This window comes from Panthera pardus, unplaced genomic scaffold (genome assembly GCF_024362965.1).
Source record: "Panthera pardus isolate Hobbes unplaced genomic scaffold, ASM2436296v1 HiC_scaffold_18, whole genome shotgun sequence".
Lineage (NCBI taxonomy): Eukaryota > Metazoa > Chordata > Mammalia > Carnivora > Felidae > Panthera > Panthera pardus.
In genome coordinates this window covers 24247957-24320045 of record NW_026526743.1, presented here as the reverse complement: position 1 = coordinate 24320045, position 72089 = coordinate 24247957, and the positions used below count along the sequence as shown (strand labels likewise).

The window sequence follows — 72089 nt, the reverse complement described above, 5'->3', positions numbered from 1 at the left end:
CTTAAATTCTATGTATGAGTGAAATAATATGGCATTTGTGATCCTATTTTTCCCTTGACCTCCCCTAATAGTGGGGCTTGGAGGCATGATGACTCTCTATGCCCTGCTTCATTCCCTAGGTTCTTTCTTCAAGAAATCTGCCTGAGAAGGAGAGCAGCCTGGCCAGGTGAGTCCTGAGTGCTCAGAAACACTGCACTAGTAGGGGCTTATGTTACAGGAAGGGGATGGCATCAGTCAGCCTCCCACACAGAAGGACAGAGCACAAATGTTTATTTCCAGAGGCAGTACTCTTAGGAGGAGGCTCCAGAGCTGAGCTGTGAATGAAGCACAAATCTCTAGAAAAGGCCTTGGATGCTTTACTGTCTAAAAATTGGGAAAAGACCTCAGAGAGCTCCTGAACCAGGAGGATCTCACTAATAAGTAGGTGTTGGACCCTTTCTCTGTGTCTTGGACTGTGTGCACACTGAGTGGGATACAGACTAGGAGAAGACTCCTTCCCCTCACTTCCAAAGTATTTGCAGTCAGCCAAGAAACATTCTGGAGACATAGGAGGTTCTGTATAAATATGACTGAGGGGAGGGATAGACATGCACAGGAGGACCACATATGGGGCTGGACAAAGAAGTCAAGCACAAAAAGTTTAGGTGACAAAATTTAATTGAGAGAGTGTGAGAGCAAGAAAATGAGAGAGAAAATCATTTTGAATAGTACTGACAATTGTGCCTATACCTCCAGTGAGCATTTGTCCAGGTGAGGAAAGAACAAGAGCCATAAACCTACTATTTCCCAGCTCAGGTTGGTCTCATGTGCCTCTAGATATGAGTATTTCACATCACTGATTGGGACTCCAGTAGTTAACAACACGAATTTTCCATAAAACGTTTCCTAAAACATAAGCCAACTGAGGAAGCAGATCTGTCCCAGTGGTGGGGGGGGGGGGAATGTTGGCTGGATGGGCTCACTGTAAGAGTACCTTGGTCTCCTGAATAGCATCTTTCTAAAGGAGTTTCAATAATAATCTTGAAAATCCTTGTTTTTTTTTTTTTCTTTTCATGTTAACTTTAGAAACTGACCATATGGAGAAGCCAAAAGAGGGATCTCCATTCAGTGTCACATACTCTGGAAGGTGAACCCTTTGTGAAGTCCATCCCACCTCTGAGGATATTATCAACACTTACAGCTGTCAGATGCATTTGTCTTTGTGTCCTTCAATCCCCCTCCCAATCTGGAATGAACTACTCTGAAGACAAATACCGCATCATTAGTGCTCGTAAAATAATAAATGATTGCTGGATTTAATTTAATTTAGTGTCAAACTCTAAATGCATAGAGATTCCAAAAAGAGACCATCCAGTGGACTAGTTACAGAAACCTTCCTGGAAGGAGGGGCATTAGCTGAACCTTGAAGAGTGGGTAGAACTGAGGTTGGTGAGGAACATCAGGGAGAATATTGGGCTCCTGCCCTTGCCTACTTTCTCTATTCCATGACTTGAGACTCAACAAGTCTCAGATGGCTGCCCTTTGGCTCTCCCCACACATTGCTGGGGCTTCCTTAGCCTCTCTCCTGACTCTCAGATGTTTTAGCAGTGCTTACCACAATGATGGAATTAACCAGTTTGGGTAACTTACCTGGAGCAGTGCCTGGAGCCTGCTTACCTTCAGGCACTTACCTCCAGGCACAGGTAAAGAAATATGTAGGTTTCTCCCATACCCACCTACCTGACACAGCAGATGGAAGTGGGAGGGTTGGTGGGTAGGAGGTAAGCACTATGGTGTATGCCCTTTTGTGTGTGTGTGTGATGAATTACATCTCACAGTTGTCATAATGAAGAAAAGTGCCAGGATTGGATGAGGTTTTAACCAAGTGATGAAAAACATACTTGAATACTTGGATAAGTTGGACATTTGCATATTAAGTCAGCTTTCTGTACATAGTTGTTCATATGACACTTGTTTATAGATATATTTAAGCCCAACTTTGGGAGGTGATTAATAATAGCCTGACCTGCAACTGTGGTGGAGGCACCTCATGAACCACAGGCTCAGACCATCTTCCTACCCACACTTGCCAGCCAGTTACTATTTCTTGGCATCCCATCCTAATCAGACTTCTTGCACTTACCCTTTACTCTATGTTTCCTTCTCATCTGTCCTTCTGAATCAAGGAACCATTCAGACACAGAGGGTCAAATTTCATATGCTCTGGCTTAGCAGCCAGAGTGGCACAGTGAGACAAAACACATCTGGCACAGAGTACCTACTGCATATGAGTGCACAATTATTTCTGGTTGTCACAATTTACTCATTCTGCCAAAGTTCATTATGACTTCATAACCCTGGGTTCAACTGGGAAATCTTTGTTGGCAATTAAAGGCAGTGCAATGCAAGGGAAAGAGAGTGGAATGAGAATTAGGAGACCAGCAGTCTAGCCTGGTAACACCTACTGACTGTGTGACCTCAAGCAAGTTGTCAAATCTCTTGTGATGAAAATAAGGGAAATACAGATGCTAAACTAGTTGTCTTCAAGGTATCCCCCAGGGATAATATTTACATTCTCTATGATGGCAAGGATAAAAATCAGACTGTGTCTTTACACGTGAAGAAGTGTGGCCCCTCATGGTATTTCTGCATGCATGCAAAGGGCCAGTTTTTGGCTAGGTTACCCCTTCAACCATCTGGCCCATTACATAACCATTTGTCACTCTGGAGCGTTGTCGCAGTCTCACTGTGTAATTGAATCAAGGCATCATTCTTTAAAACAGATTAGAAATCGTTGCCTGGGAATTTAGTCAAAGGAGAAAATTGTATTGGTTCAATGAGATGTGATTCAAGAGCATATGACTGGTGACACTTTTAGCTTGACTCACATATGGCTTTACAAGCTCAGCTGGTTAGAAAAAGATCAAGTAAAATGTAGGCTTATTGGTTTAACCAACTGCAATAAGCTAAAGCAGACTTTCTTAAAAAAAAAAAAAGTTAAGAATGTTGCCCTTGCCTAGCTCCTAAATCCAGAGGCACAGAAGGGAAATGGTGGCTGTGCATTGCCCAGTAGGCTGGGTATGTATATCCTCTTTACTAGCTCCTAGCTGCCATACTTGATTTTTTAGGAATGGCAGTATTTTGTGATCTGGTGAAAGTTAATTGAAAAGGAGGGGCTAAGACGTGGAGATGCCCTGCTGTCTGGAATGTAGCACATCATAGTGGACCTAAGAGCTTCAATGACCTTTGTGTTAAGGGTGTGCCTGGGAAGAGAAACTGATGACATTAATTTTTTTTTAATTTTTAATGTTTATTCTTGAGAGGTAGAGACACAGCATGAGCAGGGGAGGTGCAGAGAGGGAAATACAGAATCTGAAGCAGGCTCCAGGCTCTGAGCTGTCAGCACAGAGCCCAACGTGGGGCTGGAACACATGAACCACGAGATCATGACCTGAGCTGAAGTCAGAGGCTTAATGACTGAGCCACCGAGGTGCCCCAAGACCATTAAATTTTGTAACAGGCTCTGCATAACACTGCCTAACTCTCCCACCCTTCCTGTGGTAAGTCTCCTGTGATCCTCCAAGTGTGAAAGACCAATGTTGGTGGGCAGCTTCCAACCAGTTTAGCTTAAGCAGGTGGTTAGGATAGTACAGCCATCATCCTTCATGTCTCTCTCTCACCCACAACATTCAATCCATCAGCCAGTGCCATGGGCTTAATTCATATTCTGATTGTCTTCACTTCCCTTTCTGTTTTGAAAAACAGCTTTACTGAGATATCATTCACATACCACACAATTCACTCATTTAGATTACATAATTCAATGGTTTTTGATATTATTAATTTTTTAAAATTGTAGTAAAATACATACAGCAAAAAGTTTTAACCATTTTTAAGTGTATAATTCAGTAAAATTAATTGCATTTACAATGTTTTACCACCATTACCACGATCTTTTTTCAAAACTTTTTCATCACCCCAAACAGAAAGTCTGTACTCATTAAGAAATAGCTCTATATTCCCCTTTTCCCCAGGCTCTGGTATCATCTAATCTACTTTCCGTCTCTTTGAATTTGCCTATTCTAAGTACTTCATTTAAGTGGAATCATACTATATTTGCTCTCCTACATCTAACTTAATTCACTTAGCATAATGCTTTCAAGGTTCATCCATGTTGTAGTATGTGTCAGAACTTCATTCCTTTCTTTTGTTTTAATCACTACTTCTACCATTTAGTTCCAAGCCATCTTGATCTCTCCTGCGGATTGGAGAAATATCCTCTGTGGCAGATTTGGGCAGTGCCCCACCCATACACTCTGACTTCTTTTTGCAGAGCCCACTCTACTTTCATACACATCAGGCCAGAAGTGCTAGGGAATTAACTCTGGTACAATAATGCTCCAGTTCCCTCAAATTTTGGGTGGCATAATCTGAACTGCATGTTCTACACACCCTCCCCATATTCCTAATGAGATTAATTTCCAGTTGCCCACAGTGGTGGCCTGCTTGAGAATGGTTGCTTCCCATTCTTTATCTCACTTCCTTTTCTCCTACCAGTTTTAGGGTATCACATCCCTTACACTAGCTTAGAGCCTAAATCTGGGGAATCCTAACGAAGATAGATAGCTTCCTATCCAATTCTCTGCTTTCCCTCTCATCTTCCTAAAATCCACAATGTACAAAGCAGCTGAAGTACTATTTTAAAATACAATTCAGAGCACATCTGGGTCTTGTTTAAAATTGTTCCAAGTACTGAGAACAAAATCCAAATGCCTTACCAAGGTGGACTAGACATACATGCTGGCCCTCCATACTTGTCACATTCCTGTGACATCAGCTCACCTTCTGTTCCATGAGTGCAAGTTCCCTCTCACCTCAGGGTCTTTGTAACTCATGCTCTAGCCCTTTATTTTATCTTGGCTGGGGCCAGAAGAAATAGATATTAAAAATACTTAACAACCAGTACAGCACGGGTACTGACCAGTGAAGGAGAACAGTAGTTGTGGACAACATGAATATCTATGCTGCAAATGAGCCTGAGTGGAAAGTTATTTTATTCAGGCCTCAGACTAAATGTCCCCTCATAAGAGAGTCCTTCCTTGACCATCCAATCTAAATTGTCTTCTCCCTCATAAACCTCTCCTTATCATATCATCCTGATTTTATATCTCCATAGCACTTGTTGCTATCTGCAGTTACATTGATTTTAAAAATTTATTTTTTTTCATATTTGATGTCTGCCCAACTAGAATGTCCATGAGGACGAAGGCCTTGCTGTTTTGTTCCCTTCCTGCTCCACAGTGCCAGACCCATGCTTGTCCCACAGTAGATGTTCAGTAAGTATTTACCTAGTGAGTAACTGAATGAATGGCTGTCATGGTCCCTGAAATCAAGACTCTCATGGCCTCAATAAGTGGTAGGCCCCTTATAGGATCTAGATCCCCTTACAGAGTGATGTAGAACATACTGTGACTACTTGAAGAAGACCCAGTGACCTGCAAGCTTCCCAGAGATTGTGGTGAGGGTAAGTGTATTGGCCATGGTGTAGGTGGTGCTTAGACGTAGATGAGCATTAGAATTTGTGTGACCAGGATCCTGGGGATCTCTGAAAGTAGTGCCAGATGCTACAGGGAGAGAAGCCACATTGCAAAGGAATAGGGAGGAAAGAGTATGAAGGGAACAACCATGACCTAGAGAGGAAGGCATGATGTAGTGCAGGAGTGGTAGAGGTGTCTGAGGGAGGAGGCTTATTTGTGTGCTGTGGAAAAGGATAATGAAGGAGGAACAGAGACTGAAGGTGCAAGAGAGTGAAGACGGGGGTGAGTGAGGCTGGTGCGTCAAAGGATGGGACCAGGGCCTTGGGGTGAGTTTGCCCTGGGCCAGAAAAAGGGACACTTTTTCCTAAGAGGAGGAAAGAAAGGAAAATTTGTGTAGAGAAAGAGGAAACTCATGTGGGAGAGAGAGGAGAGAAAGTGATCTCAGGGTCCTTGGAGTTAAACTGGACAGAGATGAGGGTTCCTGGGGTCCTTTAGAAAGAGGCTATTTATTAGTAAGTCCACTAGGAGAGCTGGGAGTTCATGAGATTTTCAGCTCTCCCCTGGGAGTGGGGAGGCTGGGCCTTTCTCCTCTTTCAACTGGAACACCAATTTCAGTTATTATCACTACTGGAAATTAAAGTGCTCAGCGGGGCCTCTTTGTAGAGTGTCTACAAGGGAGCAGAGGCAGGCAGAGTTGCATTTCAAACAGTCTGCAAGCAAGGCTGACACAGCCCCTCTGTTGCCTGATAGAGTGGGGGTAGAGAGCAGCTGCACTTTCTCCAGTACCTCAGAAAGGCCTGCTGGGCCCAGATATCAAGATTCCACTTGCAATGTGAATATCATGCACAAAGTGTTTTGGGTAGAATCTTGGTGGGCAATTGGACACACAGGCTGCCTGCCACAGAGTCTCATGGATCCCTGCCTCTTATCACCAGAGTGACTGGAAGATAGCCACTGACCTTCCTTTTCCCCAGCCTCTAGGATCGTGAATCTCTGTTGACCATCCTGTGGGTTTTTGGTCAATGCCATTGTTCAGAGACAACTTCTACAGCTTTTTTTCCAACCTGAGCAAGTTGCAGTGGCCAACTTGGGCCCTCTGGGCTATTTTCTCTCCAGCCTGGAGAGGACTCAGTACAGCTGCTGGACAGATGAGGGTGGTTCAAGGTGCTGGTCTTCAGACCTTAAGAAACAGGTAGGATTCTCCTTCACATAAGGGTGAGGGGCAGGTTCCAGGCTCACAGAGCCCAAGGTGCAAGTTACCTCAGGGGATCAGTGGTTTGTTTGGTACCCTGAGATAAGCTGCACCATTAGCTACATGTGGCTACTGAGCACTTGAAATATGGTTAGTCTGATTGAGATGTACTATAAACCTAAAACACACACCTGATTTCAAATACTTAGTACCAAAAAAATGCCCAATATATCATCAATACTTTTTTCTATTGATTATATGTTGAAATTATGATATTTTGGATGATTTGAGTTAAAATATACTATTACAATTAATTTCATCTATTTCTTTTTATTGTTTTAATTTAGCTACTAGAAGATTAAAAATTACATATGTGGCTCACATTGTATTTCTATCAGATAGTGCTGTTTTAGGGAGAATGACATCCATGAAACCATTGGTTGGACTGCTTGGATGCAGTTGAAAAAGCAAGACCTGCTCTCAGCCTGTTGTTGCCTGCAAATTCTGAGTTCTGTGTTTGGTAACAAATAGATTGGGGTGGGTTGTGATTGCTAATACCTCTGTGGGGGTTGGGAGGGTGATGGAGACCTGGGAAGAGGTCCTGAAGGTGCTAGAGACAAATAACTGCCTGGTCCCTAGGGTTTTCCCAGCAGACAGTGTTTCTGTATGCCCCCTTTCAACACCAGGAAGCCGGAGGCTTGGAGCCGTACTTGGTATTCTGCACGGATGCTGTGACTGACACAGCAATTATTGGTTTTTGTATTGTTTATGCTTCTCCAAAATCATAGCTGAGTGCTTTGAACCAGCGGCTGGAAGGCACTCTGCTTGGTTTCATTACAATGTATAATTGTATTTACCCTTTCAGGCCTCCTGGACGATTGGTGCCTTTGCATCTTTAACACTATTCACTTTTCTCATAATTAAATCACTGATTGAATGGAAAAAAAAGAAAGAAAGAAAAACCAAATCATTTTTCTAAACAGTGATCCAACATGGCTTGGGTTCATTAACATAAAAGCACCTAACTTTCTGTCTCTACATTTTTTCTGCTCTGATCTAGGGTTTTGCAGCTGCCTTGGTGCCTAATTGGAATCCACCATCCCTGGCTGGCCTGGCCTCCCACTCAGGGATAGGGCCTTTTGCCCTACCCCTACCCATCTTTCTTCAGACTCCAGGAGTGGCAAACTTTTTAGTGCCCTGAGTGGAAACACTTTCTGCTGCACTCTGGAATGTTGGATGAATAAGAGGTTGTTTTTGTCTATTCACATGTTCACAGCCCACAAATATTCCTCCTCCTCTGAGTGCCTTTGCTCAGGGCCAAGTTTGTGCATGTGTGTGTGTGTGTGTGTGTCCCCAGATGGCACAAATATACATGCATGCTGAAATTAAACAGCTCCCTCCTGGATCTTCTGACCGCAAAAATCAATGGGAATGGAGCATTTCTCTCACCCTTTCTGCCACAGAGCCCCTGCTTTGCTGGTGCCTCAGTACAGTTGGCTCATCAGGTGACCCCATTACAGGCTGGCTCCTCTGAAACCAGACTTGCTCTGTGCTGAGGGCCCAGGCAGGCATAGTTCACTTAGGAAGCTTCCCTCAGAGATAAAAACTCCTGTGGGGCCTTGACCCCTCCCTTCAGCCTGAAATTTCTTTTTGTTTTACTGTTATTAAGACTAGCACTTTATTGCAAATTCCTCTGAGAGAATGAACCAATGTCTTAAATGTATACCATGGTGCAAAGGACCAATAAAAACCTCCCCTGAGAAGGTCTTGGACAGTAGCAGAAGTTTAGTAATAATAATATTAATGATAATAATAATAGCAAACACTTCTAGAGTTCTATGTTCCAAATGCTAAGTGTGTGAATATTTTAATGCATATGAAATTATTTAATTACCAACTCTGAGGTAATTAAAGCCTGGACAGATAAGTAACAAAGCCAAGATTCTAATTTGCATGTTCCCTAACCTCTACATTGTGCAGGACATAAAAGCATGAGATAGCTAGTACTGGAGCTTGGTGCTGGTGTCAGTGCTGTGGACTTTCAAAACAAACTCTGCAAACCCCTCAGTATTGACGGAGGGAAGAATGGGGTGGATAGGGCATAAGAAGGGATGATGTGGCTCTTATTTTCTGGCAGCATTTAGGCCAGAAGTAATGGTCATAGTTTTTCCTTTCAATTAGCAAATGTTGGGCACTTAGGAAACTGTCCTAGAAAACCATGTGTTAAAATCAAACATTTTAATCCAGCTCTTTTAGCAGATTACATGGTTGTGATAATTAGACTGCTGGGAGCAGAAGTACAGTATTTAATTAATGTGATTTTTTTGAAAGAGAAATTCACTTGTTAAGAAAAATACAATAGGGAATTGAAACTTGAAATTAACATAAATTAGCATTGCTCCCCTCCTGTAATATCTTGCCCTGCTTGATCTTTTTCTTGGTGTTTCCTGGGGGAGTTTAAATACTGTCAGCCTAGGTAGGAAAGTGGAGTCATGTGTGGCTTGCTAGGTGGTGGAATTCTGTAGTCTGTAGGTTGTGGGGGTGGGGGTGGAGACACTGCAAGGACATACCTCCACCCTTAGTCCCCAAATGGAAACCATATGAACCATAGAGCAGGTTCTCAGGTGCTAAATATACTTCATATGTTCTACTGTCAGAAGAGGAGAAAACAAGAACACACACACTGAATTCCAAAGGGCACCACTGCCCCTGCCTGCATTAGCACATCAACACCCTTTGCCCCAGTTTTCCTCTTCTCACCATTCCTGCCCCTTTCTAGTAAGATCTCCAGAACACTATGTCTAAAACAACCACAATAAGAACAATGAAAAAGTCTTTTCAAACTGTTCAAGTGATGAGGGAGCTTGAGGCAGGCTGAGGGCAAAATACAAGCTAGCACACTCCCCGCCCCTAGGTGGGATATGTGTGATATTCCTCAGGCACTCTTGACTGCCCAAGGACAAAGGAGAAGAAAGAAAACAAATGGCTAACTGATAGAGATCACAGTCATACAGGACATGGGTCTCCATCAGTTTACTAATATATTATACATTACAAGAAAAAGGCAATTTTATCAATAGCCTAATCTCCAGAAACCTGTAGACCCAGTTTCCTGGAGCCCCACATCACCCCTCAATAGTGATATGGGGAACAAAGGCGAGAAAGAAATGGCAGATAAAAATAAATTTCCTCATAATCTGCAGCCCTTTGACAAATACTTGAAGCAAATATAGAGTATAACATTTCTCCAGGAACCCCCTACTGTCCTAATGTTAATGCCTTACTAGAGGGAAAACAACCTTAGCTTGAAAATAGCAAGGCCTCAGGTATCTTAGGAGTCAGTCCTCTTTAGCATATCAAAGTCCCTCTGGAGGCCTCCCTTTTGACTACTTCCCCAACTCCATAGTGTAAAACCAGCCTTTCTTCACAACCTCAGTGCAGCTCTTTCTGCCTGGGTTCTGTCCTGGTGCTTTAATAAAATCACCTTTTTCGCACCAAAAACATCTTTAAGAATTTTTTCTTGGCCATTGACTCTGGACCACCCACCATCACCCCAAAACCTCATGACTATGAGGATTCCCCATTGCCCTCATGAGCATGCAATTCTTTAATAGAAATTCTAATTCTATGATTTGGCTTTTGCACGCCTCTCCTGCCTCGTCCCTCAACACCATTCATGCCATATCTAAAACCAGCAAAGGATTTTTTTGTTTAATTTTTCCATTTCTCTCACCAAATTGTGCTGGTGTTACTGGTTCTACCTATGTAATATATTTCAAATCCCTCCATTTCTTTTTCTCCCACCAATCATGTTCACAGCACTGCCATTTCTCACCTGGGCCACTAAGATGACATCCTAATGGATCTTTCTACAATTCTTTCTCCATTAAGAAGGTACAGCAATCTGTCTAAAGGCTAAAGTGGGTCATGTAACTCCTCAAAGCATTCCAGTGGCTCCTCAGGCACTTGGACTGAAACCCCTACCTTGGCCCGCCTGGGCCGCATTAGATCAGCCTATGCATCTCACCTCAAGCCACTCTCCTCTCTGCCCCCTGCATTCTACATACAATGGCCTTCTTTCTAGTCTTCAACTTGGTCTATTCTCTGTTCTTCACATAGACATAGACCAAGCCCTCTTGGCATGCCCTGCTGCTTCCTCTTTCCAGCATGCTCTTCCCCTAGCTCTGAAAGGACTGTTGGTTTTCATCCTTTCAGGCTTTACCTCAAATGTTCCCTGATCACTATCTTAATATGTAGTCCCACACCCTCCTCTCCATATTCTCTCTCTCTAATCTTGTAGGATTCACTACAATCTGTAATTGAACTTTTTATTTTTGAATTCCTTATTATTTTCCATGAACTCTCTCTGAAGATATCTGGTCTGTTCACTACTGCACTCTTGATGTGGCCCTCAGTCAACATTTGTTGAATAAATGAAGAAATGCTGGGATATTAATTTTCCCTATGTTCCCTGATCTTTCTTCCTAACAGAACTCGGTGCCTGCTGCTGAATCCTTCCTCCCCCTTTAGGTGTTGGTCTAAGCATCATTTCCTTTGAGAAGCCTTCACTGATTCCTCCAGCTTAAGTTAGATGCCCCTGTTTTGTGTTCTCATACCACCTGTGTGTCCCCTATCATTTTGCTTATCCCACTTTATGCCTGCTTAATTTTCTGCCTATAAACTCAGCAAATGCAGGGATCCTGGCTGGCTTCCACTGCATTGTACCCTGGAAGCTGCACAATGGCTGGCCAGCATCATGATCCCATGAATCTTGGTCACATGGTCCCTGGACGGTAATTTTGTTTTTGGTGATCATTAAAGTTTTATTCCCTATGTCCTTTGATTTTTGTAATTGAGACTATAAACTTAACTCTTGTCTTTTAAAGAGATTCTTTTCCTCCAAAGGCTTATTGCAGTAAATGTTTCTTTTTCCACCATTCTTGCTTCCCAAGCCTTCCTCCCAGGAAGTATGGTGGAGACCAGGATGAGCTATATTAGTTAGTCCTATTGGTCCTATAGACCAATTATATTAACTGGCCTGAAAGGGTACCATACTGATGTGGATAGGCAGAATCCATCTGTGTATTCAAATTTACCCAGTGTCTTGCTGTGTGATGTGAGGAATGTAATTCTCTTGGTTTCTCTGTGCTTGCCTGAAGGATGGTTCTTTGGTGGTGTTCTTTTTTTTGTGCAGGACAAAGGGGTAGCTCTTGCCTAAGAGAAAAGTGTGAGGATGATGAGACTTTCTATGCAGTTTTTGTATACACTATTTCTGAGGAGTTTTGGGGTCATTTGGTGAAGTCAGAGTTATCAAGAGTTTATAGCTTTATGGTTATATGCATTTATTTTTGCAGACTAGCATATATTTAGAATGCCACCTCTTCTCCTTTACTCTCAGTCTTTGTGGTTCAGAAGATGCTTTCTATATCTCTTGCCACTTGACTCACACCTGGCCAATCAGAGTACCATCACTGGTCATGTTGATATGCCCCGATTCGAGAGACCCCCCAAAAACAAACCACCAGAGTCCAGAGTCAAAGCCAAGCAGGAAGGGTCGTTTATTGCAGGTTCGAACCTGGTCCTCCGCCCACTCGTTGCCAGTGACACTAAGAGGCCCCGAGCAAGGATCTTACAGCTTCTTTTATAGACAGGCACAAACAAGTTAGGGATTTTTTTGCGGTTACAGAGCTATTATTGGTTGACATTTAAATTTGAACACTCAGCAAACTTGATTGTTTCCCGCCTTTAAGTCAGACCACAACTGGGCACGCCCTGGCTGGTTACCGGAACGGCGGGGGGGTGGGGGGTGGGGGGGGAAGGTCTTTTCTTTGCAGTTGTGAGTACACCTGGTAATTTTTCTCTTAGTGTCTCATTCCCCCCTTTCTTTGGTGCCTTAAGAGCCAATCTTGGATCTTATGTGTCTGACTCAAATGTTTCGGTAATGACGGGTTGATATTGGGTCCTAAGGACCATCAGTTGGATCGTGTTAACTCTGTCTTTGATAAAGGCAACTAGTTTATTAATAATATAAGGCCCGAAGGTGAGGAGAAGGAGGAGTATAAGGGGCCCAGCTAGAGCAGAAAGCAGGGTGGCTAGCCATGGGGACTGATTGAACCAAGACTCAAACCAGCCTTGTTGTTGTTCTCGTTCACGCTTCCGTTTGGCCAGGCCTTCTCTAACTTTAGCCATGGACTCTCGGACTACTCCGGTGTGGTCAGCATAAAAACAACATTCTTCTCTTAAGGCTGCACATAAACCTCCTTGTTGGAGGAAGACTAGATCTAGCCCCCTTCGGTTCTGTAGGACCACTTCAGAAAGGGAGGTCAGAGATTTTTTGAGGTGCGAGATTGAGTCCTCAAGTCTGGCTATATCCTCATCAATGGCTGCCCTTAGGCTATTGAACCCCCGGTGCTGGATGGCTAGTGATGAGATCCCTGTTCCTGCCCCTATGGTACCGAGGCCAAATAAGGTGGCCAAGGTTATGGCCGTAAAGGGTTCCCGTTTTGTTCTTATTGACTCTCTTGCTTCCGTCCCTTCTGTCCACAGATCATATACAACATTTTCTCGGTGGTAAATAACCCTTGGAAATATTAATACCATGATACAATATTCAGGTGACAAATTAAAAACATCTCTGCTAACACATGGGGTGAGCCCTGTCTTAGAACAAATCCACCAACTGTCAGGAGCTGGAATTATCCATTTAGATTCATCTATAGAGTAATTAGTCAGGGCACAGAGCTGGATATGGCTAGAGGGGACCTTTCTTACACAAGTCCCACTGCCAGTGACCGCTTGCAGTGTGAGGCCGGGGCCCTTTCGATTCCACTTGCAAGCTGCTGACGACTCTTCTCCTGACTGTGAAAAAGGGGCAGCTAGACCTATGGCTTCGTAGAAGGGGGGGTTTATATCATAACATAGCCAGCAGGCCCTTGTTGCCTCAGGGTCCTATCGGTTTAAGGCCTCATACGCTGCTGTTAGCAATTTCCATAGGGAGTCTATACCTTCTGGGTTCTGATTTTTTTTTGGACAGCTTGTGCTTTTACTCCTGGGTTAAGGACGGGGGTCCTGCTGGAGGGAGTAGTGGGGATCTGCCTGGAGATAGGCTCTTCTCTTTTTTTTTCTTTTTCTTTTTTTTTTTTTTTTCCCTAATACCTGATTTGGCCCCACCGGTTGTACAAGAGGGGAGACTTTTAATTTTATTTGAATGGCAGTCCCAAAGAGGGGATATTGATATAAGTAGAGTCCCCAAGTGAGTCCTGAGACCCACCGCCTGTCCTTTTTCCCCTCCTCTGTAAATCTTACATGAATAAGGTTACAGTTTTCATCATACCTGGTGCGGGTACATGGTCGGACATAGGACATTTCAATAAATTGGGGTTTTACTTCCCACTTTCATTCCCCATCAATGGAGGTGACACAACTCCAGGCTGCACAATAGAGGGTTTCAAACCCTCCACATGTGCACCTCATCGCCCCTGTCATAAATCCCGGACATGCATAAAATCCATTTCTACTTATTGATACCCTCCTTTGCAGTTGCCTCCATTTACCTCCTTCCATTTTTTCTAATGGACTAATTTTTTTTAATTAAAATACAAATCTGGCCACCAGGTATTTAATGGGGCAGTTCCTAGGGTTTTGTTGTAGACTTCATGAGTCCCTAAATTAGTAATTTCACATGTCAAATTATAGGGGTTGTGGGGGTTTGGATTTACAGACAGAATTTGCAGAACAGTCAAGAGGAGGGCAAGTACCATAGTTACGGCTCAGTCCGTTGGCGGCGTAGGGTCAATTTTAAAGGATTGTCCTTAGTCCGATCAACAGTCCAGGTTGTCTTTGAAGGTCCGATGAGGTCTGAGAACGGGTCCACTGGTTTGGCGTGGGCGAAATGGATCCAGGTGGCGATTCCGTCTACTTTGATGGCAGTAGGCGTTGTCAGGATGACCTGGAAGGGTCCTTTCCACCTGGGCTCCAGAGTTCCCTGCCGATGACGTTTGACGAGGGCCCAATCCCCTGGCCGGAATTGATGAGGAATAGGCGGGGGTCCAGTCTCATAGAGTTCCTTTAATTTGGGCCATACATCTTTATGGACCCTCTGCAAGGCTTGTAGGGAGAACAAGAATTCAAGACTATTATCGTTCTCAGCTTTGACAAGGTTATCTTTTAGGTTAAGGATGATGGGGGGGTGGTCTACCATGTATTATTTCATAGGGTGTGAGTCCCAGTTTGTATGGGGAATTACGCACCCTGAACAGAGCGTAGGAGAGGACTACCCGATTAGCGCCAGTCTCCATGGTCAATTTGGTTAGGGTCTCCTTTAATGTTCTGTTCATTCTCTCTACCTGTCCTGAGCTTTGGGGTCGGTATGCACAATGTAATTTCCAATCAGCCCCAAGTCTGGAAGCCAGTCCCTGACTTACCTTAGAGACGAATGCAGGTCCATTGTCTGACCCTATCATTACTGGAAAACCATACCTGGGCAGGATTTCTTCTAGGATCTTTTTGGCTACAATCTGCGCCATTTCATTCTTGGTTGGAAAGGCTTCAGTCCATCCTGAAAAGGTATCTACAAAAACTAGCAAATACTTATATCCATATTTTCCTGGTTTTACCTCAGTGAAATCTACTTCCCAATAGGTCCCCGGTCTGCTCCCTCTTTGTCTTACTCTTGTTGTCTGAGGATTGCTATTCGAATTGTTGAGTTGGCACACTGTACATTTAGTGACTACTTGATCGACCTTATCAGAGACATTTGATTTTTAGTCCAGTCTGTCTCAGTAAGTCCAACATTCGCCGGGAACCTAAGTGGGTGCTGTGATGGATCCGCTCTAGAACTTGCCATCCTAGTTTATCTGAGAGTATAATGCTGCTTTTGGAGTCTCTCCACCAGCCATCTTTGATTCGGGTCATGGGAAGTTTACTCATCCATTGAATGTCGTTTTCTGAATACTCAGGGCTGGGGGGCAATTCCTGGGGTCTGGGGTCTGGCAGCCGTAGGGTCAGCAATTGCGCTTGGGGGCCGAGCTATGTTTTTTGCAGTCTGATCGGCCAAATTGTTGCCCCGGGAAACTGGGTCGGTTGTCTTCTGGTGTCCTGGGCAATGCACAATCGCTAGCTTTTTGGGTTCCCATAAGGCTGCTAGCAGGGCTAGAATCTCTTCTTTATTTTTGATGTCTTTCCCTTCAGCTGTGAGGAGCCCCCGTTCTCTGTATATCACCCCATGTACATGAGCAGTGGCAAAGGCAAATCGGCTATCAGTGTACACGGTTAGCTTGCGGTCTCTCCCTAATTTTAGGGCCTGGGTTAAGGCTATTAGTTCAGCCTTCTGGGCCGAGGTTCCGGGGGGTAGGGCTTCTGCCCAAATCACCTCGGTGTCTGAAGTTACGGCCGCCCCCGCATACCTTTGTCCTTGGTGAACGAAGCTGCTTCCGTCGGTAAACCAGATGGCGTCCGCATCTGATAATGGTTGGTCCTGCAAGTCCTCCCGGACCCCATAAACTTGAGCCAGTATGTCGACGCAGTCATGAAGTGGGATTCCCATGTCTGGGTCTGACAGCAGTGATGCTGGGTTTAGGGCCATTGGGGGGGTGAAGATGATCCTGAGGGGGTTCAACAGCAGTCCCTGGTAATGAGTGAGTTGGGCATTGCTCAGCCATCGGTCAGGCGGCTGCTTGAGGATGCCCTCGATGGCATGCAGGGTGGTGACTTGTAGCTCTTGGCCCACAGTCAGCTTATCAGCGTCCTTTACCATTAGGACAGTGGCTGCAATCATCCAGAGACAGGGTGGCCATCCGGCGGCCACTGGATCTAGCTTTTTAGACAGATAGGCTACTGGCCTGTGCCAAGGGCCCAAATGCTGGGTTAGCACCACCTTGGCTCTGCCCCGGTTTTCATCTACATATAGGTGGAAAGGTTTGGAGACATCGGGGAGTCCCAGGGCAGGTGCTGATAGCAGAGCAGTTTTAATTTGTTGGAAGGCCTGTTCGGCTTCTTCCGTCCAACTAAAGGGCTGTTGATCTTTTGTTGCCTGGTATAAAGGTTTTGCTAATTCAGCAAACCCTGGTATCCATAGTCTGCAGAACCCAGCCGACCCTAGGAATTCCTTCACCTGTCGTGGTGTCTGCGGTCTGGGAATACGAAGGACAGTCTCTTTCCGGGCATCCGTTAGCCAGCGTTGCCCCCCTCTCAGTAAGTAACCCAGGTAAGTTACCTCTGACTTGCAGATCTGAGCCTTCTTTGCTGAGGCGTGGTAGCCTAAGGTTCCCAGAGTTCGCAGGAGACCTTCGGTTCCCTGGATGCAGGCTTCGGGTGTCTCGGCAGCTATTAAAAGATCATCAACATACTGTAGGAGAGTTATATTAGGGTGTTGTTGTCTGTACTCACTTAAATCTTCGTGTAGAGCCTCGTTGAACAGGGTCGGAGAGTTCTTGAATCCTTGTGGCAGTCTGGTCCAAGTGAGCTGGCCATTTATGCCCTTGTCTGGATCTGTCCACTCGAATGCAAATAGCTCTTGACTTTTAGGCACTAGTGGTAGGCTGAAAAAAGCATCTTTTAGATCCAGAACAGTATACCATTGTTTTTCTGGGCTGAGGGCGCTCAGGAGAGTATAGGGGTTAGGAACGGTTGGATGTATGTCCATCACCCGCTTATTGACTTCTCTCAGGTCCTGCACTGGTCTGTATTCCCCGCTGTTGGGTTTGCGCACGGGCAGCAGGGGGGTATTCCATGCTGAGTGGCAGGTGCGTAGGACCCCGAAGTCAAGGAGGCGGCGGATATGCGGTGTGATGCCATTTTTGGCTTCCGCGGGCATAGGGTATTGGCACACGCGGACGGGGTCCGTCTCGGGCTTGACCTCTATAAATAGGGCTGGGCGATGTTTTGCTAACCCCATGCCACCCGATTCTGCCCACGCGTCTGGGAAGCGTTGAAGCCAGGGCTCAATGCCCTGATCCAGAGGAGTGGGTTCCTGATGGAGCCTATATTCATCTTCTAGTTTCACAGTGAGTACAGATATGGGCTGGGTGTGGAAGTCAGTCACTGTGGGTCCCCCCAGTTGGAAATGAATTTGGGCCCCCATTTTGGTAAGAGAATCCCTCCCCAACAGGGGGCAGGGGCTGTCAGGAATGACCAGGAAGGAGTGGGTTACCTTCCCAGTTCCTAAGTCCACAGTCCTCTGAGTTGTCCAGGGGTACTTCTTTATTCCGGTGGCCCCTTGTACCCAGGATGATTTTTCAGATACTTTTCCATGGGGCTTGACCAGAACTGAGTGCTGTGCCCCGGTATCAACTAGGAACTGGACCGGGGTCCCCTCCACTTGCAACGTTACCCTAGGTTCGGGGAGGGGATCTGAACCCCGTCCTCCCTATTCTGTATCTTGGGTAAACAGTATGGGGGCTATTTTAGGCTGCCATTGTACTTGGCTGGGGCGGGGTTGTTTCTTCTTGGGGCATTCTCGTATCCAATGGCCTTTTTCTTTACAATAGGCGCATTGATCTTTATCTAAGTGCCGCCTGGGAGGGCGTGTTGTTTGAGTGCCTTCTGGGGGTGGCTGTGCTTTCTGGACTATAGCGGCCAGGACTTTAGTCATTTTCTCTGTGGCTTTGATCTGTCTCTCTTCTGGGGCGTCCCTGTTGTTGTAGACCCGTTGTGCTATACGGAGCAGATCCTGGATCTGCTTACCTTCTAAATCCTCTAGCCTTTGGAGTTTTTTCTTAATGTCACGAGCTGCTTGATTTACAAAGGACATAACGACAGCAGCCTGGTTCTCAAGGACTTCTGGATCCATGGGGGTAAACTGCCTAAAGGCTTCCATTAATCTCTCTAAGTAAGCAGCTGGACTCTCTGCCTTTCCCTGTACGACCGAATATACCTTAGCCAAATTGGTGGGCTTGCGAGCTGCAGCCCGGAGACCTGCCATCAGAGTCTGGTGATAAATGAGTAGCCTTCCCCTACCTTCTGCCGTATTGTAGTCCCATTCGTCCTGTGGAGGTCTGGTTAGGGGGAAAGCCGCATTAATGAGGTCAGGGTTAGATGTCGGTCCGACCGTCGTCTCCAGGAACCAGCTTTCTTGCTTCTAATTGGATCCTCTCTCGCTCCTCTGTAGTGAACAGGATGCGGAGGAGCTGCTGACAGTCGTCCCAGGTGGGCTGGTGGATGAACATGACACTGTCTAAAAGAGCTATTAGGTCTTCAGGGTTATCAGAGAATCGAGCGTTCTGTGTTTTCCAGTTGTAAAGGTCACTGGTGGAAAAGGGCCAATACTGGAGTCGGGGGTTGCCTGTTTCATCTGGGCGTCCTATTTCCCGCAGGGGTAGGGCCACAGTGGAGTCGGGGAGGCGAGGGTTTGGCTCACGCTGGGTGCGCCCGTGGGTTCGGCCGGCTGGCCCCTCGCGGTTGGTTTCGTTTTCAATGGGGCCCGGCGCGGCTGCTGCCTCCCGTCCTCCTGGTTCCGGTGCAGCTGCCGCTTCCCGTCCTCCCGGGTTCCCATAGGGGGGCAACTAGCGGGGCGACTGGTGGAGCGGCTGCTGCGGGCAGAGCCTGGGGTATGAGGGGAGGGGATGATAGGGTGGAGGGTCTAAGGGTAGTAGGTCCTGACTACCGGGCAATATGGGATACAAGGGCGCGGCTGGCGTCCTTGATTTGGGGGGATCTGCAGGCCGCATGGCAAGGACCTTACACGTTCCCAAGGATAGGAAGGGGGCCAACCAAGGGGGTGGATTTTCCACTAAACTCCGCCATACAAGAATGTAGGGGATCTGATCCCTTGCGACCCGGTAGAAAAATCTTTGATTTCACCTTAGCAATTATAGGGAGGCAGAAAGTTCCTTCGGTTGGCCATCCAACGCCGAAGGTTGGCCATTCGGAGCGGCAGAGGGTTATTAATTTTCCCCGCCGGATGTCTAAACTCAAATTCTGTCCTCTGGTTCTAACATCCCTGAAGTTAGCAATGAGGAGAGAAAGAGGAGTGCTTTGAGATTGGCCCATCTGTATCCTGGAGGTGGAGGAAAGGATTAAAAGGAGAAACAGTAAAGTTATGAGGATTTCTGGCTGGGCCAGGCCAGGTCACCTGTGAAAGAGAAGGAGTTTAACACTTAAAGGTTATAGAATAGAGAACACAACACTTAGATCGCTAGCGCGTTTCGGGTGTCTGCCACCCGAACAGAAAAATTCCAATGGGCCCAAAAAGGTGCCCCAGACGGGTGCCAGTGGACGTCTCCTACTGGACCCGACCGACTGCCCTATAGCGTGTCCGCCAGGGCTGTGTCAGTCACCGATACAGATCCCGCGTGGGAGAGCCAGAAACGAACAAACAGAAACAGACAGAGCCGGCTCACTTACCGATCGGTCTCAGGGACGACCCGTTGACTTGGGGTCTGGTGGGTTTGGGAGGATCCCGGACGAGCCCCCAAATGGTATGCCCCGATTCGAGAGACCCCCCCGAAAACAATCCACCAGAGTCCAGAGTCAAAGCCAAGCGGCAAGGGTCGTTTATTGCAGGTTCGAACCCGGTCCTCCACCCACTCGTTGCCAGTGAGGCTAAGAGGCCCCGAGCGAGGATCTTACAGCTTCTTTTATAGACAGGCACAAACAAGTTAGGGATTTTTTTGCAGTTACAGAGCTGTTATTGGTTGACATTTAAATTTCTACACTCAGCAGAACTTGATTGGTTCCCGCCTTTTTTTCAAACCACTCAACAGAACTTGATTGGTTCCCGCCTTTAGGTCAGACCACAACTGGGCACACCCTGGCTGGTTCCGGGAATGGGGGTTGGGGGGCGGAAGGTCTTTTCTTTGCTGTTGTGAGTACACCTGGTAATTTTTCTCTTAGTCTCTCAATGTGACCCAAGATAAGCCAATCAGGACGTTCCCATGTCTTTTGCTGAATTCTCTGGGTAGGAAGAACTTTAAAAAAAAACCAAAAAACTAAAATTAGTCTTGTTACCATGGTGTTAAGTCCATAGCTATTGGTGGTCATCTTTGATACCATATGGGTAAACTTGCTTTAGGAGAATCCATTAGTGAGGAAAGAAAGCAATAAGAAATGGAGAGAGAAATAATCCTTGACATGTTGTTTGAGCTCCTGGATTTTTGTCTAAAGAATGTATTTTCTTAATTATTATTAACGTAATTAGAAGAGTTTAAATTGGATTTTTGTCATTTTCACCTATAAGAATGCTAATCAATACAAAGGAGGTCATATTAAATGGAAAGGGAAGAACAAAGCATCATGATTATAGGACTAGAAATTTGTTGACACATGACAAAGCAAAATGTATCAGTTAGTAAACAGGTAATTAGATAATTCAAGAAGAGACCACTTAAAAGTGTGGATAGGGTGTAGAGTAATGGGGCCAGATCCACAGGAAGCTCTTACCTTTAGATCCTAAAGGAGAAAAGAAGGGAGAAATTAACAGGAAGATGGAAGGAGAAATTCTATAGAGTAGCTATGCTTGAGATGAGTGGTACCTCTACTGAGGAATATCCAGCCTAAGTGATGGAGACATGGGGTTTATATTGTTATGCCCAGAATTCGTGATCCCCAAAGACCACCAGGGAGCCAAGTCCGATGCAAAAGCAAAAGAGCCTTTATTCGAGCTAGCTCGAGCTCAATCCCCTACCTGCACCGACGCAGCGGTGAGATACCGGGGAGAGAGAGAGAGTTTCAAAAGCACAAAGGTTTTATAGGGGTCTAGGGGCAGTTGGTGAGGTAATGGCTGTGGCCTCAGCTGATTACCGGGGAAGGGTCAGAGTCCTGTTACGCAGGTCGCTGGGCGTGTTTTGATCAGGAAGTTTGAACGGGTTGAGCGGGAGGTTACTCAAGGGGAGGAGGTGTGGTCTAGGTGAAGAACACAGAACAAGATGGAGTTGGCCGGCATAGGCCCGCCCTTTCAATACCTGACCTCAGTCTCCTTCCTTGCTATGTTGCTGATAAGCAGAGGGTGTGAGAACCTGCAATCCTTCATCAGAGAGCTGAGTGGAGAGGATGGTGAGTGGATGTCTAAAAAAGGCATAACTTTTATTGGAGGAGCCAATGGAAGATATCCAGCCCAAATATAAACCTGCAGAAAAGCCAGGGGTACGCCTGGCTCTGAGTGTGAATCACATTACACAAACAGAAGATGGAAAGAGTGAAGCAAAATCATAAACTGTAGAGATAGTTGATGAGCAGTTGGCATGCAATATTTGTGGATATCTTGCTCATTTGTCTCATTGAATAAAAAAATATCTATTGTACAAATATTTAGAAATATATTCACTTTTTGTAAAATTTTGTAAGATGAGAAACATGTTAATCATTGTTTTACCCCTAGGGAAAAATGTAAATTTCCTTTTTTTTTTTTTAACTTGTCAAGTATGTATGCTGAGATTTGCAGGCTAAAATATGGAGAATAAATAATGAGAATGGTAATGTTTAACATTTGCTGAATACTTCTTATGTGCTGTGTCCATTTTCTTATTTAATCCTCATACAACTTAAAGAGGTTGATACTTTCATTTTTCCCTAGTTTGTAAGTGAATAATCTCAGAGGAGTTATAAAATCTGACCAATGTCAGTGGTGGAGATATATGACTTGGAGTCTGAGCCAGTGGCCTCTCTGTCATTCCTTTTCACTCCATTGCCAGAGGGCTCTGGCTGGCCTATCTTTCTGTGTTTTACAGAAACCAATAGTGAATCATTGTCTTCTGATGTAGCCAAGTACTTGAGAAAGCTGCTAATGGTGGGCTCCAGGGAAGGAGAGCTCTTTAAAATCCATAAAACATAATTATGTCAAGATCACGGCCCATTATATGGTGTCATTTCATGACACCTTGCCTAACTGTCATTCCAGTATAAAGGGTCCTCCATAGTGATCTGTGAGAGACTGTCTCTCTCCATTATTTCCAATAAAGTGAATCTATACCATAGAGTACTTAAGTTAATAGTACCTTATGACATTGAGTCTTTCAACGAAATAAAAATGATTATAAATTAAACGAAACTACCTATACCCTTACAGGAAATATGTACACACATTTGACCTATTTGTTATATCAGTTGTTAGAATCTATTCAAGCATCCCAGGAAGAGTGAATACAGATGCATTAAATGTGTTGAGACAAAATAAGATGAATAGTGAGCACAAATATCAGTTCTTCTTGAACTCACCCCCCAGTCTCCAGCTTAGCCCTCCCTCCCACTCACTCCTACAAATGCTGTTGAAACATTTTCCTTTTGAAAGTTAATTGAAAGCTGGCTAATCAGCAACATTACCCATAGAATTAAGTGTGAAGCTAGAAGGTGGAGGTAAGGGAACTGCTATCTGGATTTCTTTGAGAGAGGGTTTGATTCTTATTCTCTTGTCAGATGTTCTAGTTTACATTTAAATACCTGGGAACCTTAGGGGTTCTACTGTTCTTTTGAAGACAATAAAGTAATGGCCAGCATTCTAGGGAGACCATGGGATGGAATGAAGAAAGTTTTTAACCAGAAACAAAGTCCAGCCACATCTCTGCTCCAGAAGTTTGTGACCCAGGCCAGCTGCCTACAGTCAGACCTCAATTTTCTTTCTGTGAAATTGTTTGTAGCTGCCCTGTGTCTCCACCACATGGAACTGCACTAGAAATGGAGTAAGGAAATGACATAGAAAATAATTTGAAAAGACATAGTGGAACACAAGTTATTCTTCTTACTACTCAACCCTGATTTCAGAGAGTTATTTGAGCAAAATGTTGCCAGTCATTGAGGTGAGGGCAGTGAGTGAGTAAGGCCTGGACTCTTAGCTGCTTCTGGGGTGGTCCTGGCTGAGCTATTGTTACAGCACCCAGGAAGGGATAAGGACACACACTCGAGGAATCAGAAAAGACTGTTTATTTCGTACTGGTATCAGCCTAACAAAGTCACCTCCAAAGGCTGAGCATCCGGCTCGGGTTGTACTGATCTTTTATACATATGTGCTCTCTGGATGGGCAGGGCTAGTAGAGTCAACCTTCTGGTTCCTGGCTGCAGGCTGATACAAGAGGTGAGCAAGATTGCAGAAGCCAAAAGCATGCAAGGGGAGTATCTGGCTTCCGACATCTGGCTGCCCCTTTTTATCTGCTTTTTATCAATTTTCCTTCTCATTACCTGCTCTTGATTTTCAAGCTGCTCTAGCAGACTTAGAGAAAATCAGTTTTGGGGGCCAGGGAACCCTTTGCTGCCACAGGAGGTGGGAGGGGGACAGAGACCATTCTGGCTTCTTCCTGCTGACAGGGACGTTGAAGGGAGTAATGTGACAGCTAGGGTTCTTCGCCATCCAAAAGAGAGTAGTGACAGCTAGAATGGTCCTACTGAAGCATCATTTGGAGTTATATAGCTTCTAGGCAAGAAGAATCAAATCTGGTTAGCATATTAAGAATGCAAGGACCAAACAGTAGGACTATGAAAAGCATTAGGAGAGGATCAGCTAAAGAGAGGAGCCAGGATGTCCAATTCCATATGTTGCTCCAAGAGTTCCATGAGTCTGCTAATTCTTGCCTCGTTTGATGATCTGTTCCTTTAATAGTTGGGCCATATCTCTATCCCTAATGGGTTAACATAGAAGCAGCATTCCACATTTAGTAAGAGACATATTCCCCCCTTCTCAGCAGTTAACAGGTCTAACCCTCTTCTATTTTGTAATACTACTGCTGCTAAGGAGGCTACCTGGTCTTGTAGGGTTACCAGGGAGTTTGCAACTTCTTCTATGTCATCTGTCAGATTTTGGGAGAGTTTTGGTAAAAGGAAATAGATGAGGCTACTCCCCCAACTCCAGTACTTACTCTGATTACCAACCCAATTAGTAGAGGTATAGCTTGGATAGCTCATTTAGACTGGGTATGTGCAGCCAAAGGAACTATAAGAGATTGGTTGTTGGGGAGAATATTTATTTGGGGGTTAAGAAGGCAAAGGTGCAAATTCCCACCCAGTTAGCAGACAGGCACAAATAAGCATTAGTTCCACAAACAAAGAATAGTCCTGCAGGGGGAAGGCACCATGGTGACTCTTGGTTTTTACCTGTTTGATTGTATATCTCAGTCTGGTTGCGTTGGTTGTTAGTTACCTATGGGGGTTGTTCCCTGTTGGTCCTTAAAACATAAGGAGGCCCACCCTATTCATTTTATATCAGTAACCATGGGGCCTATTGTGACATTTATGTTATCTCTTGATATGTTGCAGGTGATAGCCATATTGGTTATATTATCTGAAACTGGGGTAGCCTCATAATGTAAGGGGGTTAGAGACAGACAAAGCCAACAGTCCTTGGCTAACTGAATGTTAGAGAAGTTGAGGAGGTTATGGGTTGAATTTAGAATCTGGTATAAGTAGGAGTTAAAGTCATAAGACCCGTTGGAAGTTTAAATCTCCTGAGCAGACTTCAGAAGTCTGCTTCATAGAATTTTGTGCCTCCTGTTGGTTACCTCCTTATGGGCCTGGTCTTGGACTCCCCTTCCATCAGACAATCTAAAGTGGGTTTGTTGTGTCCAGCAGGCATGTTTGTCTGGGGTTCCATGACATGATGTTCCCTGCCAAAATGTCTTGCTTTAATACTTACTTGGCAATAAGTTTTTCTGTCATGGGAACAGTGCGAGGAGGATTGATAACATTTTTCATGTTGGTATGTATATGTGGTGAAGGCCTTGTGTGTAGTTTCCTGTCCTAGGAGTTGTTTTAGGCCATTCAAGGCAGGGGAAAGGGAGGATCTCAAGTGATAGGTCCTGAAACAGTCATCATTACATTGAGGAGGGACTTTGCTTCTTATGAGAGGACTCAGCATTAACAGTAAGAGAAATTTCATTTTGTTAGGGTAGGTTACTGACAATTTCTTATTCCAAGTCAGGGACAGCAATCATAACTCAGATCATATACATCTAAGGAGAATTAGGCATCCTAAAACACTAATTAAGTAGAGGAAGGCTAATAAGAGTTTGTGACTGAGGCACCAATCTGTAGGAGTAACTTGGGTCAACCTTACAGCAAAGAGTATAGCAACAAATATGGAAAGAGAAATAGGTAGGGGATGACAATGAAAATTTAGAGAGAATAATTTGTTATAGTTCATTTAAGTTGCTTGGTGACTTTCTCAAGCTTCTGGTTGCAAAGAGTTCTCAGGTGTTGGCTGCAGGCTGCTTATCTTCTGTTATCTTCTTAGGGATGATCTGTAAAGGATTATTCTGGTTAGCAGTCACTTTCCATTCCAAGTGGTTGTCAAGTGACAGGTGGGCTGCCTTTACTGGAGAATGGTGGATCCAGGTGGTTAGTCCTGCAACCTTGAGGGCTGTGGTCATGGTTAACACAACTAAATAGGGTCCCTTCCAGGTAGGTTTGAGTGATTCCCTTTCCACTCTTTAATCCAAACCTGATCCCCAAGATTGTGGGGGTGTACAGTTATCCATAGGAAAATAGATACCCTGTCCTTCACCCACCTATGTATCTCAAGTTCAGTTTTTCCTAATCCTTGTATTTGTTTTTTATTTCTAAATTCCCTAGTTCTGTCAGGTCCCCCCTTGTATTTGACTAGTGGAGGGGGTCTTCCATATAGGATCTCAAATCCTATTTTTGCCCAGGGTGTACAGCATATTTGGAGAAGAAGTAGGGGTAGTATATCTGGCCAGGGCAACTTTCCTGACATAGTTTTGCCATGGCTGATTTAGGGTCCGGTTCATAGATTCCACTTTCCCTGAACTCTGGGTCCAGTAGGCTGAGTGTAAGTTCCATTGGATACCTAGGGTTTTGACTATTTGTTGTACCACCTTGACAACAAAAGCTGGGCCATTGTCTGAGCCTATGGTTAATGGCATTCTATGTCTACATCCCTTAACAAGGTCTTGGTTACTTCTCTTGCCTTTTCAGTGCATGTGGGGTAAGCCTCAACCCAACCTGAAAACTTACAGATGAATAACAAAAGAAATTTGTATCCTCCACTGGGTCTTATTTCAGTAAAGTCCACCTTCAAATCTTTGAAGGGTGTCTGTACCCAGAATTGGATTCCCATGGGCGCAGTGGGGCCTTGTTTGGCATTATTTTGAGCACAGAGGAGGTAGTCTTGAGAGACTGAGGCACAAAGGGACAGGAGTTAAGCAAATACATAGTAATGGCTCAATAAGGTTTTAAGGGTGGTTTTTCCTAGATGGGTGAGCTCATGCTGTTGGAGAATAACCTGGTGGGCTAGCTGTTCCTGTATATAGATTCTTTGGTCTGGAAATACCTACCGTCTTTCTTTTGCCTGTTGTGCCCATTTGTTTATTGGATTGTGTACCTTGGGGAAGTTGGCAGTTTTGAAGCAAGCATAATTTTTGAGGGTGTTGTTTGTTTTTCCGCTGCTTGTTTAGCTGTGACATCAGCCCATTGGCTACTTTCTGACACTGAGTCTTTTCCTCTTTGGTGTCCCTTGCAGTGGGTGACTGCTACTTCCCTTGGTTCCCAGACTGCCCTTAATAGTTTTAGGATTTCTTCCCAATTTTTTATTTCTTTTCCTCCTCTGGTCAAAAGTCCTCTCACCTTGTATAATCCCCATGTACATGTAGAGTAGTGAAGACATAGCATGAGTCAGTGCATATGTTGGCCCATTTGTCATTAGTAAGTTCTAGTGCTCTTATTAGGGTCCCCAATTCTGCTCTTTGGGCTGACCATCCTTGTGGAAGGGCCCTTGCTCTTATGACTGAGAGACTAAGAGAAAAATTACCAGGTGTACTCACAACAGCAAAGAAAAGACCTTCCGCCCCCCAACCCCCATTCCCGGAACCAGCCAGGGTGTGCCCAGTTGTGGTCTGACCTAAAGGCGGGAACCAATCAAGTTCTGTTGAGTGGTTTGAAAAAAAGGCGGGAACCAATCAAGTTCTGCTGAGTGTAGAAATTTAAATGTCAACCAATAACAGCTCTGTAACTGCAAAAAAATCCCTAACTTGTTTGTGCCTGTCTATAAAAGAAGCTGTAAGATCCTCGCTCGGGGCCTCTTAGCCTCACTGGCAACGAGTGGGTGGAGGACCGGGTTCGAACCTGCAATAAACGACCCTTGCCGCTTGGCTTTGACTCTGGACTCTGGTGGATTGTTTTCGGGGGGGTCTCTCGAATCGGGGCATACCATTTGGGGGCTCGTCCGGGATCCTCCCAAACCCACCAGACCCCAAGTCAACGGGTCGTCCCTGAGACCGATCGGTAAGTGAGCCGGCTCTGTCTGTTTCTGTTTGTTCGTTTCTGGCTCTCCCACGCGGGATCTGTATCGGTGACTGACACAGCCCTGGCGGACACGCTATAGGGCAGTCGGTCGGGTCCAGTAGGAGACGTCCACTGGCACCCGTCTGGGGCACCTTTTTGGGCCCATTGGAATTTTTCTGTTCGGGTGGCAGACACCCGAAACGCGCTAGCGATCTAAGTGTTGTGTTCTCTATTCTATAACCTTTAAGTGTTAAACTCCTTCTCTTTCACAGGTGACCTGGCCTGGCCCAGCCAGAAATCCTCATAACTTTACTGTTTCTCCTTTTAATCCTTTCCTCCACCTCCAGGATACAGATGGGCCAATCTCAAAGCACTCCTCTTTCTCTCCTCATTGCTAACTTCAGGGATGTTAGAACCAGAGGACAGAATTTGAGTTTAGACATCCGGCGGGGAAAATTAATAACCCTCTGCCGCTCCGAATGGCCAACCTTCGGCGTTGGATGGCCAACCGAAGGAACTTTCTGCCTCCCTATAATTGCTAAGGTGAAATCAAAGATTTTTCTACCGGGTCGCAAGGGATCAGATCCCCTACATTCTTGTATGGCGGAGTTTAGTGGAAAATCCACCCCCTTGGTTGGCCCCCTTCCTATCCTTGGGAACGTGTAAGGTCCTTGCCATGCGGCCTGCAGATCCCCCCAAATCAAGGACGCCAGCCGCGCCCTTGTATCCCATATTGCCCGGTAGTCAGGACCTACTACCCTTAGACCCTCCACCCTATCATCCCCTCCCCTCATACCCCAGGCTCTGCCCGCAGCAGCCGCTCCACCAGTCGCCCCGCTAGTTGCCCCCCTATGGGAACCCGGGAGGACGGGAAGCGGCAGCTGCACCGGAACCAGGAGGACGGGAGGCAGCAGCCGCGCCGGGCCCCATTGAAAACGAAACCAACCGCGAGGGGCCAGCCGGCCGAACCCACGGGCGCACCCAGCGTGAGCCAAACCCTCACCTCCCCGACTCCACTGTGGCCCTACCCCTGCGGGAAATAGGACGCCCAGATGAAACAGGCAACCCCCGACTCCAGTATTGGCCCTTTTCCACCAGTGACCTTTACAACTGGAAAACACAGAACGCTCGATTCTCTGATAACCCTGAAGACCTAATAGCTCTTTTAGACAGTGTCATGTTCATCCACCAGCCCACCTGGGACGACTGTCAGCAGCTCCTCCGCATCCTGTTCACTACAGAGGAGCGAGAGAGGATCCAATTAGAAGCAAGAAAGCTGGTTCCTGGAGACGACGGTCGGCCGACATCTAACCCTGACCTCATTAATGCGGCTTTCCCCCTAACCAGACCTCCACAGGACGAATGGGACTACAATACGGCAGAAGGTAGGGGAAGGCTACTCATTTATCACCAGACTCTGATGGCAGGTCTCCGGGCTGCAGCTCGCAAGCCCACCAATTTGGCTAAGGTATATTCGGTCGTACAGGGAAAGGCAGAGAGTCCAGCTGCTTACTTAGAGAGATTAATGGAAGCCTTTAGGCAGTTTACCCCCATGGATCCAGAAGTCCTTGAGAACCAGGCTGCTGTCGTTATGTCCTTTGTAAATCAAGCAGCTCGTGACATTAAGAAAAAACTCCAAAGGCTAGAGGATTTAGAAGGTAAGCAGATCCAGGATCTGCTCCGTATAGCACAACGGGTCTACAACAACAGGGACGCCCCAGAAGAGAGACAGATCAAAGCCACAGAGAAAATGACTAAAGTCCTGGCCGCTATAGTCCAGAAAGCACAGCCACCCCCAGAAGGCACTCAAACAACACGCCCTCCCAGGCGGCACTTAGATAAAGATCAATGCGCCTATTGTAAAGAAAAAGGCCATTGGATACGAGAATGCCCCAAGAAGAAACAACCCCGCCCCAGCCAAGTACAATGGCAGCCTAAAATAGCCCCCATACTGTTTACCCAAGATACAGAATAGGGAGGACGGGGTTCAGATCCCCTCCCCGAACCTAGGGTAACGTTGCAAGTGGAGGGGACCCCGGTCCAGTTCCTAGTTGATACCGGGGCACAGCACTCAGTTCTGGTCAAGCCCCATGGAAAAGTATCTGAAAAATCATCCTGGGTACAAGGGGCCACCGGAATAAAGAAGTACCCCTGGACAACTCAGAGGACTGTGGACTTAGGAACTGGGAAGGTAACCCACTCCTTCCTGGTCATTCCTGACAGCCCCTGCCCCCTGTTGGGGAGGGATTCTCTTACCAAAATGGGGGCCCAAATTCATTTCCAACTGGGGGGACCCACAGTGACTGACTTCCACACCCAGCCCATATCTGTACTCACTGTGAAACTAGAAGATGAATATAGGCTCCATCAGGAACCCACTCCTCTGGATCAGGGCATTGAGCCCTGGCTTCAACGCTTCCCAGACGCGTGGGCAGAATCGGGTGGCATGGGGTTAGCAAAACATCGCCCAGCCCTATTTATAGAGGTCAAGCCCGAGACGGACCCCGTCCGCGTGTGCCAATACCCTATGCCCGCGGAAGCCAAAAATGGCATCACACCGCATATCCGCCGCCTCCTTGACTTCGGGGTCCTACGCACCTGCCACTCAGCATGGAATACCCCCCTGCTGCCCGTGCGCAAACCCAACAGCGGGGAATACAGACCAGTGCAGGACCTGAGAGAAGTCAATAAGCGGGTGATGGACATACATCCAACCGTTCCTAACCCCTATACTCTCCTGAGCGCCCTCAGCCCAGAAAAACAATGGTATACTGTTCTGGATCTAAAAGATGCTTTTTTCAGCCTACCACTAGTGCCTAAAAGTCAAGAGCTATTTGCATTCGAGTGGACAGATCCAGACAAGGGCATAAATGGCCAGCTCACTTGGACCAGACTGCCACAAGGATTCAAGAACTCTCCGACCCTGTTCAACGAGGCTCTACACGAAGATTTAAGTGAGTACAGACAACAACACCCTAATATAACTCTCCTACAGTATGTTGATGATCTTTTAATAGCTGCCGAGACACCCGAAGCCTGCATCCAGGGAACCGAAGGTCTCCTGCGAACTCTGGGAACCTTAGGCTACCACGCCTCAGCAAAGAAGGCTCAGATCTGCAAGTCAGAGGTAACTTACCTGGGTTACTTACTGAGAGGGGGGCAACGCTGGCTAACGGATGCCCGGAAAGAGACTGTCCTTCGTATTCCCAGACCGCAGACACCACGACAGGTGAAGGAATTCCTAGGGTCGGCTGGGTTCTGCAGACTATGGATACCAGGGTTTGCTGAATTAGCAAAACCTTTATACCAGGCAACAAAAGATCAACAGCCCTTTAGTTGGACGGAAGAAGCCGAACAGGCCTTCCAACAAATTAAAACTGCTCTGCTATCAGCACCTGCCCTGGGACTCCCCGATGTCTCCAAACCTTTCCACCTATATGTAGATGAAAACCGGGGCAGAGCCAAGGTGGTGCTAACCCAGCATTTGGGCCCTTGGCACAGGCCAGTAGCCTATCTGTCTAAAAAGCTAGATCCAGTGGCCGCCGGATGGCCACCCTGTCTCTGGATGATTGCAGCCACTGTCCTAATGGTAAAGGACGCTGATAAGCTGACCGTGGGCCAAGAGCTACAAGTCACCACCCTGCATGCCATCGAGGGCATCCTCAAGCAGCCGCCTGACCGATGGCTGAGCAATGCCCAACTCACTCATTACCAGGGACTGCTGTTGAACCCCCTCAGGATCATCTTCACCCCCCCAACGGCCCTAAACCCAGCATCACTGCTGTCAGACCCAGACATGGGAATCCCACTTCATGACTGCGTCGACATACTGGCTCAAGTTTATGGGGTCCGGGAGGACTTGCAGGACCAACCATTATCAGATGCGGACGCCATCTGGTTTACCGACGGAAGCAGCTTCGTTCACCAAGGACAAAGGTATGCGGGGGCGGCCGTAACTTCAGACACCGAGGTGATTTGGGCAGAAGCCCTACCCCCCGGAACCTCGGCCCAGAAGGCTGAACTAATAGCCTTAACCCAGGCCCTAAAATTAGGGAGAGACCGCAAGCTAACCGTGTACACTGATAGCCGATTTGCCTTTGCCACTGCTCATGTACATGGGGTGATATACAGAGAACGGGGGCTCCTCACAGCTGAAGGGAAAGACATCAAAAATAAAGAAGAGATTCTAGCCCTGCTAGCAGCCTTATGGGAACCCAAAAAGCTAGCGATTGTGCATTGCCCAGGACACCAGAAGACAACCGACCCAGTTTCCCGGGGCAACAATTTGGCCGATCAGACTGCAAAAAACATAGCTCGGCCCCCAAGCGCAATTGCTGACCCTACGGCTGCCAGACCCCAGACCCCAGGAATTGCCCCCCAGCCCTGAGTATTCAGAAAACGACATTCAATGGATGAGTAAACTTCCCATGACCCGAATCAAAGATGGCTGGTGGAGAGACTCCAAAAGCAGCATTATACTCTCAGATAAACTAGGATGGCAAGTTCTAGAGCGGATCCATCACAGCACCCACTTAGGTTCCCGGCGAATGTTGGACTTACTGAGACAGACTGGACTAAAAATCAAATGTCTCTGATAAGGTCGATCAAGTAGTCACTAAATGTACAGTGTGCCAACTCAACAATTCGAATAGCAATCCTCAGACAACAAGAGTAAGACAAAGAGGGAGCAGACCGGGGACCTATTGGGAAGTAGATTTCACTGAGGTAAAACCAGGAAAATATGGATATAAGTATTTGCTAGTTTTTGTAGATACCTTTTCAGGATGGACTGAAGCCTTTCCAACCAAGAATGAAATGGCGCAGATTGTAGCCAAAAAGATCCTAGAAGAAATCCTGCCCAGGTATGGTTTTCCAGTAATGATAGGGTCAGACAATGGACCTGCATTCGTCTCTAAGGTAAGTCAGGGACTGGCTTCCAGACTTGGGGCTGATTGGAAATTACATTGTGCATACCGACCCCAAAGCTCAGGACAGGTAGAGAGAATGAACAGAACATTAAAGGAGACCCTAACCAAATTGACCATGGAGACTGGCGCTAATCGGGTAGTCCTCTCCTACGCTCTGTTCAGGGTGCGTAATTCCCCATACAAACTGGGACTCACACCCTATGAAATAATACATGGTAGACCACCCCCCCATCATCCTTAACCTAAAAGATAACCTTGTCAAAGCTGAGAACGATAATAGTCTTGAATTCTTGTTCTCCCTACAAGCCTTGCAGAGGGTCCATAAAGATGTATGGCCCAAATTAAAGGAACTCTATGAGACTGGACCCCCGCCTATTCCTCATCAATTCCGGCCAGGGGATTGGGCCCTCGTCAAACGTCATCGGCAGGGAACTCTGGAGCCCAGGTGGAAAGGACCCTTCCAGGTCATCCTGACAACGCCTACTGCCATCAAAGTAGACGGAATCGCCACCTGGATCCATTTCGCCCACGCCAAACCAGTGGACCCGTTCTCAGACCTCATCGGACCTTCAAAGACAACCTGGACTGTTGATCGGACTAAGGACAATCCTTTAAAATTGACCCTACGCCGCCAACGGACTGAGCCGTAACTATGGTACTTGCCCTCCTCTTGACTGTTCTGCAAATTCTGTCTGTAAATCCAAACCCCCACAACCCCTATAATTTGACATGTGAAATTACTAATTTAGGGACTCATGAAGTCTACAACAAAACCCTAGGAACTGCCCCATTAAATACCTGGTGGCCAGATTTGTATTTTAATTAAAAAAAATTAGTCCATTAGAAAAAATGGAAGGAGGTAAATGGAGGCAACTGCAAAGGAGGGTATCAATAAGTAGAAATGGATTTTATGCATGTCCGGGATTTATGACAGGGGCGATGAGGTGCACATGTGGAGGGTTTGAAACCCTCTATTGTGCAGCCTGGAGTTGTGTCACCTCCATTGATGGGGAATGAAAGTGGGAAGTAAAACCCCAATTTATTGAAATGTCCTATGTCCGACCATGTACCCGCACCAGGTATGATGAAAACTGTAACCTTATTCATGTAAGATTTACAGAGGAGGGGAAAAAGGACAGGCGGTGGGTCTCAGGACTCACTTGGGGACTCTACTTATATCAATATCCCCTCTTTGGGACTGCCATTCAAATAAAATTAAAAGTCTCCCCTCTTGTACAACCGGTGGGGCCAAATCAGGTATTAGGGAAAAAAAAAAAAAAAAGAAAAAGAAAAAAAAAGAGAAGAGCCTATCTCCAGGCAGATCCCCACTACTCCCTCCAGCAGGACCCCCGTCCTTAACCCAGGAGTAAAAGCACAAGCTGTCCAAAAAAAAATCAGAACCCAGAAGGTATAGACTCCCTATGGAAATTGCTAACAGCAGCGTATGAGGCCTTAAACCGATAGGACCCTGAGGCAACAAGGGCCTGCTGGCTATGTTATGATATAAACCCCCCCTTCTACGAAGCCATAGGTCTAGCTGCCCCTTTTTCACAGTCAGGAGAAGAGTCGTCAGCAGCTTGCAAGTGGAATCGAAAGGGCCCCGGCCTCACACTGCAAGCGGTCACTGGCAGTGGGACTTGTGTAAGAAAGGTCCCCTCTAGCCATATCCAGCTCTGTGCCCTGACTAATTACTCTATAGATGAATCTAAATGGATAATTCCAGCTCCTGACAGTTGGTGGATTTGTTCTAAGACAGGGCTCACCCCATGTGTTAGCAGAGATGTTTTTAATTTGTCACCTGAATATTGTATCATGGTATTAATATTTCCAAGGGTTATTTACCACCGAGAAAATGTTGTATATGATCTGTGGACAGAAGGGACGGAAGCAAGAGAGTCAATAAGAACAAAACGGGAACCCTTTACGGCCATAACCTTGGCCACCTTATTTGGCCTCGGTACCATAGGGGCAGGAACAGGGATCTCATCACTAGCCATCCAGCACCGGGGGTTCAATAGCCTAAGGGCAGCCATTGATGAGGATATAGCCAGACTTGAGGACTCAATCTCGCACCTCAAAAAATCTCTGACCTCCCTTTCTGAAGTGGTCCTACAGAACCGAACGGGGCTAGATCTAGTCTTCCTCCAACAAGGAGGTTTATGTGCAGCCTTAAGAGAAGAATGTTGTTTTTATGCTGACCACACCGGAGTAGTCCGAGAGTCCATGGCTAAAGTTAGAGAAGGCCTGGCCAAACGGAAGCGTGAACGAGAACAACAACAAGGCTGGTTTGAGTCTTGGTTCAATCAGTCCCCATGGCTAGCCACCCTGCTTTCTGCTCTAGCTGGGCCCCTTATACTCCTCCTTCTCCTCACCTTCGGGCCTTATATTATTAATAAACTAGTTGCCTTTATCAAAGACAGAGTTAACACGATCCAACTGATGGTCCTTAGGACCCAATATCAACCCGTCATTACCGAAACATTTGAGTCAGACACATAAGATCCAAGATTGGCTCTTAAGGCACCAAAGAAAGGGGGGAATGAGACACTAAGAGAAAAATTACCAGGTGTACTCACAACTGCAAAGAAAAGACCTTCCCCCCCCACCCCCCACCCCCCCGCCGTTCCGGTAACCAGCCAGGGCGTGCCCAGTTGTGGTCTGACCTAAAGGCGGGAACCAATCAATTTCTACTGAGTGGTTTGAAATACAGGCGGGAACCAATCAAGTTTGCTGAGTGTTCAAATTTAAATGTCAACCAATAATAGCTCTGTAACCGCAAAAAAATCCCTAACTTGTTTGTGCCTGTCTATAAAAGAAGCTGTAAGATCCTTGCTAGGGGCCTCTTAGTGTTACTGGCAACGAGTGGGCGGAGGACTGGGTTCGAACCTGCAATAAACGACCCTTCCTGCTTGGCTTTGACTCTGGACTCTGGTGGATTGTTTTTGGGGGGGTCTCTCAAATTGGGGCATATCATGACCTCAAAACCAGAGACTACTGCATAACTGTCATATCTTTTGCCTTCATTCATGAAGCTGCTGCTGTCGATATACAAGATGAGTTCAGGATTTTGTACGGGCCTATATGATAGGCTGGGTCAGCTAGAATAGACTTCATGAAGTACCTCTAGACAATCATGCTCTGGGGAAACTTCTGAGGGTAAGAAAGTGGCAGGTTTGGAGTTTTTGACTTCCAGTCTTTTTATTTATTTGTTTGTTTGTTTGTTTGTTTGTTTATTTGTTTGTTTGTTTTTTAATTTAATTTTTTATTTTTTAAAATTTTCATCCAAATTAGTTAGCATATAGTGAAACAATGATTTCAGGAGTAGATTGCTTAATGCTCCTTACCCATTTAGCCCATCCCCCCTCCTACAACCCCTCCAGCAACCCTCAGTTTGTTCTCCATATTTATGAGTCTCTTCTGTGTTGTCCCCCCCCCGTTTTTAAATTATTTTTGTTTCCCTTCCCTTATGTTCATCTGTTTTGTCTCTTAAGGTCCTCATGTGAGTGAAGTCATATGATTTTTGTCTTTCTCTGATTGACTAATTTCACTTACCATAATACCCTCCAGTTCCATCCACGTAGTTGCAAATGACAAGATTTTATTCTTTTTGATTGCTCAGTAATACTCCATTGTAAATGGACATTTGGGCTCTTTCCATACTTTGGCTATTGTTGATAGTGCTGCTATAAACATGGGGGTGCATGTGTCCCTTTGAAACAGCACACCTGTGTCCCATGGATTAATGCCTAGTAGTGCAATTGCTGGGTTGTAGGGAAGTCCTATTTTTAGTTTTTTGAGGAACCTCCATACTGTTTTCCAGAGTGGCTGCACCAGCTTGCAACAATGTGAAAGAGATCCTCTTTCTCCACATTCTCGCCAACATCTGTTGTTGCCTGAGTTGTTAATGCTATTTGGCTTCCAGTCTTATTTGTGGGTTCTCACATAGCAGTCCCTGATATTTTGTCATCTGAGCATGAGTTAGCCAGTGTTGCTCTCTGGCATCCATCAGGGTAATAACAGAAGGGAGAAACTTAGTGCTTAGGTTTTGTCCAAATGTGAGTTTGTCTGCTTCCTTGATTAAAAGTGTGGTGGCTGCCAGGGCCCTCAAACAGGGTGGCCATCCTGCCAGAACTGAGTCAGCCTGCTTTGAAAGGTATGCCACTGGTCTTTGCCAAGGTTCAAATTCCTGGGTGAGAACCCCCAGGGCCACCCCATTCCTTTCATGTATGAGCAGGTTGAAAACTTGTGATACATCTGGGAGTCCCAAGGCTGGTGCCTCGGTGAGTTTTGTTTTTATGGTCTTGAATGCGTTTACTTGATTAGGACCCGAAAAAAGGGGTGTCCTTTCTTCCCCCTTTAGTGCCTTATATAGAGGTTTGGCCAACTCTAAGAACCCTGGTATCCATATCCGACAGAATCCTGCTGCTACCAGGAACTTTTGGAAACTTCCCATTTCCTTTCAGCTCCCAGCATCCATTTACCTTGGGTAATTTTGAAGCCCAAATATTTAACTTCCTGCTGGCAAATCTGTGCCTTTTTCTTTGACACCCAGTATCCCACCTCTGCTAGTAACCTGAGTAGGGCCCTGGTTCCCTCCCAGCACTGTATCCGTGTGGGACTGTCTAACAGGAGATTGTCCACATATTGGAGGAGGACTAGGGCCCCACTGAATAAGGTTGGTGAATTTTTGAATCCTTGCAGCAGTCTAGTCCAAGTGACTTGTTCTTTTGTCCCTGTGGTAGGGTTTTCCCATTCAAAGGCAAATAGGGGTTGACGATTAGGCACTAGCTGGAGACAGAAGAAGGTGTCCTTTAAATCTAGACATGTGAACCATCTTGCTTCAGAGGGTATGAGTCCTAGTAGAATGTATAGGTTAGGCAACGCTGAATACAGTGTGATGACTGCTTCATTAATGGCTCTTAGGTCCTATATAAGGCAGTAACCAGGCCTTTTCATAGGCAGCAAGGGATTATTACATGGGAACTGGCATCATTTTAGAAGTCCTCATTTGAGTAGCCTGTCCAACTGTGTCTGGATCCCCAGGCATGCCTCCCATGGGACCATATATTGGCATATTTTGAAAGGTCAGGCCCAAGGCTTTAGGTCAATTAATATTGGGGATGCTTTTTGCCAGACCAGAGGAGTTTCCTTCTGCCCAAACTGAAGGGAATTCAGCTTCTAGCTTGGGGGCCATGGTTGGCTCATGGGGAAGGGAAGCATGTAATCTCCATTCCTCTTCCCAGGGAATCATCAGGGGTCAAATCATGTGTTGGGCCTTTTTGTTTAGGTGCAGTTGCATCTGTCCATCCAAGGTGAGGTTACTTTTGTGCCCAAATTGACTAGTGGGTCTGTACCTAACAGTGAGACTGGGCAATCGGGTAGATACAGAAATTCATAACTATTTGGTGACCCAACCCCCCTCCCCAGCCGGCATTGTCGGACACTGCCAAATGGCCTTTAGTTTTGTGTCCCAGTGGCTCATATGATGGCGACTTCTGGACCTGAAAGAGGTTCCATTTTGTGTGTCACCACAGAGTGTTTGGCCCCTATGTCAACCACGAAGTCTATTGTCTCGTCCCTTACCTTCATTTTGACCATGGGCTCATGGAGGCCTAGTTGGATAGAGCCCAGTCTGTCCTAATCAGAGCCCACTCCTGCCAGTCCAATCAGGTCAGCCTCAGGTGGTTCTGGTTGGTATCAGCTGGGTGGAGAAGAGGTTTTTGTTTTTCCTTTTAAGTGGTTGGGGCATTCATTTTTTCAGTGTCTAAATTCTTTGCAGTAGGATCATTGATCCCATCCCAGTGGTTCCCTTCTTCTTTGTTTTTGAATCCCTCATGGTTTCTGTGGTGGTCCTTCCAGAGGGAGTGGTCGCCCCAAGGCAGTGACCAAGAGAGCTGCCTTTCATTTCATTCTTAGATCTGCCTCCTTTCTGGCAGGTTGATCCTGATTTACAACAACCTTGTTGGTGATTTCCAGTAGTTAAGTGGGATTTTTCTAGGGGATCCTTCCAATTTTTGGAGCTTCTGTCTAATGTCACCTTGGGCCTGTCTCATGAAGGCAGCACTGACCATGCACTGGTTTTCAGGAGCTTCTGGGTCGAATGGAGTGTAAACTCTGAAGGCTTCACATAATATTTCATAGAAGTCAGCTGGACTCTTTTCTGGCTTTTGTAAGACCTCAGATCCCTTTGCCATGTTGGAATTTTTGGCCCCTGCTTTTACCTCTTGGAGGAAGGTGAGTCAGTATCTTTCTAATCTGGCCCTTTCTGCTTCTGTGTTGGGGTCCAAGTGAGGGTCCTCTTCAGGCATAGCCTCCCATGCCCAAGCCTCAACATCTAGTTGTCCATCCGGTGCCTGAGTCTGGAACCATTTGCTGGCTTCAGTGAGGATTCGTTGGCGCTCTTCCGTGTTGAGAAGGGTAAGGAGAAGCTGCTTACAGTCAACCCAGGCAGGGCGATGAGTCTGTATTATGGATTCTAGGAGATCTAACATAACCTGCAGCTTCTCAGAGTAGGGTGGAGGAGGTCAGTAGTGGAGAATGGTTGGTAGTAAAAAACTGATCCCCCACTCTTGTAGGGTCCCATTGAAGCCTATTCACTAGGGACCCCTCATCTCCTGCAACAGCATCTGCATTGCCATTGGGGGTCTTGGACCTTGAGCCACAGACCTAAGACATCTTCCTATCAGTTCAGGTATCCCTGGTTGGGGTGGACTGGCTGCTGGTGGAGGAGAGACCAACAGAAGTGGACTGTCAGGCAGGTGAGGTTCCCCTCCCTTGATTGGTGGGGCATGGGGGGCATATGGTGGCAGAAACAGAAGGACTTCTGAATTTTCTTGGAGGATGAGGGGCAGTTTTTTCTGCTGAAAGGTCTTCTTCTCCATCCATGTCACTAAGACCCTACATTGTCCCTTACTATTAAGGCAGAACTGGACCCAAAGAGGCTTGACTTGGGCTATTTCCACCCACTGATTGATGTATGGGAATTTATCCAAGTGGCCAGGGTCTCCACTAACTACTTTATAAACAGCTCCGACTGTGGGGACATCTAGGGTGCCCTCAGGGGCCAGCCTAAACTGAACATAAGTCATTCTAATTCACAGAAGGTGTGTAATTTCCTGGGGGCCAATTTGGCCCCATAGTCACCTGAAAAATCCCTTTTTAAAATTCTTTAAAAAAAATTTTTTTTTTAACGTTTATTTATTTTTGAGACAGAGACAGAGCATGAACAGGGGAGGGGCAGAGAGAGAGGGAGACACAGAATCTGAAACAGGCTCCAGGCTCTGAGCTGTCAGCACAGAGCCCGACGCGGGGCTCGAACTCACGGACCGTGAGATCATGACCTGAGCCGAAGTCGGACGCTTAACCGACCAAGCCACCCAGGCGCCCCCCTTTTTAAAATTCTTAATCATACATTCTAAAACAGTTGGTTTTGAGGAATTTTCCCCCATCCTGGTATCCTAGGTGGATCCCTCCCAGTGTATAGTGTTGCAGGATAAATAGGAGGTCAGAGGTGGCTTTGTCCACCTGGCTGCTCCTTGCATGGGGACCTGGATGCCTCTTAGCATTGGCAGGTCAGTATAAGCCCCTGAAATGGATCAGGCTTCTGAGGACCGATTCTGTCTTGAGCTGTATGAGGTCATCATGGAATCATAGGGTAGAACCCACTCTGACTCCATAGCTGAAACCAGGGATCATGGGCACTCACACACACATTCAGACAGATTACAGATATCCACCCAGGACTTCCCTATCCTATGTGGTGACTATGTCATCTGGGAGGTGATCAAGCTCCCCTTCTGTCTCTAGGGCGGGCCTGAACTCAATCCTGGGTCCCCAGGGGCACTCACTCGATCCGATGTTCCATCCTGGCAGAATTTTATGATTTCCCTCTAGGGTCCATTAGAATGCAGGCACGACTGGCTATTATCGGCCCTGTGAGGCTCAGGGTTCAGTGAAACCACAGGGGGCACGCCTTCCTTCCTGTCCAGAGGACCTGAAATGGTGGTGCCCCTGCTGGTTCATGACAATGGTGGCTCAAGGGGCCAGCGTGGCTGTCAGCTTCTCGGCCAACACACAAAAATGTTACAGCAAATACTCGGTGCCCAGGAAGGGACAAGTGACACGTGCTTAGGGAATCAGAAATGACTGTTTATTTCTCATTGGTGGCAGCCCAGCAGAGTCACTTCCAAAGATTGATCATCCAGCTCAGGTTTTACTGGTCTTTTATCCATATGTGCTTCCAGGATGCATGAGGCTAGTACAGTCAAGCTTCTGGTTCCTGGCTGTAGGCCGATACAAGGGGCAATCAAGATTACAAAAGCCAAAAGTATGCAAAGGGAGTATCTGGCCTCCAACATCTGGCTATCCCTTTTTATCTGCTTTTTTACCACTTTCCTTCTCACTATAAGTCTCTTTATTCTTTAATTAAAAACATAACAATAGTGTAGTCAATGATGAAGTTTTGGGATGATGATGGGCGTTTGGAGCTGATGGCCAAGAAAGAATTCTTGAAGATGTCTTTGGTGCAAAAAGGTGATTTTATTAAAGCTGGGGGACAGGACCCAGGGGCAGAAAGAGCTGCACTGGGGTAGTGAAGAATGGCTGGTTATATACTATGGACTTGGAGGAGGTAAATTCAGGGGGAAATTTTCAAAGAGACTTTCATATCCTAAAGAAAACTCACAGGATATTGGAGGTCTAGCTATTGTCAGGTTAAGGTTGTTTTTCCCCCTCTGCCAAAGCATTAACATTAAGACAGTAGGGAGTTCCTGGAGCAATGTTTTACTCTTCCAGCTTCAAATATTTGTCAATGGGCTGCAGGTTATAAGGAAATTTAATTTCACCTGGCATTTCCTTTTTGCCTTTGTTCCCCATTTAACTAGGGAGGGGGTGATATTGGGGCTCCAGGAAACTGAGTCTACAGGTTTTTGGAGATTAAGCTATTGCCTTTCTCCATTGCCTTTTTCTTGTAATTTAGTAATATATTTGTAAACTGTTGGAGACTCACGTCCTGCATGGCTGTGCTCTATCAGTTAGCCATTTGTTTTCCTTCCTTTCCTTTGTTATTTGGCATCCAGGAGTGCCTGAGGAATATTACACAAATCCCACCTAGGGTGTGTGTGTGTGCGCGTGTGCGTGCATGTATGTGTGTATGTGTGTGTGTTAGCCAGTGCTTGGCCCTCAGTTTATCTTATGGTCCCTCATTAGTTACTATACAGTGTTTTATTAGTTTCAGGTAAACGATATAGTGATTCAACAATTATATACATAATTCAGTACTGATCATGATACGTGTTCTCTTAATCCCTTTCACACCTATTTAAACCGTCAAGTGTCCATCAATTTGTTTTCTACAGTTAAAAGTCCGTTTTTTGTTGTTGTTGTTGTTGTTGTTGTTTTGTTTTTTGTTTTTTTTTTTTTGGTTTGTCTTTTTTTCTTTGTTTTGTAGCTTAGATTCCAAGGACAAGTGGAATCATATGATAATGACAATAAAGGGTAACTTTTATTGGTATACTTAACATATATAAGCTTAAAGATGTAAATAATCTTGTTGTATTATAGTTTCTGGGTTTTGTGTCATGTTTTCCCCACCCCAATATTACAGAACATTAAAAATATAGTTTCTCCTATTACTTATATGAATTTTGTGCATTTGGCTTATTAAACTATCCGGGATTCAAGTTTGTTTATGGTATCAGGCATGTGATGTAAATTTAACTTTTCCCAAGTAGATGGCAAATTGTTGCATGTATTGAATTTTTTTTCTACCAATTTGAAATGTCATCCTTATCACCTGCTAAATCCCCACATGGATCTGTTTTGGGTCTGCTAGTTCTATTCCATTGATCTCTTTCTTTGACTTCAGTGCCAATACTACACAGTAAGAATTATCATAATTGTAATACATTGGGTAGGTTTTGTGTCATGATCCCCTCCCCACCCCCCGCATGCTGACATATTTTCTTTTCCAGAGGAATCACAGCATTTTCTCTTTTTCCTGGGGCATACATCTCAGCATGCCATGAACTGTCATTGTCCATAAAGTTGGCCAGGGTTTTGCTGATTGTAAGCTCATCATAGGATGTCCCTCACTCATTTATCTCCACAAACAGGGTTCAATAAGTCCTGCTGAATTGAAAATGCTCTTTGTAGCAGAAGGCAGCTACTCTCTGGTTGAGTTCACTGCCATGTGCTTGATTTTCACCAATCCTCCTTTTTGGAATCCAGCTCTTTTCATGGAGCCACACTGTCTGCCTGGCATCATCTCTAAGGCTAGGTGTTGAGAACTTAGACTGAGGTTCTGTCAATGCTGTTTACAATATTGGGACCCTGAGTAAATCTTTGCATCGTGCTGCACACTCTGGTTTTTGTGTCTCTCTTCTGTCTTTGGCTCTGTGTAATACAAAATAGCCATTGGTGGGTTGGTCACACGTGTTTTCAATTTGCATTTAGTGAATTGTGTAGTTAAGAGGTGTTTAAAGACAAGAGCAGAAATAAAAGATACAGAAACTTAAAAAAATAGTCGACAGATCAATAACACCAAAAGATGATTCTTTTAAAAAAAATAATGAAATTGATAAACCTCAAGCCAGGCTTATCAAAAAAAGGAGAAAGGAATCAAATAAAATCACTAATGAGACAAGAGAAATAACCAACACCACAGAAATAAGAGAATAGAATATTATGAAAAAATGCATGCCAATCAATTGGACAATCTGGAAGAAATGGATATATTTTTTGGAACATATGTATTACCAATATGGGAACAGGAAGAAATAGAAAACTTGAATAGACTGATAACCATCAAAGGAACTGAATCGGCAATAAAAAATATCCCAATAAACAAAAGTCAAAGGCCAGATAGCTTCACAGGTAGATTCTACCGAACATTTAAAGAGTCAATACCTATTCTTCTCAAACTGTTCCAAAAAAAACAGAAAATGAAGGAAAATTTCCAAGTTCATGCCAAAAGGCTAGCATTACCCTGATATCAAAGCCAGATAAAGACTCCACTAAGAAAGAGAACTACATACTAATCCCTGTGAATATGGATGTAAAAATTCTCAAAAATAGTAGTAAACTAAATCCAACAGTACATTAAAAGAGTCATTCACCATGATCAAATGGCATTTGTTTCTGGGTTGCCAAAATTGTTCAATATTTGCAAATCAGTCAGTGTGATACAATACATTAATAAAAGAAAGACTAGGAACAATTTGGTACTTTCAATAGATGCAGAAAAAGCATCTGACAAAGTATAAATCCATTCATGCTAAAAACCCTCAACAAAGTAGGGTTAGAGGGCACACACCTCAACATAATAAAGGCTGTCTATGAAAACGCTCCTGCATTAAAAAAAAAAAAATCTCAGATAAACAACCTAACTTTATACCACAAAGAAGTAGAATAAGAAGTCCAAACTAAGCCCAAAGTTCGAATGATGGGGAAAGCAAAAATCAGAGCAAAATTAAATGAAATAGAGACTAGAAAGACAACCGAAGAGATCAAGAAAACTAAGAACTTGTTTTTTTAAGGGACAGAATCTATAAGCCATTAACCAGACTAACTGTGATACTGTGATTTGTTATAAGAAATATGTATTTAGTCTTTGTCCTCATTTCTGGGACAGAAACCTGTGGAATTTCCTAAATCATGAGAACTATCTAAGTGTCTTGCTCTTCATAACAAACCTGTTTCAACCATGCCTGAGCATATGTTAATGAAATTATTTTTGAAAAGCACCTAAGTATGGGAAGTGGTTGCCAAAACAAATAGCTATATGATTAAAAGGTTGGAACATTGAGTCCCACCCCCTGACCTCCAGGGACTGGAGAGTGACTAGAAATTGCTTTTGATCACCAATGGCTAATGATTTAATCAAACTTGCCTATGTAATGGAACCTCCATAAAAACCCAAAGGACAGGGTTTGGAGAGCTCTAGGTTAGTAAACCAGAATCTATCCATGTGTTGCCATGCTGGGCCTTAAACTCCAAGGTGATAAAATCTCCTTTGTTCAGGATCTTGCCCTATATCTCTCTTCATTTGGCTGTTGATTTGTATCCTTTAATATTCTTTGTAATAAGCCCCGTAACCTGGTAAATAAAATGTTTCTGGATTCTGTGAGTTATTCTAGTAAATTAATCAAGTCTACAGAGAGGGTCATTGGAATCTCCAATCTATAGCTTGTCAGTCAGCACAGGTGACAACCTGATTTGTGATTCTCATTCTGATGCTGGGGGGACAGTCTTCTAGGACTGAACCCTTAACTTGTAGGAACACTATTCTATTATCTATCTATCTATCTATTCATCATCTATCTATCTCACATTTTCTTTAGTCATGTGGTGATAGACACTTATGTGGTTTCCATGTCTTGGCTATTGTAAATAATGCCACATACACATTCTAATTTCAAACTATATTATAAAGTATAGTAATCAAAGGTATGCTATTGGCAAAAAACCAGATACACAGACCAACGGAACAGAATAGGTAGTCCAGAAACGAACCAACATCTACATCTACTAATGATTGGCAATGGTACCAAGAACATACGATGGGAAAAGACACTCTTTTCAATAAATAGTGTTGGGAAAATAGATATATAGCTACAAAAGAATGAAACTGAACCCCATGTTACACAACTCACAAAAATAACTCAAATTTGACTAATTTCATAAGCTGAAACTGTAAAACTCCTAGAAGAAAACATAAGGAAAAAGCTACTTGATATTGTAATTGGCAATTATATATATATATATATATATATATATATATATATATCTCACTAAAACCACCTGCAACAAAAGCAAAAATAAACACATGAGATCACATCAAATTGAAATACTTCTATACAGTAAACAAGTACCAAAATAAAAAGGCAACCTACTATATGGGAGGAAATATTTTTTCTTTCTTTCTTTCTTTCTTTCTTTCTTTCTTTCTTTCTTTCCATCTTTCTTTCTTTCTTTCTATCTTTCTTTCTTTCTTTCCATCTTTCTTTCTTTCTTTCCTTTTGAGAAAATATTTTCAACCCATATATCAGATTAAGGGTAATTGCCAATATATAAAAGGAACTCATATGACTCAATAGCAAAAAAAAAAAAAAAAAAAAAAAAAAAATCCAAGTTAAAAATAGGCAAAGGATCTGAATAGACATTTTTCCAAGGAAGATATACAAATGCCCAAGAGCTATATAAAAAGGTGCTCAACATCACTAATCATCAGGGAAATGTAAATAAAAACACAATGAGATATAATCTCACACCTGTTAGGATGGTTTTTATAAAAAAGATGAGATAAAAAGTGGTGGTGAGGATGTGGAGAAAAGGAAACAATTATGCACCGTTGGTGGGAATGTAAATTAGTATAACCATTATGGAAAATTGAATGGAAGTTCCTCAAAATATTAAAAGTAGAACTATCATATGATCCAGCAATTCCACTTCTGAGAATTTATCTGAAGGAAACAAGATCAATATCTTGAGTTATCTGCACTCCCATGTTCATTGCAATATACACAATAACCAAGATATGGAAACAATGCAAGTGTCCATCAGTGGGTAAATAGATAAAGAGTGTGGGATATTTGTATACAATGGAATATTATTCATCCATAAAAAGGAAGGAAATCCTCCCATTTTTGATGCATGGATATACCTGGGAGACATTATGCTAAATAAAATAAACCAAAACAGAGAAAGACAAGTATTGTATCCTTTATATATATAATCTGAAAGAAAAACACAAACAAAAATTGAGCTCATGTAAACAGAGTAGAATTGTGGCTGCCAGGGGTTAGAGGGTAGGGGAAATGGGAGATGTTATGAAAGGGTACAAATATTTTTATAAGATGAAGAAGTGCTGATAATCTAATGTATAACATGGTAACTATACTTAATAATACTGTATTCTATACTTGAAATTGCTAAGAGAGTAGATCCTAAGTTTTCTTAACAAAAATAAAATAAAAGATAATTATGTGAGGTGACGGATGTGTTGATTAACTTGATCTTGGTATTCATTTCACAATGTATATGTATATGAAATCATCATATTGTAAACTTTAAATGTATACAAATTTATTTGTCAATTATACCTAATTTAAAAAATGCCTACAAATGCTTATGGTCATGGGTTTCTGAGATTGGAGTCATTGGATGAAGTTGTCCCAGAATATGACCTTTTATCTGCATTACTGTTTTTTTGCCTGATAATTTCTTTAAAAAGATATTAAGCCTATTATTTGCTTTCATGAAAACAAATACCATTTAATCATTATAATTGGCTATGTGAAAGTGTGTATGATGAAATATATACTTTCAAAACAGATGTACTTTTATTAACCTTCCATCAAATAATAGTGCTCAAGCAAAAAATTCCTCCATATCCTTCTCATTTCTTTCTTCCTCTCCTTCCTCCGTTTTTTCTATCTCTCTTTCTTTCTCATAACTTCTTCATATGAAGATTTTAGGAGGAAATTCCCCCAGTTAGTAGTAAACTGATGTTGTTACTGAAAGTGATTCTATTCTCTAAGGACTCAGAGAAGATTTAAATGGACTGATACATTTGAACATCTCTTGTAGAAGTGTAAAATTTTGATTTGGTCAAGTATTTAAATAAAGTAGTTGAGTTAATATATGATCTTTGCATAGTAGGTCAAAGCAAATGGAAATTGAGAAAGATATTTTCAGTCAGACTCTGGCAGGAAAGCAGTTTTTCTGGGAAGCCCAAGTAGGTATGGCTTTGATGGTGATGCTGCTGCTGCTGCTGCTGCTGATGATAGTGGTGGTGATAATGGTGGTGGTGGTGGTGGTGATGATGATGATGATGTGAGAAAGAGGATTTGCTGAGACTATGAAACTGTGGTGACTGTATGGCTTTAAGACACATTTAAAATTTAATCTTTAAGAATCTATAATGCTAGGCACTTTTACAAATATACGGAGGACATGGTATCTGTCCCCAAGAGGAAAGTTAGACGCTATTATAAGTTCACTGTGCCAAATGGTATATAGTGAAATGTCCAGCAATTATATAGTGGCAGTTATTTTATGTCGTGGGATCCAGAGAAGCTTCTGGAGGAAAGAAGAGCACTGAGATAGGCTGGAGGTGTGGTGGTGACACCTGTGGACAAATGTATCTCCTCAGGGGAAAGGGGAGCTACTTGAAAAGGATAGGCAGAAGAATTTTAGCATCATGACCCTGGGGTGCACAGGCTTCTTCACCCCCCAAACACTCTGATGAAGCACTTCTTCACTCTTCTTATCTAGCTAAGGCCATCTGAAGGGTAGTGGTAACTTCCTATGTACTTCTGCCACAAGGAAAGGATAGAAGGGAGTATATTCAGGGACACTGGAAGAGAAGAGAAGAAGTAGGTTAAACCAAAGTTCAAAAAATTTTCTGAATCTTTCAAGGACCCCTTAAACAGCTGTTCTATGTCAATGACAACCTTTTATGGAGATTGCTTATCTATGAGAAACTAGAACAGACACTCTAGCTTTGTACTGAATGGTAGCTTTGTACTGAAGGGCCTTTTCTCATTTGTCTCTCCCTGTAGATTGCTTCTTTGTGATTAGATCCTAATTCTCACTTTGCACTTGTAACACTGCATTTCTGCACTCATGAGTTCATGTGATCAAAGTACAAAGCCTTTGTCACATGCTGGGAACACAGTAGATCAGTGCTTTGGGAAAGTAGAAGAAAAATGTGCTGCTGTTACTTAATATGTGTCATGCAATGTGCAGAGCAATTTACACACACTGCCTCCTTTAATCCTCAAAACAATTCTGAAAGGCAGATTCTACTCTCTTCATTTTATAAGAAAGAGGACTTCATAGTTAGCACCATGCTCGTGGAGTCTTACAGACTGTTTGGGGATGGCTAAACTGTGATTCCCTATATTTCTATCTCAGCAACTACAAAAAAAGGGATAGAAAAGGTGGGTAGTGCCATAGGGGATTTTATACACAAGTATTCTTTTGATTTCAGGTATATATTTAAATCCAGGCTGGTGTAAGCAATACAGAGAAGTCATTGGCTTGTGTAATTGAAAAATACAGAGCTAGTCTCACTTCAGGGATAGCTTGATCCAACCTCAGACGATATGCCCAGGGTTTACTTTCTCTCTTTCTTGGCTCAACTTCCATTGAGTTAAAGAGAAACTTTAAGTTTGATCTTCATTGGTCTAATTTAGGTATAATTCTGATCCAAGAACCAAACACTGTGGTCAAAAAGATGGGATATGCTGTTTGGCTAAAGTCTGTGTCATCCTGTAGGGCTAGGGGAGGGTTTAGTCCCTCTTGACTGACAAGGAATGAGAGTGAGGGAGGAGTGATTACCCAGAAGATCACTGAGACTATTTTATCAAAAGAAGAATAGCAGAATGATGGACAGCCAAAACGACGGGTATTAGCTACAGGCATGGGAAAAATGAGTCCACTGTTGTTCTCACCAAACTGCTGATCCGGTCTTTGGGATTTCATTGAGGCACTAAATTTTTTATTGGAGGATAGATCTACCTTTCTCCCCTCAGATTTTGGCCAAGTTTTGTCCTTCTAATTCTGACAGGGAACAGATTAAATTGATGTATTACATGGCTTTTAATTATATTTTTCACTTTTTATATATGTTGGCCTGTTCCTTCTCACAAAACTTTGAAGTGGGAAAAACTGATTATTACTCCCATTTTTCAGATGACAAATCACAGGCTCAGAAAGTTAGTAGTGGGATGATTGTCATTTGCTCAGCCACTCATAAATATTATGCCATAACTCCAGAAACATATTCTAAGGGCTGGTCATTGCAGTAGGTCCAAAACATTACATTATTTGCTCTGAGCAGGCTGCATTTGACTTATTCACTTCTGGGGTCCAGGTTTTAAAAATGTCATTATTATCAGGAAGATATTTTTAGAAAAGTGACCAGGATGCAGCCACTCTGGAAAACAGTGTAGAAGTTCCTCAAAAAATTAAAAATAGATCTACCCTATGACCCAGAAATAGCACTGCTAGGAATTTACCCAAGGGATACAGGAGTGCTGATGCATAGGGGCACTTGTACCCCAATGTTCATAGCAGCACTTTCAACAATAGCCAAATTATGGAAAGAGCCTAAATGTCCATCAACTGATGAATGGATAAAGAAATTGTGGTTTATATACACAATGGAATACTAGTTGGAAATGAGAAAGAATGAAATATGGCCTTTTGTAGCAACGTGGATGGAACTGGAGAGTGTTATGCTAAGTGAAATAAGTCATACAGAGAAAGACAGATACCATATGTTTTCACTCTTATGTGGATCCTGAGAAACTTAACAGAAGACCAAGGAGGAGGGGAAGGAGAAAAAAACAAAGTTAGAGAGGGAGGGAGCCACAACATAAGAGACTCTTAAAAACTGAGAACAATCTGAGGGTTAATGGGGGGTGGGAGGGAGGGGAGGGTGGGTGATGGGTACTGAGGAGGGCACCTGTTGGGATGAGCACTGGGTGCTGTATGGAAACCAATTTGACAATAAATTTCATATTAAAAAAAGTGACCAGGATAGAAAAGAAGATGCAATGCGATGGAATAGCTAAAGGTAGTGAAGGGAGTTTCTGGAATGGAGAAGTGAAGACTATAAAGTGATAAGATTTCTGTCTCTGCATATCTGAAGAGCTGTCATGTGGAAGGGGAAGCCATTTTAAATTCAATGGAAATAGTTCTCAGCTCAGAATAAAGCAGAAACTCCTAGTAATGAGATTTGTCTCCAAAGAACAGTCTATCTTTTTGGTATTATTCAAGCAAAAGTTAAATGACAACAGATAAGAGATGTCAGCATTTGACAGAAAACTAGAACGGATTCAATTAAATTATCTTGTGATGCCCTTTACACTTAAGTATTCATGAACCCTACTTTTAAGCAACTCACCACCTGGCCAGGGGAGATAAAGCAGGTGCACAAGAGACACCAATATGAAAAAAAAGTAGAATATGGTCAGGTAATGGAGAGGTGGCTGCTGGAATTTGCGTGAGTTTGAATCTTGGCTTCACTATCTGCCTTCTTCTATTTATTTGGCCTCAGTTTCCTCATTTGCAAAGTGGGACTGTAATGATAGCAAGCACATAGGCATTGAGGAAAGGGCTTGGCACACAGGGCTAGGGATTAATATTGTTATGAGAGAGAGACAGAGAGAGAGAGTGTGTGTGGGTGGGACTTGGAACTTCTCTCCCTATGTAGTCTGTCTGGGAGCAGAGAGTGGGGAGGAAGCAAGAAAGAGTTCAGGTAGCAGAGTCCTGGAAACGTGCTGTGGCCCACTCCTCTCATGGTCTTCCAATTCTGAAGCTAGATTAGATTTCTTTGTAGACTTCTTATCCCAAACAAATTTTCATAAACCCAAGTTGATGTCAACAGTATTAGGAGGGCCTCTCTGGCTTTGACTGTTTAGTGGGGCAAAGTGCTGAGATGTGTGAATGATAACATATCCAGCTTTCAGGGGATACTTTTCTGGAGGAATCAAGGAAAGAAGGGACAAAGGCAGGCAAACTACCACAGGATGTAACGGGGCACAGATGGCTGCTCTGGCCCAGTGACAACCCTTTGCCTTAGGCTACATCCAGTGGGCTTGCCTGGCCCTAAGATGTGAGTGCTGAGATGATGATTCTTACTGAAATTTAATTTAAGATTTTCCTTTGGTATCTGGTTTCTCTCCTACTTATTTACCTGTGCTCTGCAACTTGTTTCTCACCACTTCAGAAAACATTAATAAAAATGGTCTTAATTTCTGTGCTTCAGAGCTTAATTCTTTTAGCTCAGGGAGGAATAGCACTCTTAAATTTCTTTCCATCTGGGCTCTTGAAGTGTTTTCCTGGAACCAGGGTCTATTCTGGGTGAACAGATCCTGGTGGGTTTTAAAATCACAATAAACAAAATATGATAACGGCATTAACTAACACTTGGTATGTTGCCAAGCACTGCTCTAAGCACTTTATTTTTTTTTTTTTTTTTAATTTTTTTTAACGTTTATTTATTTTTGAGACAGAGAGAGACAGAGCATGAACGGGGGAGAGTCAGAGAGAGGGAGACACAGAATCTGAAACAGACTCCAGGCTCCGAGCTGTCAGCACAGAGCCCGACGCGGGGCTTGAACTCACGGACCGTGAGATCATGACCTGAGCCGAAGTCAGCCGCTTAACCGACTGAGCCACCCAGGCGCCCCTGCTTTCAGCACTTTAGATAGAAAAATCTACTTAATTCTCTTAACAACTGCATGAGGTAGACACTATTAGGAGGAAACTGAGGCACAGAGAGATGAAGCAACTTCTCCGAGGTCACACAATAAGTACTGAAATTGACATGTGAACTCAGTAACTTCATTCAGGTCATTCCACTGTAGAAGAGACTGTCAGTTTCTAAGCTGTATCGCTGCATGCTGACTCAACTTGAGCACCTCCTACTGCAAGTTCTTTACCTGAGGGCTCTGTTGGCCACTAACATGCTTGGGTCATATGTAAACTGGCCCGAAGTGCAGGGGAGTTATGCCTCTGGAACATCCCTACATCAATGATGGACAGAAAGTGGTGGATCAGTAGCCCAGTGCTTTTACCCATTGGGTTGGAGAATGCTAAGGCATGTTCTCTATATTGTCTCTCAGAGGTATTCAACAGGACTGAGCCCCAGTTGCTACCAGTAATAACCAGCTCATTAGCACACTTTCCCCCTTTCCCTTCATTTGCTTCCTTACTTCCCTGTATGTATCTTCTGAGATTTCTTCCCAGATAAACTCCTGGCACCCAAGACCTTGTCTCAGTCTGTTTCTGGGGAAACCCAGCCTAAGACATAGATTCTGCCAGTCCTTTCTATCTCTGCTTTGAATATTTTAAAATATTTCATGTTTCAATCTTCTGACTTTCTTTGAATCCTTAGAGGATGGGCTGAAAATTCCCTGTGGTAAATTAAACTCTGGCCACAAATTATGCACCTCCTTTTTTTGGCCAACTTATTTTGGCCAATGGGATATTAGCAAAAAATGACATGATCAGAGACTTGAGAGGCCCTTATGCATTACAACTTCTTTTCTTGCTGTTAGAATCCTGATCTCTGGCTAGCTTGCTGGAGGATAAGAGGCCACATGGAGGGGAACAGAAGTTCTTGGTCTCCAGCCTGCCAACAATCTGAGTGAGGCTATCAACAGATGAGAGAGTCAGCAGAAGTCAGCCAACCTAATGTAGACCAGAAGGACCACTCAGACAACCACAGAATCATGAGAAATGATAAAGATTTGTTGCTTTAAACCAATACATTTTGGGATAGTTTGTTATACAGCAAAACTAGATGATATATTTCCACTGATGTCATTAGGAAGTGCTGAACTGTGCCTATTTTTTGCCCTACTGCTATGGTCCGTCAAGCTCCATGATCTCTTTGGGTAGGTGAATAGGATAAGGATGTTCTAGAGGAAAGGAATTTATAACCAAGCTCTGACAAATGTCCCTTTCAGGTTTTTCTTTGAGACATAACACACCCGCATTATGTTGTTATATCATATTAATTCTTCCTGATGCAATTTTTGTAGTTCAGTTCCCAGAGACAGCTAGTTAATTTTCATGCCTGAAATAATGGTTTGGGATCCCAAATCCCACACCAAAATTTCTATAAGAAGCAGAGAATTGGGTAACCTCTAACAATCAGTTACTGGAGGTCACAATCTCTCCAGTCTCCATTCCCACAGCATCAGGAAAAATCCAATGGATTTCATATTTGTAAATTCAAGCAAGGCTTGGAATACATACTTTGAGAGGAAGACTTCATTTCTGATACTTCCAGAAATGTGGGCTTATTTTTACTGTCAGCATTTGTAATTTAAATCATGAGGACTTTGAGATTCATGGTCTAAGGCCCTCTGGCAACATATCAACTTTTCAGGTTCTGACAAAGTGTTTATAAAAGGTATTAGTAATCAGTAGGAATTTCTGCCCCATGATAGAGTGAGGAAGGGAAAAAGAAAATGAAAAGGGACCAGGAGATAGAGAGGAGGAGGGAGCAGTTGGAATTCTTTACAGTTTATGAAAATAAAATCGGGAATTCTTTCTCTGGAGTCTCTCTTGTATTTGTTTAGGTTTTGATCCCCTGAGACCATATATGCAGAAGAGGCATGTTTTCAGTATCTCTACTCTCCAGGGCATTTTTCTGTCTCCCCATTGTATTGTCCTCACCTCACACCTGGGAATATCCATATTTAACTTCTGAAAGATGGGCTGAAACTAACTGCTAACCTGTGAAATTGTTGTAGTGGTAAATCACATCATGTACTTGGACAAAAACTGTAGGATCAAAGCTGAGAGTGGAAAAGAGGGCTTGGTTTAGGGCAAGGCAGACTGATGAAAAACTGAGCTAGAAATCATTCCTCCACACCCACCCCAAACTTGCCTGGTACTTTCTCACCCTGCCTCTGGACTAGACGTATGTTGGCGAATGTTCCTTCCATTCTGAGTCAATGAATACTTTGTGGTTTCTGCTTCAATAGAAACAGGCATTTCCTCCAGAAAAGTGACCTAGTGATGAAGAAGGACAGCGGTAGATGCATTCCAGATTTTAAGAATAGGTCTTTCCCAATTTTATTGACTCATGCAATTTTGTCAGTCTTTCTATTTACCAGTTTTGATAGAGAAATGGGAACCAAAAGTGTGCCACTTTTCCTTTTATTTGTACAGTAAGATAAGTATATTGACAAATGGTGATGACAAATGGACAACAGATACTGGAAAACAATTGGAAGTGGAAAGCTTTGGGTCATCTGAAGGGGTAGCCATCATTCATGTTCAGCAGTATGTAGTCAAGAAAGAACATGGGCCCAGTGTTGCCAAATACTTTTTAAATATATTTTAAAATATTTATCTTTTATTTTTTATCATAATTTATTGTCAAATTGGCTAGCATGCAGTGTATACAGTGTGATCTTGGTTTTGGGGTAGCTTCCCATGGTTCATCACTTACATACAACACCCAGTGCTCATCCCAAGTGCCCTACTCAATGCCCATCACCCATTTCCTCCCTCTCCCCCACCCCTCACCAACCCTCAGTTTATTTCTGTATTTAAGAGTCTCTTATGGTTTGCCTCCCTCCCTCTCTGTTTGTAACTATTTTTCCCCTTCCCTTCCCCCATGGTCTTCTGTTCAGTTTGTCAATTTCCACATATGAGTGAAAACATATGATATCTATCTTTCTCTGACTGACTTATTTCACTTAACATGCCTTTTAGTTCCATCCACCTTGCTGCAAAATGGCATGATTTCATTCTTTCTCATTGCCGGGTAGTATTCCATTGTATATATAAACCACATCTTCTTTATCCATTCATCAGTTGATGCACATTAAGCTCTTCCCATAATTTGGCTATTGTTGAAAGCACTGCTATAAATATTGGGGTACATGTGCCCCTATGAATCAGCACTCCTGTATCTCTTGAATAAATTCCCAGTAATGTTATCGTTGGATCATAGGGTATATCTATTTTTAATTTTTTGAGGAACTCCACATTGTTTTCCAGAGTGGCTGTACCAGTTTGCATTCCCACCAACATTGCAATAGGGTTCCCATTTCTCTACATTCTTGCCAGTATCTGTAGTTTCCCAAGTTGTTAATGTTAGCCACTCTGACCCGTGTCAGGTGGTATCCCAGTGTGGCTTTGATTTGTATTTCCCTGGTGATGAGTGACATTGAGCATCTTTTCATGTGCCTGTTGTCCATCTGGATGTCTTCTTTGGAAAAGTGTCTATTCATGTCTTTTTCCCATTTCTTCACTGGATTATTTGTTTTTCGGGTGTGGAGGTTGGTAAGTTTGGGAGTTATAGTTTTTGGATACTAGCCCTTTATCCAATATGTCATTTGCAAATATCTTTTCCCATTCTGTCTGTTGCCTTTTAGTTTTTTTGATTGTTTCCTTTGCAGTGCAGACTTTTTTTCTTGATGGGGTCTTGATAGTTAATTTTTGCTTTTTTTTAATTTAATTTTTTATTTTTTAAAATTTACATCCAAATTAGTTACCATATAGTGAAACAATGATATCAGGAGTAGATTCCTTAATGCCCCTTACCCATTTAGCACAAACCCCTTCCCACAACCCCTCCTGTAACCCTCAGTTTGTTCTCATATTTATGAGTCTCTTCTGTTTTGTCCCCTTCCTGTTTTTATATTATTTTTGTTTCCCTCCCCTTATGTTCATCTGTTTTGTCTCTTAAAGTCCTCATATGAGTGAAGTAATATGATTTTTGTCTTTCTCTGACTAATTTCACTTAGCATATCACCCTCCAGTTCCATCCATGTAATTGCAAATGGCAAGATTTCATTCTTTTTGATTGCCGAGTAATACTCAATCGTATACATATGTACCACATCTTCTTTATCCATTCATCCATTGATGGACATTTGGGCTCTTTCCATACTTTGGCTATTGTGGATAGTGCTGCTATAAACATGGGGGTGCATGTGTCACTTCGAAACAGCACACCTATATCCCGTGGATAAATGCCTAGTAGTGCAATTGTTGGGCTGTAGGGTAGTTCTATTTTTAGTTTTTTGAGGAACCTCCATACTGTTCTCCAGAGTGGCTGCACCAGCTTGCATTGTCACCAACAATGCAAAAGAGATCTTCTTCCTCCTCATCCTCGCCAACATCTGTTGTTGCCTGAGTTGTTAATGTTAGCCATTCTGACAGGTGTAAGTTGGTATCTCATTGTGGTTTTGATTTGTATTTCCCTGATGATGAGTGATGTGGAGCATTTTTTCATGTGTCAGTTGGCCATCTGGATGTCTTCCTTGAAGAAGTGTCTATTCATGTCTTTTGCCCATTTCTTCACTGGATTATTTGTTTTTTGGGTGATGAGTTTGATACGTTCTTTATAGATTTTGGATACTAACCCTTTATCTGATATGTCATTTGCAAATATCTTCTTCCATTCTGTCAGTTGCCTTTTAGTTTTGCTGATTGTTTCCTTTGCTGTGCAGAAGATTTTTATTTTGATGAGGTCCCAGTAGTTCATTTTTGCTTTTGTTTCCCTTGCCTCTGGAGACGTGTTGAGTAAGAAGTTGCTGCGGCCAGGATCAAAGAGGTTTTTGCCTGTTTTCTCCTTGAGGAGTTTGAGGTCTTCCTGTCTTACATTGAGGTCTTTCATCCATTTTGAGTTTATTTTTGTGTACTGTGTAAGAAAGTGGTCCAGGTTCATTCTTCTGCATGTTGCTGTCCAGTTTTCCCAGCACCACTTGCTGAAGAGACTGTCTTTATTCCATTGGATATTCTTTCCTGCTTTGTCAAAGATTAGTTGGCCATACGTTTGTGGATCCATTTCTAGGTTCTCTTTTCTGTTCCATTAATATGAGTGTCTGTTTTTGTGCCAGTACCATACTGTCTTGATGATTACAGCTTTGTAGTATAGCTTGAGGTCCAGGATTCTGATGCCTCCTGCTTTGGTTTTCTTTTTCAAGATTGCTTTGGCAATACGGGGTCTTTTCTGGTTCCATACAAATTTTCGGATTGTTTGTTCCAGCTCTGTGAAGAATAATGGTGCTATTTTGATTGGTATTGCATTGAATATGTAGATTGCTTTGGATAGTATCAACATTTTAACAATATTTTTTCTTCCTCTCCAGGAGCATGGAATCTTTTCCCATTTTTGTGTGTCTTCTTCAATTTCTTTCATAAGCTTTCTATAGTTTTCAGTCTATAGATTTTTCACCTCTTTGCTTAGGTTTATTCCTAGGTATTTTATGGCTTTTGGTGCAATTGGAAATGGGATTGATTCCTTGATTTCCCTTTCCATTGCTTCATTGTTGGTGTACAGGAATGCAACCTATTTCCGTGCGTTGATTTTATATCCTGCAACTTTGCTGAATTCATGGATCAGTTCTAGCAGTTTTTTGGTGGAATCTTTTGGGTTTTCAATATACAATATCATGTCATCTGTGAAGAGTGAAAGTTTGACCTCCTCCTTGCAGATTTGGGTGCCTTTTATTTCTTTGTGCTGTCTGGTTGCAGAGGCTAAGACTTCCACTACTATGTTGAATAACAGTGGCGAGAGTGGACATCCCTGTCTTCTTACTGACCTTAGTGAGAAAGCTCTCAGTTTCTCCCCATTGAGGATGATATTATCGTTGGGTCTTTAGTATATGGCTTTTATGATCTTGAGGTATGGTCCTTCTATCCCTACTTTCTTGAGGGTTTTTATCAAGAAAGGATGCTGCATTTTGTCAAAAGCTTTCTCTGCATCTATTGAGAGGACCATATGGTTCTTGTCCTTTCTTTTATTTATGTGATGAATTACATTGCTTGTTTTGTGGATATTGAACCAGCCCTGCATCCTGGGTATAAATCCCACTTGGTCGTGGTGAATAATTTTTTTAATGTATTGTTGGATCTTGTTGGCTGATATCTTGTTGAGGATTTTCGCATCCATGTTCATCAGGGAGATTGGTCTATAGTTCTCCTTTTTAGTGGAGTCTCTGTCTGGTTTTGGAATCAAGGTAATGCTGGCTTCATAGAAGAATTTGGAAGTTTTCCATCCATTTCTACTTTTTGGAACAGTTTCATGAGAATACATGTTAACTCTTGCTCAAATGGTTGGTAGAATTCCCCTGGAAAGGCATCTGGCCCTGGACTCTTGTGTTTTGGAAGATTTTTGATTACTAATTAGACTTCCTTACTGGTTATGTGTCTGTTCAAATTTTCTATATATTCCTGTTTCAGTTTGTGTAGTGTATATGTTTCAAGGAATTTGTCCATTTCTTCTAGATTATCCATTTGATTAGTATATATTTGCTCATAATATTCTCTTATTGTTTTTGTTTCTGTTGTGTTGGTTGTGATCTCTCCTCTTTCCTTCTTGATTTAATTTATTTGGGTCCTTTCCTTTTTTTTTTTTTTTAATCAAACTGGCTAGTGGTTTATCAATTTTGTTAATTCTTCCAAAGAACCAGCTTCTGGTTTCATTGATCTATTCTACGTTTTTTTGGTTTTGATAGCATTGAATCTGCTCTAAGCTTTATTATTTCCTGTTTCCTGCTGGTTTTGGGTTTTGTTTGCTGTTCTTTTTCCAGCTAGTTAAGGCGTAAGGTTAGGTTGCGTATCTGAGATCTTTCTTCCTTCTTTAGGAAGGCCTGGATTGGTATATACGTTCCTCTTATGACCACCTTTGCTGCATCCCAGAGGTTTTCGGTTATGGTGTTATCATTTTCATTGGCTTCCATATTATTTCTATTTCCTCTTTAACTGCTTGGTTAGCTCATTCATTCCTTAGTAGGATGTTCTTCAGTCTCCAAGTATTTGTTACATTTACAAATTTTTTTCTTGTGGTTAATTTCAAGTTTCATAGCGTTGTGGTCTGAAAATATGCACAGTATGATCTCAGTCTTTTTGTACTTACTTAGGGCTGATTTGTGTCCCAGTGTATGGTCTATTCTGGAGAACGTTCCATGTGCACTGGAGAAGAATGTATATTATGCTGCTTAGGATGAAATGTTCTGAGTATATCTGTTAAGTCCATCTGGTCCAGTATGTCATTCAAAGCCATTGTTCCCTTGTTGATTTTTTGATTAGATAATCTGTCCATTGCTGTGAGTAGGTGTTGAAGTCTCCTACTATTATGGTATTACTATTGATGAGTTTCTTTATTTTTCTGATTAATTAATTTATATATTTGGGTGCTGTCACATTAGGTGCATAAATGTTTACAATTGTTAGGTCCTCTTGGTGGATAGACCCCTTGATTATGATATAATGTCCTGCATCTCTTGATACAGTCTTTCTTTTGAAGTCTAGATTGTCTGATATAAGTATGGCTACTCTGGCTTTCTTTTGTTGACCATTAGCATGATAGATAGCTCTCCATCCCCTTGTTTTCAATCTGAAGGTGTCTTTAGGTCTAAAGTGGGTCTCTTATAAACAGCATATAGATGGATCTTATTTTCTTATCCGTTCTGTTGCCCTATGTCTTTTGATTGGAGCATTGAGTCCATTGATGTTTAGAGTGAGTACTGAAAGATGAGTTTATTGCCATTATGATGCTTGTAGAGTTGGAGTTTCTGGTGATGTTCTCTAGTCCTTTCTAATCTTTTGTTGCTTTTGGTATATATATATATATATATATATATATATATGAGTATATATATATGTATATATATGTATATATATGTGTGTGTGTGTGTGTGTGTGTGTATAATTTTTTTTTCTTTTCATCTCTTCTCCCCTCAGAAAGTCCCCCTTTATATTTCTTGCAGGTTGGTTTAGTGGTCACAAACTCCTTTAATTTTTGTTTGTCTGGGAAACTTTTTATCTCTCCTTCTAATTTGAGTGACAGCCTTGGTAGATAAAGAATTCTTGGCTGCATATTTTTCTGATACAGCACACTGAATATATCCTGCCAGTCCTTTCTAGTCTGCCAAGTTTCTATGGATAGGACTGCTGCAAACCTGATATGTCTTCCCTTGTAGGTTAGGGACTTTTTTTCCCTTGCTGCTTTCATGATTCTCTCCTTGCCTGAGTATTTTGTGAATTTGACTATGATAAGCCTTGTTGATGGTCGGTTTTTGTTGAATCTAATGGGGGTCCTCTGTGCTTCCTGGATTTTGATGTCTGTGTCTTTCCCCAGGTTAGGAAAGTTTTCTGCTATGATTTGTTCACATAACCCTTCTGCCTCCTTTTCTCTCACTTCATTTTCTGGGACCCCTGTGATTCTGATGTTGTTCCTTTTTAATGACTCACTTATTTCTCTGATTCTTAAATTGTGCTCTTTTGCCTTAATCTCCCTCTTTTTTTCTGCTTCATTATTCTGTATAAGTTTGTCCTCTATATCGCTGATTCTCTGTTCTGCGTCATCCATCCTTGCTGCTGTGGTATCCATCCGTGACTGCAGATCAGTTAGAACATTTTTTATTTCATTCTGACTAGTTTTTACTTCTTTTATCTCTGCAGAAAGGGATTCTAATCCATTTTTGACTTCAGCGAATATTCTTATCATGATTATAAATTCTGGTTCAGACATCTTGCTTGTATCTGTGTTGGTTAAGTCCCTGGCTGTCATTTCTTCGTGATCTTTGTTTTGGGGTGAATTCGTTCATTTCATCATTTTGAAGGGAGAATAGGAATTAATGAGGTAGAAAAATTGAAATTAAAAAATAAAATTAAAAAATATTAAAATTAAAAATCGAACACACACACACACACACACACACACACACAAATCGAATAGATGATGCTAGATCCTAGGTGTGTTTTGGTCTGGGTGTTGAAAGTGGTTTGACAGATTAGTGAAAAAAAAGTGGGGGGGAGAGAAAAAAGGTAATCGTTGAGAATTTGAAAAAATGAATACACTGAAGTAGACTAAAATGAGATGAATGGTAAAATAGAATTTGAAAAAATATACACAAAAGCAAAGAATATAGTAGAAAAAACATAAAGAAAAATATTTTAATAGAAATTAAAAATAAATGAATTTTTTCATTTTTTCATTTTCTGTGTTTGAGAAAAAAGAAAAAACTAAAAAGAGAAAAAAAAGAAAAAAAGAAAATGAAAAGAAAAAAATCGTTTGAAAATTTGAAAAAGTGAATACACTGTAGTAGACTAAAATAAAATGATGGAAGTAGAATAGAATTTGAAAAACTTTACATAACTGCAAAAAATATAGTAATAAAAATTAAATAAAAATATTTTTAATAGAAATTGAAAGTAAAAATGAGGTTTTTCTCTTTCTTCATTCAAGAAAAAGAAAAGAAACGAAAAAGAAAAAAAAAGAAAGAAAAAATAAAATTGTTTGAAAATTTCAAAAGGTGAGTACACACAAGTAGAGTAAAATAAAATTATGGAAGTAAAATAGAATTTAAAAAAAATTACAGAAAAGTAAAAAATATAGTAATAAAAATTAAAGAAAGATATTTTTAATAAATATTGAAAATAACAATGAATTTTTTATCTTTCTGTATTCAAGACAAATAAAAGAATTTTAAAAGAGAAAAAGGAAAAGGAAGAGAAAGAAAGAAAGAAAGAAGGAAAGAAGGAAAATTGAACAGATGAACTTGCCAACAGATTGAAGTAAGACTGAAATTCTTTCGTTTTCCCCTAGAAGTCAATCTATGTAGCTCTCTATAGTCCATAAACCAAGCCGCCGGTGAGACTTGTGTTCCTGATGAGCGAAATTGACCCAGTTGGGCAGGGCTTAGTGTAACAGCTCTGCTCTCCACTAGATGGCGCTCCTAGCCTACTGGGGTGGATTGTTGCAGGCTTTGTTGGTGTATATGCACATGCACCGGAACTGTGAAAATGGCACCACCCAGATATCCAGTCTGTTCTCCCCAATCAGCAGTCTTGCACCTGTCCTCAGTCTTCAGCTCTCATCCACTCCCTACTTCTTCACTCTCCATGACCAGGCCCCAGGCAGTACCTCTCTCCCAAGTTTTGTCTCAGATGCGGTTGTTTTCCCCAGCCCCTTCCGAAGGACTGCAGCTTTGACCCGTTCTACCCCTCTGCAGGAGGGTCTCACCGAGTAATGGCCAAATGAGCAATGGCCGAATATTGGCTGCACCCAGGTACACCCACTGGACCCTGTTGTTGCTGGTGCCCTGAGACTGTGGCCAGGTGCCAGCTTGTCCCAGAAAATGTTAGTGACACAGTGTAGCAGCAGCATCTCAGAGATTATGGAAAATCACAGCACACATCTGGCACCAGGCTTCACCCTTAATGACCTTGCCCCAGCACCAGCAAATGTGGCTGCCTTCTGGGGTCTGCTGGGACCAGGTGGCTTCAACAGTCTCTACCAAATGTCCTTCCAGCAGTGGAACCGCTTTTCCCCTTGTGGCCCGAGAACCTCCCAGATCCCACTCTGTTCCTGGGTATTCGCCCTTCCCACCAGAGCACCACCAGGTATCAAGCTGCAGGGCTGCAGCCTTTGCGCTCCCCTTGTTTACAGTCTTAATGGAGTTTAAACCCTCTCCTTTCTCCTTTCTTCCTTTTTAGTTTAGTCCCCGCAGCTGTTTCCAATTTTCCACTTACTGTCCAGCTGCTTTTGGGGAGGGGTGATTTTCCTGTAGTCTCCCCACCTCCCCAGTCTCTGTCCTCTCTCCTCCCTCAAAAGAGGTTCCCTAACTTTTGCAGCTTCTTCCTCCCCAAATTTAGCTCTCTGCACCTTGTACCTGCTGAATTCTGTGGTTCAGATTGTGCAGATTGTTGTGTTAATCCTCCAATCAGTTTTCTAGGCGTGCAGGATGGTTTAGTATTGGTCTCACTGTATTTCATGGATGCGAGACACACAAAAAGCTTCCATGCTGTTCCGCCATCTTGGCTCCTCCTTATTCATTTTTGCTTTTAATTCTCTTGCCTTTGGAGATGTGTCAAGGAAGAAATTGCTGTGGCTGAGGTCAAAAGGTTGTTGCCTGCTTTCTCCTCTGGGTTTTGATGGTTTCCTGTCTCACATTTAGGTCTTTCATCCATTTTGAGTTTATTTTTGTGAATGGTGTAAGTAGTCGTTTCATTCTTCTGCATGTTGCTTTCCAGTTCTCCCAGTACCATTTGCTAAACAGACTGTCTTTTTGCCACTGGATACTCTTTCCTGCTTTGTCAAAGGTTAGTTGGCCATACATTTGTGGGTCCAATTCTGGGTTCTCTATTCTATTCCATTGGTCTATGTGTCTGTTTTTGTGGCAATACCATACCGTCTTGATGATTATATGGTTGTAGTAGAGGCTAAAGTCTGGGATTGTGATGCCTCCTGCTTTGGTCTTCTTCAATATTACTTTGGCTATTCAGGGTCTTTTGTGGTTCCATACAACTTTTAGGATTGTTTGTTCTAGCTTTGGGAAGAATGCCAGTGCAATTTTTATTGGGATTGCATTGAATGTGTAGATTGCTTTGGGTAGTATTGACATTTCAACAATATTTATTCTTCCAATCCACGAGCATGGAATGTTTTTCAATTTCTTTGTGTCTTCTTCAATTTCCTTCATAAGCTTTCTGTAGTTTTCAGCTTACAGATCTTTTATATCTTTGGTTAGGTTTATTCCTACGTGTTTTATGGTTCTTGGTGCAATTGTAAATGGGATCAGTTTCTTGACTTCTCTTTCTGTTGCTTCATTCACCTCTGTTCCACTGAGGTTTCCTTTGATTTTATTTCATCTGAAGATAACCAGGGATAGCAAAGAAGCTGGCTGGGTCTCAAGCCAAGAAAAATGTTGTGTGGGTCTATAAACATAATGACGATTCTATATTCAGAAGGGGAAATAGTTTTCCTTCATCTTTCCCCCTGGGGTCATCTGCTGCTGAGATGACTTGCTCCCAGAGAGGATATGTGCTCCATAAACATGCCTGTTTGGTTAACAGTCATGAAAGGGATGGGTTGGGTTGACTCTGTAGGTGCTTTTCCACTAATGCCTAAGTCATTCTGGAGATAGGGTAAATTCCCTCATACCAGGCACTGATGTGAGAGTGTTCCAGGAATTCTAGGCCCCATTCTGTGCACAGCTGTGAAGAGCAGGACATAGTGGCCAAGTTCAGGTGGGAAATGGAGTCACTCTACTCACTGTGCTTCCTTCTACCATGTCTGAGCTCTAGATTCACTCACGAGTTTAGGGATCCCAGAAGTGGAGAGTTTTAATTTTATCTCAAAGGGAACAATTTAACTCCATTTGTAAATTATGATCAACAATAAAGCTATACTTAAAAACTTGTCACTGAGTGTTCAGGTTCATGTAGCCCTTCTGTTGACATGACGGGGCTAATATTTTCACTTTCTATATAAACTTACCAATTCACACCACCAACACCCAGTTTAATATCTCATTTCTTATTATCATTTTTTATTACTAATTTCCTTTGTATATTTAGCCTGGCTCTGATATACTGTTGGATTCATTCTGGCACAACAGTAGCCAGTTTATGTTAGGGAATGGGACTTGATTCATTCTTCCAGGATTTTGAATTCTCTTAACATTTGAGGTATTTGCAATGAATAATTAAATTTACATGCAAACACCTATATTCTTAATGTTGCAGTGTTGGTGAGAGAGATCCATACTTACAGTCTATCCATCATTACTGTGAACACAATACAGCATCAACTGCATTAAAGTCAGATTCTTTTTAATAGGTACTGTCTGCCTGAATAATTATTGTGAGTTTGTTTTAACGTGTTCTAGAAGAGCCACGTATTTTTATTCTGAACAGCCATTCTATATATGTCTTGGTTGATTGGCTTTAGACTAGCCATTTAATGAAAATAAAATGTATTTGGAGAGATTCGATGCCACTGTCCGTTTATCAGGAGCTCTGAAGACATAAAAATGAAATAATGTGGTAGGTTCCTCTCCCTTAATGGGAAAGTCATGCTACAGGCAACTCCTTGGGATAATGAAAGAAACTGGATATAAAATGTAAACATGCAGTTAGGGAGGCTTAGCTGCTTAGTATGTTTATCTACTGCGTAATTCTCCAAACTAATTAATTTTATGCTAAACTGTTTGAAATCTAGATAATTCAGGCCTGATTTGATTACCCATCTCTTAAAAAAGAAAATATCTCATATCAAATATTCATCCATTGGCAAGCAGGTCGATCCTGGGTGTTGGGATATTTTAGTGTTTGGTCTCAGACTAGATTGAGGTGGGAGAAAGACCTGCCACACAAGCAAAATATTTATGAAAATATCTTTGAATATCATTCCATTTCAATAAAGAATTAATACACTGAAGCCTCTGGGAGGTCAGAAAAGTCTTATGAATCTCAAGTATGTGGAAAAAGAAAGGTAAATTCTCTTCTCTAACTTTTCCCCTCTGCATTCTGAAAGGCTGATTTCTCTAAGATGCTTGGAGATGTTGGCTCCTCTTCATGTCTTAGGCTCAACACTTGTAGGGATGTTCTTTGTATGTGAGGTTAGCTTTATCTGAAAGTTGGTAGCTTTATCTGAATGTTGTGGTTAAAGAGCATTGAATAGTATCCTATATCTCAAATTCTTGACAGATTGATGGTTGAGAGTCTTCCATTTGCAATTCATTTCTTTGAATTTATTGCCTCCTTTAAGCAAGATCTCACATAGGCTGCAAAAGCTCTTGGGAGAGTTTTTCCTCTCATTTCTAGGACCTTCTGATACTGTGTTTGATTGAATTTTGGAAGTTGCTTGGATGATTTCCAGGCTGATCTGGAGTTTGGAGATAAAGGATATCAATGAAAAATTATCTAGAAAACCGTATATCCTCCATGGGAAAGCCAAGCCAGAGAGGCCTGATTTATTCAAGTTTGTATTTCACTTTTGTCATAATTGTTCTAATGACACTGTAACAAGAAGCAGATAGCCCTCTTTACAGGAACCCTCCAGAAATCAGATGGTGTGAACATCTGAGACCAAGCAAGCACCTGTTGGCAAGGGGGAACACTAACAGAGAGAAGGGCCACAGACTCTGACCTGTACAAAGCTCTGAGGCTTATCATGCTGAGCCACATATCCATTTTCAGGGCCTGTTTAGCCAGAGATGACCACTGCAGTCTCTAACCACTGGGGTATCTCTGAAAACATGTCTCTTGGTCTGGCAGCAGGGATCTTTCTTTTGGTCTTACTCCTTACAGCCTACTGAATCATATTGAAGATAGTTGTTTGCAAGGGCATAAGACAACTCATAGTCACCCAGAAAGTTGTGAATGTGGCATGCCTGTCAGAAGTGGTCCAAATATGTCAGATAAAGGGAAAGAATATTTGAATTATTTATAGCTAGGAAAAATGGTAAAAAAATAATAAAAAGCAATATGCATTAAATATGTGTGATAAAATTATTCCTATAGCAATATTTAAGCTTTGTACATAAATAATACTCAATAAATATTGAATTACACTGCTGACTGATGAATTCCTCTGGGTTAGATCTCAGGCATGTTTCTTTATTATCTTGTTTTCTACTCTTTTACTAGTTTGTACTGTTCATTATTATGATTTTCAATACCTTCTGATGCCCACATTGCCAGGCTGGATGCCTCTTCTGAGCAACAAAACACACATCTACTTTCTGGCCATTTTTTTGCCTGGAGACATCTGAAAATCAACAGGTACAAAGCGAAACCCTTGATTTCTCCTCCAGACTTGTTTCCCCACATTTCCCATCTCAGTAAATGTCACCACCATTCACTTCATTGTTTAAGCAAGGAAATTGTCCTTGTTTCCTCCCTCTCCATTTCCCCTCATGCCCCAATCATTATCAAGTCCAAATATATCTTGAACTTGTCCTTTTCCTTCCAAGTTCAATGCATCATGCTTATCAAAATCACTGCCACTGCTTTTTTGATACATAATCATAGCCTACCAAATCTCTCTGCTCTGCCCATTTCCAGTCCTTTTTCCACATAATAGTCACTATTGTTTCTTATAAACATTAATTAGATGACATCTCCCCTCTGCTTAAAACCTCCCAGTGATATCCCATTGCACTTAGAAGAAAGCTCACTTCTCTATAATGGCTTACAACACCCTAAGACCTGGCCCTTACCTCCTTCTGTGATCTTACAACATATCATACTCCCACATCTACCCCAGCATATCACCCAGCATGGCGCTGAGATTAACATATTGCCTAGTTATCTCAGCTTAAATGTCAGTTCCTCACAGGTTACCTTGTCCACCTGTTTATTTAGTCTGCCTGTCCTATTATTCTCTGTCTTTGCAAACAGTGCACTTCCTTCTTTGCCTGAACCACAGTTTGCAAATATATATTTGCTTAATTTCTTGTGTACTTTGTCTTTCCCCTTGGACTGTAAACTGTGAGAGCAGGAGCCATATCTTTCTTTTAAATTTCATCTTTGAGTAAATGAAGTGCCTGCATTGTTTTGGTAGCATAACCTTTAAATTTTTATTTTGGACACTGAAAAATCTGCTAAAAACCAGTTACTTCAGGAAAACATTCTAAACTTCAAGTTATCCCACCACTGGGCTACCTTTAAGGGCCTTCTTGCCAATGTGGCCACTAACTCATGGAAACCCTGGGGTCAAGGAACACTCACTGTCAGAAAATGGTTAGGACTCATTTATGGATAATAATTAATGTTTATGGAATCCTGAATGTGTTCTCAGCATTGTGTAACTCTCACAACTTGATGAGGGGCTGTATTCATCTGAGACCCAACAAGAGACAAATGGTAATGCAAAAAATAATTTAAATAAGTGGCTATTTACAGAAATTTGAGTGAAAGTAAGGGAATAAAAAGTTCCCCGAGGACTTCTGAGGTGTTTACAGTGGAGAGAAGTCATCACTCTGTTGGGGATACAGCATGCTCTGCCCAAGTCCCTTGTTCAGACCTGGAGGTCTCATTGCCCTGGCTGGTGGCAGTGCCACTAACTGATAGCCATTAGCAGTCAGACCTCTGGAAGTGTGGTTGGGAATTGCCTTGGCTGAAGACATCTATTTATATCCAATGTCTATTCTACCAGAGAAGGATAAGGGCTTGGTCCCCTCAGAACAACTCTGAAGATTCATCCCAACTTCAGAGACGTCCATAGAATCAGCATAAATCTTTGACTGCAAACTCCCTCTGCCCAATCCTGATTTATTCCTTTCCCTATAGGGGTAGATCCTAAGAGCCTTTTCCGTTGAGCTACATGGATATGAGTTTCCATTTCAGAGTCTGTTCCCTAGAGAACCCAATTTACAGCATCCTTTTGGCCTGAAGATGCAAGGGAAGAGAATAGTGGTACCAAAATTCAGTGAATTCTGTAGCTAGTATAAGAGGGAATGCGTGATAAAAGCTGTCAGTGACTGTCTACTTTGCACTTTCAGGGAGTGGGGGGAGGAACACTGACCTCTTTTTCTTTTCACTTTCCACCTTCCTACTACAATCTTGTATCAGCCAAATACAACTGGAAGTTGGAGTTGGACCCTGAGTTAGGCTTTCCTGGAAGATCAGCCTCCTGGGACAAAGAGCTGGGCAGAGAAGGGTGGGAGGTTAATCTGGGGGGGGGGCAAAGGCAGAAGAACCAACACAGGTGGGTACTATTATTGTTCCTTGTTTACAGATACGGAAATGGATAAACAGATATGATATGACTTGAATAAGGTCATGCAGCTTGTAAACAACATGCTAGAATTTAGACCTCAAGGTCTATGTTCTTAATCCCATATAAAGTCTGTTTTGATTCCCAGTACTTCTTTCCCTTCTAGGACTTAGTAGGTCTTTATATACCAAGACTGGCTTTTCTATTTCTTTTGCAATCCTCTCATTCTAACACACAAATTAGATTTGGCCAGTGTCTATGAGACCTGAGATGGAAAAGAAAAAATAGAAATTGAACAAGTAGTGTCATCAAATCCTTGCTGAGTATATGTCCATGTCCCACGGGTGAGTTCTGTTTAGTTGACCAACAGCATCGATTTCTGGAATAAAATATCAAACAGTTGTTTGAACTATGAAATCCTAATTATCTGAAATGTCTGATGTGAACCCCCAGCATGTTATCTTTCCTGGGCAGTAGTGGTTCTAATCAGAAAGGGCATGTAACTTAAAGTGAATCTTCCGTTAGTCTTAACAAAAGTATAATTCATGGTTATGTTTATTGATCTCTCTTGTGCTGACTCAGCCTTAGAACTTATCTCAGTCAGTACCTCCTTCCAGAGGAGAGCTCTCTTTATGTGGGGCATCTGTAAAAATAATCCAGCTTAACTAGAGCCTTACATTTGGTCTCCAGAGGGGAGGGATCTCGGCTGAGTCTGACTAGGACAAAAGAAGCAGGGTTTCTCCAACAAGATTTTGGAAAAGGAATCATGGTTGATACTTGTATTTTCGCTGTAATTTTTTTCTGGAGCAGATGATGCCACAGTCCTGTCAAGGGTCACTGCTGAATAATCAAAAAGGAAAAGGTCCTGGTAGGGAGACCAGGCAGTGGGGCAAAGTCAGGGATTACTTTTTAGATTCTTCTCTCTGTTCCTAGAACTTATAGGGAGTGTTTTCACCTTTGGATTCTTGAAACTGATTTTTCCTTTGCTTCACATAATTTCTTCAACACTTATGTAGCTGTCTGATTCTCCTCATTCAAGTCTCTGCTCAAATGTTGCTTCCTCAAAGACACTGTCTCTGACAATCCTATATAAAATGTCTCCATCCTCTTGAACATTCTTAATTCTACTTCCCACTTTTATTTATTCACATAACTTATCATTTATGAAATTTTGTTTTATGTTATATCTTTCCTGTTAGGACACTCGCTCTGCAAAACCAAAGACTCTGTTTTGTTTAGTGTATGTTGAGTATAATAGGTGCTCAATAAATGTTTCTTGAGTGAATGAATGAGCAAATGAGTGAACTTTAGGGGCATACCTGTCATCATAGAGACAGCTGGTCAGGTGGGTCTGTTTTCCATCTTAGCAGACAGATTTTGAGGTTGTAGCTCAGATTCTTTCTTTCAGAAAGGCCTCTGAGATGAGGGAAGGTTTGAATTGAGTCAATAGGGATACATCTTGGTTGTGGATAAAAGGAGCCTTTTACTGCTTTCCTCAACTTCAAATGAAAATCGCTCCTGAGGCAAAATTTTCAAGCCCATTACTTTGGCTATTTTATAAGTCATCAGAGGGCCTATGGTCGATATTGGTTGTCAAGACACTAAACAAATGCAATTTCCTAATTAGCTTCTGCATGGAAATTGTATCCAACACTGAGCTGAGAACAATTCATTATGCATCCTGGACAGTGGTGCTAAGAGAAGGAGTAATTGACCAGCATTGGAAAGGGATAAATTTAGTTTAGGTATTTGAAACAAAATCTGCTTTGTCAGATAAATTAGGCAGTGGAATAATCTGATTAATGAACATGAAATAATACTTTGATGCTTTGAAAAAAAGTCTGGAAACACTGAAGGGAGAGTGAATGAGAAGGAGAGGAAGAAGATGAGACAAAAATTTTTCTTTCTTCATTTTTCTATCATCAACTTTGGACCACCTCTTCAAAGGGAAGTTGAGGTGCACACATTGACAAGTTTAAAAGGGTGTAAAATCTCACTTAAAACTGGCATTAAAGTACATATTATGCTTTAAATTTTTTAAATTAAGGCATAATGCATTTGGTCAAGTTTATGTATATGCTACATCTTCTTTATCCATTCAACAGTCAATGGATATTTGGGCTCTCTCCATAGTTTGGCTATGGTTGATAGTGCTATTATAAATATTGGAGTGCATGTACCCCTTCAAATCTGTATTTTTGTATCCTTTGGGTAAATACCTAACAGTGCAATTCCTGGATCATAAGGTAGTTCTATTTTTATTTTTTTGAGGAACCTCTATATTGTTCTCCAGAATGGCTGCACCCCTTTGCATTCCCATCAACAGTGCAAGATGGTTTCCCTTTCTCCACATCCTTGCCAACACCTGTAATTTCTTGTGTTGTTAATTTTAGCCATACTGACAGGTGTGAGGTAGTGTCTTAACATGGTTTTGATTTGTATTTCCATGATGATGAGTGATGTTGAGCATATTTTCATGTGTCTGATTCCAAAATCTATAAAGAACTCAACAAACTATCAAACTCAACACCCACAACAAAACAACCCAGTTAAGAAATGGGTAGAAGACATGAATAGATACTTTTCTAAAAAAGACATCCAGATGACTAACAGACATATTCATACTTTCTTTATCCATTCATCTATTGATTGACACTTAGGTTGCTATAATATATTAGATATTATAAATAAAGCTGCAATAAACATAAGGGTGCACATTTCTCTTCAAATTCACATTTTCATTTTCTTTGGATAAATACCCCAAAGTGGAATTGCTGGATCATGCAGTAATTCTATTTAAAAGTATTTTTAAGAACTTCAATACTGTTTTACTTGGGGCTGCCCAATTTACATTCTCACCAACAGTGCACGGAGTTCTCTTTTCTTCACATCTTCACAAGTACCTGCTATTGTCTTTTTGGTATAACCAATCTGAAAAGTGTGAGGTGTATCTCCCTGTGGTTTTGATTTGCATTTCCCTGGTGATTAGTGATGTTTTCATGTGCCTGTTGGCCATCTGGATGTCTTGTTTGGAAAATGTCTAATCAAGTTGCCCGTCCCTTTTCTAATAAGATTGTTTTTTGATATTAAGTTGTGTATGTTCTTTATATATTTTGAATGTTAACCCCTCATCAGATGTATGATTTCCAGATATGTTCTCCCATTCAGAAGATTGCCTTTTCATTTTGTTGATGGTTTTCTTTACTGTCCAAAAGCTTTTTAGTTTGATGTAATCCCATTTCTTTTATTTTAGCTTCTGTTGTCCTTGCCTGGAGAGACTGAGACACACACATACAGACACACACACA

The 72089-nt window shown here is 42.7% G+C and overlaps 1 protein-coding gene across 1 annotated transcript; it reads left to right on the top strand.

The window, feature by feature from the left end:
• Positions 1 to 28059: 28059 nt before the first annotated feature.
• On the top strand, positions 28060 to 33496 carry LOC109251537 (uncharacterized). The gene is given in 6 exon segments (XM_053906064.1): positions 28060 to 28407; positions 29057 to 29249; positions 30882 to 32244; positions 32336 to 32446; positions 32448 to 33030; positions 33032 to 33496. Coding segments are annotated over 6 exon segments (2850 nt in total). The 5' UTR covers positions 28060 to 28218; the 3' UTR covers positions 33443 to 33496.
• The last annotated feature ends 38593 nt before the right edge of the window (positions 33497 to 72089 follow it).